The sequence below is a fragment of the Pseudophryne corroboree genome (genome assembly GCF_028390025.1).
Source record: "Pseudophryne corroboree isolate aPseCor3 chromosome 3 unlocalized genomic scaffold, aPseCor3.hap2 SUPER_3_unloc_74, whole genome shotgun sequence".
Classification (NCBI taxonomy): Eukaryota; Metazoa; Chordata; class Amphibia; order Anura; family Myobatrachidae; genus Pseudophryne; species Pseudophryne corroboree.
Window position 1 is genome coordinate 59,119 of NW_026967568.1, and position 72,089 is coordinate 131,207.

Here is a 72,089-nt window from a genome sequence, read left to right on the forward strand (position 1 = left end):
CGGGGGTTTTATATGGGACATATGCACTGCTTTCATGCTAATTTTGCTTAGGGGCGCTGGATAAAGCAGCTGTCATTCCATAGAAAACCCCCATAATTCTGCATTATGTGACATGTCTAGTAGGGTATTGATGTAGGCGGACGCATATGGAAAAGGATTAGTGTGTGCGCTTAGGGGATCATAGAAAAATCGGGGGTTTTATATGGGACATATGCAGTGCTTTCATGCTAATTTTGCTTAGGGGCGCTGGATAAAGCAGCTGTCATTCCATAGAAAACCGCCATAATTCCGCATTATGTGACATGTCTAGTAGGGTATTGATGTAGGCGGACGCATATGGAAAAGGATTAGTGTGTGCGCTTAGGGGATCATATAAAAATCGGGGGTTTTATATGGGACATATGCAGTGCTTTCATGCTAATTTTGCTTAGGGGCGGTGGATAAAACACCTGTCATTCCATAGCAAACCGCAGTCATTCCGCGTCATTCTGGATTTATAATATGTGACATCACCTTAGGAAGAAGTGTGCTGAAGATATAGTTCATAAGTTTAAGATTTTTGGAAATATATATAAATGTTTAATCTACTCCCATTATAGTCAATTGGCATTCCATTTATGCAGACCAGAGTGTCATTCCTTTTAGTATGTCCCACCACAAGCTGCTCCCCCTGTATAGTAATAATAACAGGACACCACAGGCTGCTCCCACTGTATAATAACAATAACAGGACACCACAGGCTGCTCCCCCTGTATAGTAAGACGCCATTACCTGATCTCCACGGACACTGGGAGGCTGCAGCAGTCGATGAAAACTCACTTCCTGTATATGGACCGCACAGTACGGAAGTAAGGTGGAACGCACAGGCCGGAAGTAGGGCATGATTGGCAAAGGCTGCTTACGGGTTACTAGCCACTCCCCTCCTTCACCACGCCCTCTGTAATTACTATTAACATACATGTCCTCAATGCCGGGTGCCGGCGGCCATTTTCTTGTAGACCAGTCCGGCAGCAGCAATAGGTTCCCTGGCCGTGTAATGACGTCAGAAGCGGCGGCCATTTTCCCCTGGTCTGAGCTCCGCCTTCCTTCTATCATTCCCACAAGGCAGCAGGAGCAGAGAGCAGCCATTGCTGTGTCTGGCAGCAGGTAATGATATTATTATTATTATTATTCTATAGGCTGAGCAGCTCTGGTGTCAGGTTCTGTACTACAGGGGGAGCAGCCTCTGGTGCCTTGTTATAGTGCAGCTGGAGCAGCCTCTGGTGCTGCATTATCCCTGTACATGTGGCTGACACTCTAGTGTCCTATTACTGTAATACAGGTGGCGCAGACCCCGCCGTTACCGTAATACAGGTGGTGCAGACCCCGCCGTTAACGTAATACAGGTGGCGCAGACCCTGCCGTTACCGTAATACAGGTGGCGCAGACCCCGCCATTACCGTAATACAGGTGGCGCAGAGCCCGCCGTTACAGTAATACAGGTGGCGGCAGACCCCGCCGTTACCGTAATACAGGTGTCGCAGACCCCGCCATTACCGTAATAAGGTGGCGCAGACCCCGCCGTTACTGTAATACAGGTGGCGCAGACCCCGCCATTACCGTAATACAGGTGGCGCAGACCCCGCCGTTACCGTAATACAGGTGGCGCAGACCCCGCCGTTACCGTAATACAGGTGGCGCAGACCCCGCCATTACCGTAATACAGGTGGTGCAGACCCCGCCGTTACCGTAATACAGGTGGCGCAGACCCCGCCATTACCGTAATACAGGTGGCGCAGACCCCGCCGTTACCGTTCTTCTATACATATAATGGCATTGTACTATACAGGGGAGCGCTATGTGTTGTCCTACTCTACAGGTGGAGTGACCTGTGTTGCCCTTTTATACAGGGGGAGGTGACTGTGGTGTCTTGTTACTATTATTATATAGGGTGAGCGGCATGTATTGTCTTTCTATACAGAAGGAGTGGCCTGTGTTGTCATAATATACAGGGGTAGCATCCTGTGCTGTCATAGTATACAGGTGGAGCGGCCTGTGTTGTCATAATATACAGGGGTAGCATCCTGTGCTGTCATAGTATACGGGAGGAGCGGCCTGTGTTGTCATAATATACAGGGGGAGCAGCCTGTGTTGTTTTAGTATACTGGCGTAGCATCCTGTGCTGTCATAGTATACATGGGGAGCGGCCTGTGTTGTCATAATATACAGGTGTAGCATCCTGTGTTGACATAGTATACAGGAGGAGCATCCTGTGTTGTCATAATATACAGGGGGAGCTGCCTGTGTAGTCATAATATACAAGGGTAGCATCCTGTGTTGTCAAAGTATACAGGGGGAGTGGCCTTTGTTGTCATAATAGAAGGAGGGGTAGCCTGTGTTGTTATAATATACAGGGGTAGCATCCTGTGTTGTCATAATATACAGGGGTAGCTGCCTGTGTTGACATAGTATACAGGGGGTGCAGTCTGTGCTGTCATAGTATACAGGGGGAGCGGCCTGTGTTGTCATAATATGCAAGGGTAGCATCCTGTGCTGTCAAAGTATACAGGGGGAGTGGTTTTTGTTGTCATAATAGACAGGAGGACTGAGAAGGACCCAGAGCCCAATCACGGTGCCTCCACCTCACTCACTGATACATGAGAGACATAGTGACGTGAAGATCCTTGAACTCACTAACAAGATCATTTAGCTGCTGACTGGAGAGGTGACTGCTGGGAATGGGGCATTATACAGTAACACCAGGGTACGTGCCTGTTATGCACACCAGTGCCTGCAGGAATGTACTGGTGCCTGAACTGTTAGGGATGCAAAACAAATTAACTCACAGACAGACTGGGGAATATGACATTACGTACACAGAAGGTGATAGGGTAACAAAATAAACACAAAGTGAACAGAGAAGCCCAGAGGCTAAGAATCTGTGTGTCTCCCTAGTATTAGTAATGCTCAGATGGAAAAAGCAAGATGTAGTGTTTTAATACGTAGAGAACCCGAAATGCTGTTGCTAAGGGCAACAGCAAAACCCTAAAGGGTTACCAACGGATGTGGCAGTAAACTCCTTGGTCAGAGATGGAATGATAGACACAAAGAGAGTCTCCACAATCCTAATCCTCACTTGCAGTGCACAGGTTCAACTTACTGCCACTAAACTGACACCTGAACACCTTGCACAGTGAGACAGGATTTAGGCAGGCAAGTCTGAGAATACAGCCGCAAACTTGCTAAGTTCACAGAGTAGCAAAAGAACCACAGCAAGTGAAACGACTGACTCCAGTCTTACTGCTAGGTCTGGATTGGCAGAGTGTAGTACCAAATCCCCAGGCCTATTTGCAGTAAGCAACAACAAATACAAAGCTACACAGTACTGGCTAACTTTCAGGAACTGACTAACCAACAAAGATTCAGCAGCATCTGCTTAACCTGAGAAGAGGCTTTATATAGCAGGTGCTGTCCACGGGTGGTCTTCTGTATGCCGGCGGTCGGGCTCCCGGCGCTCAGTATACCGGCGCCGGGAGCCCGACCGCCGGCATACCGACACTTATTTTCCCTCGTGGGGGTCCACGACCCCCATAGAGGGAGAATAAAATAGTGTGGCGCGCGTAGCGCGCCACCGTGCCCGTAGCGTGGCGAGCGCAGCGAGCCCGCAAGGGGCTCATTTGCGCTCGCCACACTGTCGGTCAGCCGGCGGTCGGGCTCCCGGCGCCGGTATGCTGGGCGCCGGGAGCCCGACCGCCGGCCAGCCGTAGTGAACCCCTGTCCACGCCCCACTCAGACCTCACAGACTGTGAGCACAAAAACCAGCACCGGATCCCCTGCCGTGCACAGAGCCTGTAACCACTGCACAGCAAAAGACCCGAACCGGAGTATCAGCTGCGCTCAGGTTACTCCACTAGCACTTGTCTACCGGTTGCCATGACGACGTGGCAGCACAGGGCAGGAGACCCTAACAGTGTCTGGGTGATGACTGGAGAGGTGACTGCTGGAAATGGGACATTATACAGTAACACCAGGGGAGGTGTCTGGGTGATGACTGGAGAGGTGACTGCTGGGATTGGGACATTATACAGTAACACCAGGGGGCGTGTCTGGGTGATGACTGGAGAGGTGACTGCAGGGAATGAGGCATTATACAGTAACACCAGGGAATGTGTCTGTGTGATATCTGGAGATGTGGCTGCTGGGAATGGGACATTATACAGTAACACCAGGGGATGTGTCTGGGTGATGACTGGAGAGGTGACTGCTGGAATTGGGACATCATACAGTAACACCAGGGGACGTGTCTGGGTGATGACTGGAGAGGTGACTGCTGGGAATGGGAGATTATACAGAAACACCAGGGGACGTGTCTGGGTGATGACTGGAGAGGTGACTGCTGGGAATGGGACATTATACAGTAACACCAGGGGGCGTGTCTGGGTGATGACTGGAGAGGTGACTGCTGGGAATGGGACATTATACAGTAACACCAGGGGATGTGTCTGGCTGATGACTGGAGAGGTGACTGCTGGGAATGGGACATTATACAGTAACAGCAGGGGATGTGTCTGGGTGATGACTGAAGAGGTGACTGCTGGGAATGGGACATTATACAGTAACACCAGGGGATGTGTCTGGCTGATGACTGGGGAGGTGACTGCTGGGAATGGGGCATTATACAGTAACACCAGGGACGTGTCTGGGTGATGACTGGAGAGGTGACTGCTGGGAATGGGACATTATACAGTAACACCAGGGGAGGTGTCTGGGTGATGACTGGAGAGGTGACTGCTGGGAATGGGACATTATACAGTAACACCAGGGGATGTGTCTGGCTGATGACTGGGGAGGTGACTGCTGGGAATGGGGCATTATACAGTAACACCAGGGACGTGTCTGGGTGATGACTGGAGAGGTGACTGCTGGGAATGGGGCATTATACAGTAACACCGGGGGGCGTGTCTGGGTGATGACTGGAGAGGTGACTGCTGGGAATGGGACATTATACAGTAACACCAGGGGATGTGTCTGGGAGATGACTGGAGAGGTGACTGCTGGGAATGGGACATTATACAGTAACACCAGGGGATGTGTCTGGGTGATGACTGGAGAGGTGACTGCTGGGAATGGGGCATTATACAGTAACACCAGGGGATGTGTCTGGCTGATGACTGGGGAGGTGACTGCTGGGAATGGGGCATTATACAGTAACACCAGGGACGTGTCTGGGTGATGACTGGAGAGGTGACTGCTGGGAATGGGGCATTATACAGTAACACCGGGGGGCGTGTCTGGGTGATGACTGGAGAGGTGACTGCTGGGAATGGGACATTATACAGTAACACCAGGGGATGTGTCTGGGAGATGACTGGAGAGGTGACTGCTGGGAATGGGACATTATACAGTAACACCAGGGGATGTGTCTGGGTGATGACTGGAGAGGTGACTGCTGGGAATGGGGCATTATACAGTAACACCGGGGGACGTGTCTGGGTGATGACTGGAGAGGTGACTGCTGGGAATGGGGCATTATACAGTAACACCGGGGGGCGTGTCTGGGTGATGACTGGAGAGGTGACTGCTGGGAATGGGACATTATACAGTAACACCAGGGGATGTGTCTGGGTGATGACTGGAGAGGTGACTGCTGGGAATGGGACATTATACAGTAACACCAGGGGATGTGTCTGGCTGATGACTGGAGAGGTGACTGCTGGGAATGGGACATTATACAGTAACAGCAGGGGATGTGTCTGGGTGATGACTGAAGAGGTGACTGCTGGGAATGGGACATTATACAGTAACACCAGGGGATGTGTCTGGCTGATGACTGGGGAGGTGACTGCTGGGAATGGGGCATTATACAGTAACACCAGGGACGTGTCTGGGTGATGACTGGAGAGGTGACTGCTGGGAATGGGACATTATACAGTAACACCAGGGGAGGTGTCTGGGTGATGACTGGAGAGGTGACTGCTGGGAATGGGACATTATACAGTAACACCAGGGGATGTGTCTGGCTGATGACTGGGGAGGTGACTGCTGGGAATGGGGCATTATACAGTAACACCAGGGACGTGTCTGGGTGATGACTGGAGAGGTGACTGCTGGGAATGGGGCATTATACAGTAACACCGGGGGGCGTGTCTGGGTGATGACTGGAGAGGTGACTGCTGGGAATGGGACATTATACAGTAACACCAGGGGATGTGTCTGGGAGATGACTGGAGAGGTGACTGCTGGGAATGGGACATTATACAGTAACACCAGGGGATGTGTCTGGGTGATGACTGGAGAGGTGACTGCTGGGAATGGGGCATTATACAGTAACACCAGGGGATGTGTCTGGCTGATGACTGGGGAGGTGACTGCTGGGAATGGGGCATTATACAGTAACACCAGGGACGTGTCTGGGTGATGACTGGAGAGGTGACTGCTGGGAATGGGGCATTATACAGTAACACCGGGGGGCGTGTCTGGGTGATGACTGGAGAGGTGACTGCTGGGAATGGGACATTATACAGTAACACCAGGGGATGTGTCTGGGAGATGACTGGAGAGGTGACTGCTGGGAATGGGACATTATACAGTAACACCAGGGGATGTGTCTGGGTGATGACTGGAGAGGTGACTGCTGGGAATGGGGCATTATACAGTAACACCGGGGGACGTGTCTGGGTGATGACTGGAGAGGTGACTGCTGGGAATGGGGCATTATACAGTAACACCGGGGGGCGTGTCTGGGTGATGACTGGAGAGGTGACTGCTGGGAATGGGACATTATACAGTAACACCAGGGGACGTGTCTGGGTGATGACTGGAGAGGTGACTGCTGGGAATGGGAGATTATACAGAAACACCAGGGGACGTGTCTGGGTGATGACTGGAGAGGTGACTGCTGGGAATGGGACATTATACAGTAACACCGTGGATATGTCTGGGTGATGACTGGAGACGTGATTACTGGGAATGGGACATTATACAGTAACACCAGGGGATGTGTCTGGGTGATGACTGGAGAGGTGACTGCTGGGAATGGGACATTATACAGTAACACCAGGGGGCGTGTCTGGGTGATGACTGGAGAGGTGACTGCTGGGAATGGGACATTATACAGTAACACCAGGGGATGTGTCTGGCTGATGACTGGAGAGGTGACTGCTGGGAATGGGACATTATACAGTAACAGCAGGGGATGCGTGTGGGTGATGACTGAAGAGGTGACTGCTGGGAATGGGACATTATACAGTAACACCAGGGGATGTGTCTGGCTGATGACTGGGGAGGTGACTGCTGGGAATGGGGCATTATACAGTAACACCAGGGACGTGTCTGGGTGATGACTGGAGAGGTGACTGCTGGGAATGGGACATTATACAGTAACACCAGGGGAGGTGTCTGGGTGATGACTGGAGAGGTGACTGCTGGGAATGGGACATTATACAGTAACAGCAGGGGATGTGTCTGGGTGATGACTGAAAAGGTGACTGCTGGGAATGGGACATTATACAGTAACACCAGGGGATGTGTCTGGCTGATGACTGGGGAGGTGACTGCTGGGAATGGGGCATTATACAGTAACACCAGGGACGTGTCTGGGTGATGACTGGAGAGGTGACTGCTGGGAATGGGGCATTATACAGTAACACCGGGGGGCGTGTCTGGGTGATGACTGGAGAGGTGACTGCTGGGAATGGGACATTATACAGTAACACCAGGGGATGTGTCTGGGAGATGACTGGAGAGGTGACTGCTGGGAATGGGACATTATACAGTAACACCAGGGGATGTGTCTGGGTGATGACTGGAGAGGTGACTGCTGGGAATGGGGCATTATACAGTAACACCGGGGGACGTGTCTGGGTGATGACTGGAGAGGTGACTGCTGGGAATGGGGCATTATACAGTAACACCGGGGGGCGTGTCTGGGTGATGACTGGAGAGGTGACTGCTGGGAATGGGACATTATACAGTAACACCAGGGGATGTGTCTGGGTGATGACTGGAGAGGTGACTGCTGGGAATGGGGCATTATACAGTAACACCAGGGGATGTGTCTGGGTGATGACTGGAGAGGTGACTGCTGGGAATGGGACATTATACAGTAACACCAGGGGATGTGTCTGGGTGATGACTGGAGAGGTGACTGCTGGTAATGGGGCATTATACAGTAACACCAGGGGATGTGTCTGAGTGATGACTGTATCACTGTGTGTGTCAGGTTCCTATAAGGTGTCAGGATGTCACTGTCTATGTCTCCATGCAGGAGGAGGAGTATATAGAGGAACACAGGGGTCTGTACAAGGACGTGATGATGGAGAATCACCGGCCCCTCACATCACTGGGTAAGAGGAGACTGTCATGTATTGTACAGGGGAGAGCAGGTATGAGGGCTCCTATATACACACATCATCTGATAATCACATATATACACTGTACTCAGTCACTGTGTGTCTCCTACAGATGGGCCCAGTAACAGAGATACCCCAGAGAGATGTCCCCGTCCTCTGTATTCCCAGGATTGTACAGAGGAGAATCACAGGATCCCACAGGAGGATCAGGTAGGTGGGATTTAGGGTCTCCCCAATATACCAAAGTGACTGTCACTATATGATCTGTAGAGGAGCTGTGTGTCTTATACACTGATATTATACTGTTTCACCTCACTTTAATTAGATTGTATGCAAATGTCATTATAGTGTTTTTTTTTTTCCTGCTGCAGGGTACACTGGGTTCTACAGGGAGTAACATCGGGGTGTAGAGTAGGCTCTTGATCCGAGGCACCAACAGGCTAAAAGTTGTGACTGTTACCAGAATGCATAGCACCGCCTCCTCTATAGCCCCGCCTCTGTGCACAGGAGCTCAGTTCTGTAGTTGGTTCCATGCAGTGCAGGCATACAACAGGGGGGCTCCCTCCCTCAGAAGAGCTTTTTCAAGTGAAAAATGAAGACTTCAACGGCTGCAGCAGAGACACTGAGTGTCAGATGTCACTCAGACATCTCCTGCTGCCGCTCCATCTCCTCCCCCAGCGGCGCTGTACACTCCCGCGCCCTGGTTGCCGGGTACCTACAGCGGAGGCTCCGGCTTCCTCCAGTCAGTCACACACCCCGCTGCAGCTCTCCAGGATCGCATGGTCGCACTCAGGGAGTTGGTAAGAGGGTCCCCCAGGCGGGAGCCGCTGGAAACCGCTATCCGGTGTGGGTGGTGGGAGGCGGGCCGCGCGTGCTGGCGTGGACACTGTGGTAGTACAGGGACCTCACTAGACCACCAGGGCAAGGGCACAGGTCGGTTTTACTAAAAACCGTTTGCTACATGGCCCGCAGTACCCGGTGGTGAAGTCCAGCAGGGGGATAAGGCTTTGACCTGTAGCCCCTCCCCCAGCCCCAGGGCGCCATTTAGAGTGAATGTTCCCACCCTGGAGCTGCATCCCCCTCTCTCTCTCTGTCTCTCTGTCTCTCTCTCTCCGCCCCCTCTCTATCCCTCCCCCCCTCTCTCTCTCTCTGTCTCTCTCCCCCCCCCTCTCTCTCTCTCTCTCTCTCTCTCCCTCTCTTCTCCGCCCCCTCTCTTCTCCGCCCCCTCTCTCTCCGCCCTCCCCCCCCCCCCTCCTCTCTCTCTCTCTCTCTCTCTCTCTCAGCATTTGGGCATTTTACAGGACACATAAGTGTTCTACATGTCTGCTGATAGTGTCAGGGTGTGTACACACGGTGAGATTTTTTTCTTCCGATTCTGACTATATAGTCAGAATCGGAAGAAAAGTTAGTGCAGATCGCAAGGTGACGATCCCGATTCGATACCGATGCGCGGTCCCGCGTGGTCGCCATCAAAAGAAAAGATAGACTGTGCAGGCAAGTATAGAAGAGAGAGTCAAAATCGCACATAGCCAGTATTGCAGGCACACTCATTATGTGCGATACTGACTATGTGCCGACCCGTCCCCTGTCGCTTAGTGAGAATCGGGCATAGCCCGGGTCTCACAATGTGTAGACACCCTTAGTTAAGAAAGAGTGCATTTAGTTGTTGTTATATAGTACAAGTACCCTGTGATATACATCCAGTCTTTACTGTGCATTGTTATATCTATTGAGTGTATAGCTATACTTAGTGTTGCTTTGTATTGCTAGTCCAGTGCAGTTTTATTGCATGTTATAATTTCTGCATTGTACAATGTGACTCTGTGTGTGCATATAGCTGCTGTGTGATCTCTACTCAGTGTATCTCACTCCTACTGCTATCCCTATATTCTGTACCCTGAGGGGGCTAAGTGCGTCAGGGTTATTGTTTAATATATGCAGTTCACAGGATATGCTTATTGTGTATTTTTCTGTGTGATTTTTATTCACTATATACCTCCTGAACCCCTGGTTGTGCTGATACACTGCACAGGGGGTTCTTGTCAGGTATTGTGCTGCTGATATTGTACTGTGTTGCCTTGCATTGATCTTTCAGATATGTCAGCTATAGAGGGCAATGGTGCTGGGGCTTATCCCACAGTGCGTGGTGGTGACGCTGCAGACACGTTAGAGGAAAACATAGAAGCAGAGGGTTCAGGTTCTGGGGGTTCCCCACCCCCCAGTGGGACCGTAGCAACTGGGTTTCAAAATGACCCACCTTGGGCTACTTTTTCCATGTTATTAAGTACGCTGGTAACTAGACTTGCGCCCCCTATGGGACCTCCTGTGCCGGTACAACCGCTTAGGGTCCCTGCGGTTAATCCGCCATGGGCAGATCACCTGTCCACTCAGTTATAGCAATTGAACCAATCACTGACTAAACAGAAATCTAATCCTCGCCCGCCTAAGACCAAGGGGTCCTCTAAGCGGGCCATTACTTCCTCACAATCCACCCACGTCCCAGACACCTCGTCTGATGAGGATGGCGTCTATACTGACCCCACAGACACTGATCCAGATAATTCTGATGGGGAATCTGTCTCACAGGTGGATGTTCCTGACTTATTGGAGGCTATCAGGCTAATTCTTCAAATTACTGATGACCCAGAGCCTGACGCGGCCCCTTAGAAACTGGACAGATTTAAACATCAGAAAGTCGTTAAACAAGTTTTACCTCATTCTGACCGTTTAGTTGACATACATCAGGAATCCTGGGAGAATCCAGGAAAGAAATTCACGCCTCACAAGAAGATGCTGGCTCGCTATCTCCTCGCTGCTGAGCTAAGTAAGAATTGGGAAACACCCCCGCTGGTGGATTCGCAGGTGGTGCGGCTGGTGGTATCCTCAGCTCTGCCTGTAACTACTGTAACGTCTCTGAAAGAACCGACGGATAAGCGTGTGGAGGCTTGTTTAAAGGCGATTTACACCATAGCAGGAGCTGTGTATCGGCCCACTCTTGGGCTGGAGAGGCTATTGAAGCGTGGGCTCAGGAGGTGGAAGCGGAGCTGCCTTCCAACTTTTCTGATATTGCTAGACAATGTCTATCGTATATTATCACAGCTTCTCATTACATTAAGAGGGCGGCTTCTGATGCCGTTATTCTGGCGACCAAGGCTTCTACTACTTTGGCTCGCCGAATTCTTTGATTATGATCCTGGTCAGTGGATCTGGATTGTAAGAAAGCCCTGGATGTGCTCACTTTGAAGGGAGACATTCTTTTTGGAGAAGACCTCAACAAGATAGTGGCTGACTTAGCATCTGCTAAAACAGCGTGTCTACCTAGTACTGCTCCTTTGGTACCAAAGGCTAAGAGTACTTCATTTCGTCCTTCAGGGATAGCAATAGGTCAGGCGTACCATAAAAACAGGCTTGCACTTCCAAACCCACTAAGCCCAAACCTTAATGGGCTTGGGCTGCCCGTCAGCCTGCTGCATGACGGGGCGGGCCTCCCTCTGGGGGATCCCAGAGTGGGGGGCAGACTTCTAGGGTTTACCCAGGAATGGTTGAAGACCACTGCCGATGCCTTGATACAGGAAGTTGTTACTCAAGGTTACGCCGTATCCTTCAAAAGTCATCCCCCTCATCTATTTTGCCTGACAGACGTCCCTTCGGATCAGGTGAAGGCAAAAACTCTTCTTTCTGTGGTACAGTCCCTCCTGGACAGGTACCTCTGGTTCAGAGAGGCAAGGGGTACTATTCACTGCTGTTCCTAGTCCCAAAACCGAATGGGTCCTCTTGGCCCATTCTCAACATCAAGTCCTTGAACAAATATTTGAGTTTCGTATGGAAACTCTCCGCTCTATTGTTCTGGCCTTGGAGCTCGGGGATTATATGGTCTCCCTGGACATACAGGATGTTTACCTGCATATTCGTATAGCAATGTCGCATCAGTAGTACCTGAGGTTTGCTGTTGGCAACCTCCATTACAAATTTCGGGCGTTACCTTTTGGTTTGACCACGGCCCTGCGAGTCTTCACCAAGGTCATGGCGGTAATGACGGCTGTACTCCGCCGTCAAGGGGTCAGGATCCTACCGTAGCTGGACAAGTTGTTGATCCTGGCGAATTCCCCAGAAATTCTCCTATGCCACATAGATATGATGCTCTAGTTTCTGCAAGTCCATGGGTGCCTCATCAACTGGAAGAAATCTTCCCTGGTCCCTGCTCAGAGCATGGTGCACCTGGGGGCGTTGATGGACACTCAAAACCAGTGGTTGTTCTTGTCTCAGGAGAATGTCCTGAAGCCTCAGGACAGGATTTAATGCTTTCTATCTCATCCGCAAGTGTCGATACATTCGGCGATGCAAGTGCTAGGTCTCATGGTGTCTACATTCGACATGGTGGAGTACGCTCAATTCCATTTCCGCCCTCTGCAGAAATTGGTACTTGCCATGTGGGATGGCCTCCCTCACCGGATCAGGTCTCATATGATCTCCTTGTCTCCAGAGGTCCGTCTGTCACTAAGCTGGTGGCTGCAGGACCAACGATTGAGCAGGGGTCGTCCCTTCTGGATCTCCAACTGACTGGGTCCTTCTGACGATGGATGCCAGTCTGAGAGGTTGGGGCGTGGTTTTGGAGCATCAGTTCCTTCAGGGTCGGTGAACCAAGGAGGAGTCTCATCTCCCGATAAACATTCTGGAACTGCATGCGGTGTTCAATGCACTGAACTTGGCCCAGCAGCTGATACAGAACAGACCTGTTCAAGTACAGTCGGACAACGCCACCATGGTGGCGTACATAAATCGTCAAGGTGGCACTCGAAGCCGCATGGCAATGAGGGAAGTATCAATGATTCTTCAGTGGGCGGAACGCTATCTGCCAGCCATATTGGCAGTGTTCATTCCGGGGGTCCTCAACTGGGAAGCGGATTTCCTCAGTCGTCAAGACGTACACGCCGGAGAGTGGAGCCTCCATCCAGAAGTATTTCAACTCCTTGTGGACAAATAGGGCCTCCCAGATGTGGACCTGATGGCGTCTTGACACAATCACAATTTTCCGGTGTGGCCGGAGAGACTAGCCAGCCACACGTGTAATGGCGTTTGCGGCACTGAAGGGGTTAACCCTCATGCCCGGCGCCATGTTGCGGACAATAGGCGATTGGCGTCACTGTTAAATGTACTTACGGCGCTGGGCATGGACTGTTTAAAAGTTTGTTTAATGATGTGTTTTAACATGTCATATGTAGTGCTCTGTGCACCATTGCAGGAATGCATGTTTAAATGTATTTATTTTATATTCAAGACAGGCTCAGTGTATATTTAAAGGGAAACACGTGTTTAAATGAAAAGTATTTAAAGAGGAAAATGCACTTACTCTTATAGATGTCTGAATAATCATCTCTTATCCTCTGGAAATAGGAAGTGGCATGCTAATGGCTCTGTCCTAGCAGAGAGGTGTGAAGGACAATACCTTTTGATGTGTAAGTTCCTTAGAGAGAGATGTAATCACTGGGTCTAGGGGCTTGGAACTTGTTTCATGTACCTGATTTAATTGATATACAATCCCTGAATGGCAGATGCAGGAAGGAAGACTGTTTGTTTGTATTGTAGCCTTTCCTGTTGTAATCTCAAACACTGGGATTGCCTGGAGATGTAAATGAGACAGAAACATTTGTATTTTGAAGCTATGTGATAAATTTATCAATAGTGAATGTTAATCTGATACCAAACGTTGTCTGTGTGACAGGAAGGAGGATATTGTTTTATTGCACTTATCTCCTTTTGAAATGTAATTCATTTATTGGTATTTTGTAAAATAACCTGATTGGTTGGAGAAGACAGGGAGGGCTTACCCCCCTGCATAAAAAGGAGGCCTGCGTGCCTCCAGTATTGTAATTGTACCATCTTATTCTGCTGGAACATCTTGCTGTATGCTGTTGCCCCTAGCAATAGGGAAGAGTTCTCTTTAGAGCTATTGAGCAAATAAATATAATTTGCCTCAAGAAGACTGCGTCATCTTGTGACCTACAGGGTTATGCCAAACCTAGCCCCGTCCTCCGGCTGTCCAGGGAAGCACCTAACGTCTCCAAGTTCCGCCTTCCGCCAGCTACCGGTAGAGGCCTAGCAAGTGGCTAGTGGGGATTCGTCAACACCACACAGGTGTGATAAGGCAGTGCGTCAGCACATACAGAGCAGAACCGTGGTTCCAAACGCTGTGGCAAGTTAGTTTGGTGGTGGCAGCATAAACCCGCCCACAACGCAGTGGGTGGAGTCAGTAACAGGCGGTTACTGGCGGTAAGCGGGAATCCCCTATGTGGTCAGGCCTTGTGTGACTTGACCTTCCATTCTGTGCGCAGCCGACGGGACGCGAAAGCGGTGAGTGCTTTCGTACGGGACCGTCCTGTCACATCCGGTCTTCGTGACAAGGGATCCTCAAGCAGCGTTCAGTTCCATGGAACTTTCAGCTGCCATACGTGTTCCCTCCGTTGTCACTCCTGCCCAGAGTAATAAGGAAGTTCAAGCAAGAAGGAGGAATCCTACTTCTGATCGCTCCAGTGTGGCCCAGACGGCATTGGTTCTCAGACCTTCAGGGTCTATTGATAGAGCGTCCCCTTCTACTTCCCCAGCGCCCAGATCTCCTCGTTCAGGACCCCTGTGTATATCAGGATTTGGCCCAGTTAGCTTTGACGGTGTGGCTCTTGGAGCTTCCATTCTGAGGGCTAAAGGATTTTCTGAGGGGGTCATTCAAACCATGTTGAAGGCCTGGAAACCGGTTTCTGCTTTGGTTTATCATAGGGTCTGGAGTTCTTACTTTGCTTGGTGCACCACTAACAATCATGATGCTTACTAATTTAGTACGGCCAAACTTTTGGCCTTTCTACAACAGGGCCTGGGCTTGGGCCTTCGTCTGGCCTCCATCAAGGTTCATATTTCTGCCTTGTCGGTTTGGTTGCAGAGGAAAATTGCTACTCTACCTGATGTTCATACATTCACTCAGGGTGTGTTGCAGATTCAACCTCCTTACGTCCCGCCTGTGGCTTCTTGGGACTTGTCGGTGGTTCTGGAGGCATTACAAGGGTCTCCGTTTTTGCTGGCTATTGCCTCTGCTAGACGGGTGTCGGATTTGGGTGCCTTGTCTTGTAGGTCTCCATATCTGATTTTTCACCGTGAGCGGGCGGTTCATAGAACACGTCCCGGGTACCTACCTAAGGTGGTTTCTTCTTTCCACCTTAATCATGAGATTGTGGTTCCGGCCTTTGCCTCTCCTAAATTGTCTTCCAAAGAGTGGTCTTTGGATGTGGTACGTATCTATGTGAAGAGGACTGCCTCCATTCGGAAGTCTGATTCTCTCTTTGTACTGTTTGGTTTCACAAATGTGGCTGTCCTGCTCACAAGCGGACCTTGGCCAGATGGATTAGAATAGTGATTGCACATGCTTATGTACAGGCTGGTCGTCCAGCTCCTGCGACTATCAATGGCCATTCTACTCGGTCTGTTGAACCTTCTTGGGCGGCCCGCCGTGGTGCGACCCTTGAACAATTGTGCAAGGTGGCTACTTGGTCCTCAGTGAACACGTTCATAAGGTTCTATGCCTTCGATACTTCCGCCTCCCAGGATGCTTCCTTTGGACGACGGGTTCTTGTGCCCGCTACAGTGCATCCCCTCCCATGAGGAACTGCTTTAGGACATCCCCGATGTTGTTCCCTGTGGAACCCAGTGTACCCCGCAGCCGAAAACAAGATTTATGGTAAGAACTTACAGTTGTTAAATCTTTCTGCGAGGTACACTGGGTTCCACAGGGCGCCCACCCTGACGCACTTGGCTTCTTTTGGTTGGTATGGCATTAGCTGCTGACACCTTCTCCTGTCGTGAGAGTGTGGTGTATGTGGCTACTAATGATTGTCGTCTCTTTTACCTGCTACTGCATTGGACTGGTTAACAAAAACTGAACTCCTGTGCACGGAGGCGGGGTTATAGAGGAGGCAGCGCTATGCATTCTGGGAACAGTCAAAGCTTTTAGCCTGCTGGTTGCTCGGATCAAGATCATACTTTACACCCCAATGTTATTCCCTGTGGAACCCAGTGTACCTCGCAGAAAGATTTAACAGTAAAATCTCGGGTTTTTGCTTTTTTTTTTTTTTTTAGGTAGAACGTGTGTCTGATATTAAAACAGAAAATATAGAGGGAGAAGAAGAGAAGTATCTAACTGTTATAAAGGCAGAAGATATAGAGGGAGAAGAGATGTATCTAACTGTTATAAAGGTAGAAGATACAGAGGAAGAAGAAGAGACGTATGTGACTGATATGAAGGCAGAAGATATAGGGGGAGAAGAAGAGACGTATATGAAGGGTGATAAGCAGTGTAAGGAGGAGGAGATCCCTACAGATATCAGCACAGGTGAGTAATAAACACTTATTACAGAAAAGAGTCATATATTCTCCTTGCTCAGTCACTACAGCAATCTCTTTTCCTACACCCTCCTCTGTCAGTACAAACTAATGAGGAATATGTATTTTCCCAGTGGGGGAGTCAGGAGCCATCAGCCCCTATTATACTCCTGCTCTCCCCCTCACATCATGTCACTGTGTGTTACCAGCCCAGAGATGTGACCAGTCTCCTCCCCACACTCTCTGGTGTATCTCATACATCAGGTGCCATCAGCCCCTATTATACTACTGCTCTCCTCCTCACATCATGTCACTGTGTGTTACCAGCCCAGAGATCTAACCAGTCTCCTCCCCACACTCTCTGGTGTATCTCGTACATCAGGAACCATCAGCCCCTATTATACTCCTGCTATCCCCCTCACATCATGTCACTGTGTGTTACCAGTCCAGAGATCTGACCAGTCTCTTCCCCACACTCTCTGGTGTATCTCATACATCAGGAGACATCAGCCCCTATTATACTCCTGCTCTCCCCCACACATCATGTCACTGTGTGTTACCAGCCCAGAGATCTGACCAGTCTCCTCCCCACACTCTCTGGTGTATCTCGTACATCAGGAACCATCAGCCCCTATTATACTCCTGCTATCCCCCTCACATCATGTCACTGTGTGTTACCAGTCCAGAGATCTGACCAGTCTCTTCCCCACACTCTCTGGTGTATCTCATACATCAGGAGACATCAGCCCCTATTATACTCCTGCTCTCCCCCACACATCATGTCACTGTGTGTTACCAGCCCAGAGATCTGACCAGTCTCCTCATCACACTCTCTGGTGTATCTCATACATCAGGAGCCATCAGCCTCTATTATACTCCTGCTCTCCTCCTCACATCATGTCACTGTGTGTTACCAGCCCAGAGATCTAACCAGTCTCCTCCCCACACTCTCTGGTGTATCTCATACATCAGGTGCCATCAGCCCCTATTATACTCCTGCTCTCCTCCTCACATCATGTCACTGTGTGTTACCAGCCCAGAGATCTGACCAGTCTCCTCCTCACACTCTCTGGTGTATCTAATACATCAGGAGCCTTCAGCCCCTATTATACTCCTGCTCTCCTCCTCACATCATGTCACTGTGTGTTACCAGCCCAGAGATGTGACCAGTCTCCTCCCCACACTCTCTGGTGTATCTCATACATCAGGTGCCATCAGCCCCTATTATACTACTGCTCTCCTCCTCACATCATGTCACTGTGTGTTACCAGCCCAGAGATCTAACCAGTCTCCTCCCCACACTCTCTGGTGTATCTCGTACATCAGGAACCATCAGCCCCTATTATACTCCTGCTATCCCCCTCACATCATGTCACTGTGTGTTACCAGTCCAGAGATCTGACCAGTCTCTTCCCCACACTCTCTGGTGTATCTCATACATCAGGAGACATCAGCCCCTATTATACTCCTGCTCTCCCCCACACATCATGTCACTGTGTGTTACCAGCCCAGAGATCTGACCAGTCTCCTCCCCACACTCTCTGGTGTATCTCGTACATCAGGAACCATCAGCCCCTATTATACTCCTGCTATCCCCCTCACATCATGTCACTGTGTGTTACCAGTCCAGAGATCTGACCAGTCTCTTCCCCACACTCTCTGGTGTATCTCATACATCAGGAGACATCAGCCCCTATTATACTCCTGCTCTCCCCCACACATCATGTCACTGTGTGTTACCAGCCCAGAGATCTGACCAGTCTCCTCATCACACTCTCTGGTGTATCTCATACATCAGGAGCCATCAGCCTCTATTATACTCCTGCTCTCCTCCTCACATCATGTCACTGTGTGTTACCAGCCCAGAGATCTAACCAGTCTCCTCCCCACACTCTCTGGTGTATCTCATACATCAGGTGCCATCAGCCCCTATTATACTCCTGCTCTCCTCCTCACATCATGTCACTGTGTGTTACCAGCCCAGAGATCTGACCAGTCTCCTCCTCACACTCTCTGGTGTATCTAATACATCAGGAGCCTTCAGCCCCTATTATACTCCTGCTCTCCTCCTCACATCATGTCACTGTGTGTTACCAGCCCAGAGATCTGACCAGTCTCCTCCCCACACTCTCTGGTGTATCTAATACATCAGGAGCCATCAGCCCCTATTATACTCCTGCTCTCCCCCTCACATCATGTCACTGTGTTACCAGCCCAGAGATCTAACCAGTCTCCTCCTCACACTCTCTGGTGTATCTCATACATCAGGTGCCATCAGCCCCTATTATACTCCTGCTCTCCTCCTCACATCATGTCACTGTGTGTTACCAGCCCAGAGATCTGACCAGTCTCCTCCTCACACTCTCTGGTGTATCTCATACATCAGGAGCCTTCAGCCCCTATTATACTCCTGCTCTCCCCTCACATCATGTCACTGTGTGTTACCAGCCCAGAGATCTGACCAGTCTCCTCCCCACACTCTCTGGTGTATCTCATACATCAGGAGCCATCAGCCCCTATTATACTCCTGCTCTCCTCCTCACATCATGTCACTGTGTGTTACCAGCCCAGAGATCTGACCAGTCTCCTCCCCACACTTTCTGGGGTATATTGTACATCAGGAGCCATCAGCCCCTATTATACTCCTGCTCTCCCCCTCACATCATGTCACTGTGTGTTACCAGCCCAGAGATCTGACCAGTCTCCTCCCCACACTCTCTGGTGTATCTCATACATCAGGTGCCATCAGCCCCTATTATACTACTGCTCTCCTCCTCACATCATGTCACTGTGTGTTACCAGCCCAGAGATCTAACCAGTCTCCTCCCCACACTCTCTGGTGTATCTCGTACATCAGGAACCATCAGCCCCTATTATACTCCTGCTATCCCCCTCACATCATGTCACTGTGTGTTACCAGTCCAGAGATCTGACCAGTCTCTTCCCCACACTCTCTGGTGTATCTCATACATCAGGAGACATCAGCCCCTATTATACTCCTGCTCTCCCCCACACATCATGTCACTGTGTGTTACCAGCCCAGAGATCTGACCAGTCTCCTCCCCACACTCTCTGGTGTATCTCGTACATCAGGAACCATCAGCCCCTATTATACTCCTGCTATCCCCCTCACATCATGTCACTGTGTGTTACCAGCCCAGAGATCTGACCAGTCTCCTCCTCACACTCTCTGGTGTATCTCATACATCAGGAGACATCAGCCCCTATTATACTCCTGCTCTCCCCCACACATCATGTCACTGTGTGTTACCAGCCCAGAGATCTGACCAGTCTCCTCATCACACTCTCTGGTGTATCTCATACATCAGGAGCCATCAGCCTCTATTATACTCCTGCTCTCCTCCTCACATCATGTCACTGTGTGTTACCAGCCCAGAGATCTAACCAGTCTCCTCCCCACACTCTCTGGTGTATCTCATACATCAGGTGCCATCAGCCCCTATTATACTCCTGCTCTCCTCCTCACATCATGTCACTGTGTGTTACCAGCCCAGAGATCTGACCAGTCTCCTCCCCACACTCTCTGGTGTATCTAATACATCAGGAGCCATCAGCCCCTATTATACTCCTGCTCTCCCCCTCACATCATGTCACTGTGTTACCAGCCCAGAGATCTAACCAGTCTCCTCCTCACACTCTCTGGTGTATCTCATACATCAGGTGCCATCAGCCCCTATTATACTCCTGCTCTCCTCCTCACATCATGTCACTGTGTGTTACCAGCCCAGAGATCTGACCAGTCTCCTCCTCACACTCTCTGGTGTATCTCATACATCAGGAGCCTTCAGCCCCTATTATACTCCTGCTCTCCCCTCACATCATGTCACTGTGTGTTACCAGCCCAGAGATCTGACCAGTCTCCTCCCCACACTCTCTGGTGTATCTCATACATCAGGAGCCATCAGCCCCTATTATACTCCTGCTCTCCTCCTCACATCATGTCACTGTGTGTTACCAGCCCAGAGATCTGACCAGTCTCCTCCCCACACTCTCTGGGGTATATTGTACATCAGGAGCCATCAGCCCCTATTATACTCCTGCTCTCCCCCTCACATCATGTCACTGTGTGTTACCAGCCCAGAGATCTGACCAGTCTCCTCCTCACACTCTCTGGTGTATCTCATACATCAGGAGCCATCAGCCCCTATTATACTCCTGCTCTCCCCCTCACATCATGTCACTGTGTGTTACCAGCCCAGAGATCTGACCAGTCTCCTCCCCACACTCTCTGGTGTATCTCATACATCAGGAGCCATCAGCCCCTATTATACTCCTGCTCTCCTCCTCACATCATGTCACTGTGTGTTACCAGCCCAGAGATCTGACCAGTCTTCTCCCCACACTCTCTGGTGTATCTCATACATCAGTAGCCATCATCCCCTATTATACTCCTGCTCTCCCCCTCACATCATGTCACTGTGTGTTACCAGCCCAGAGATCTGACCAGTCTCCTCCCCACACTCTCTGGTGTATCTTATACATCAGGAGCCATCGGCCCCTATTATACTCCTGCTCTCCCCTCACATCATGTCACTGTGTGTTACCAGCCCAGATATCTGACCAGTCTCCTCCCCACAATCTATGGTGTATCTCATACATCAGGAGCCATCAGCCCCTATTATACTCCTGCTCTCCCCTCACATCATGTCACTGTGTGTTACCAGCCCAGAGATCTGACCAGTCTCCTCCTCACACTCTCTGGTGTATCTCATACATCAGAAGACATCAGCCCCTATTATACTCCTGCGCTCCCCCTCACATCATGTCACTGTGTGTTACCAACCCAGAGATCTGACCAGTCTCCTCATCACACTCTCTGGTGTATCTAATACATCAGGAGCCTTCAGCCCCTATTATACTCCTGCTCTCCCCTCACATCATGTCACTGTGTTACCAGCCCAGAGATCTGACCAGTCTCCTCCCCACACTCTCTGGTGTATCTCATACATCAGGAGCCTTCAGCCCCTATTATACTCCTGCTCTCCCCTCACATCATGTCACTGTGTGTTACCAGCCCAGAGATCTGACCAGTCTCCTCCCCACACTCTCTGGTGTATCTCATACATCAGGAGCCTTCAGCCCCTATTATACTCCTGCTCTCCCCCTCACATCATGTCACTGTGTGTTACCAGCCCAGAGATCTGACCAGTCTCCTCCCCACACTCTCTTGTGTATCTCATACATCAGGAGCCTTCAGCCCCTATTATACTCCTGCTCTCCCCCTCACATCATGTCACTGTGTGTTACCAGCCTAGAGATCTGACCAGTCTCCTCCCCACACTCTCTGGTGTATCTCATACATCAGGAGCCATCAGCCCCTATTATACTCCTGCTCTCCCCTCACATCATGTCACTGTGTGTTACCAGCACAGAGATCTGACCAGTCTCCTCCTCACACTCTCTGGTGTATCTCGTACATCAGGACCCATCGGCCCCTATTATACTCCTGCTCTCCCCCTCACATCATGTCACTGTGTGTTACCAGCCCAGAGATCTGACCAGTCTCCTCCCCACACTCTCTGGTGTATCTCATACATCAGGAGCCATCAGCCCCTATTATACTCCTGCTCTCCCCCTCACATCATGTCACTGTGTGTTACCTGCCCAGAGATCTGACCAGTCTCCTCTCCACACTCTCTGGTGTATCTCATACATCAGGAGCCATCAGCCCCTATTATACTCCTGCTTTCCCCTCACATCATGTCACTGTGTGTTACCAGCCCAGAGATCTGACCAGTCTCCTCCCCACACTCTCTGGTGTCTCTCATATATCAGGAGCCATCAGCCCCTATTATACTCCTGCTCTCCCCTCACATCATGTCACTGTGTGTTACCAGCCCAGAGATCTGACCAGTCTCCTCCCCACACTCTCTGGTGTATCTCATACATCAGGTGCCATCAGCCCCTATTTTCTGCTGCTCTCCCCTCACATCATGTCACTGTGTGTTACCATCCCAGAGATCTGACCAGTCTCCTCTCCACACTCTCTGGTGTATCTCATACATCAGGAGCCATCAGCCCCTATTATACTCCTGCTTTCCCCTCACATCATGTCACTGTGTGTTACCAGCCCAGAGATCTGACCAGTCTCCTCCCCACACTCTCTGGTGTCTCTCATATATCAGGAGCCATCAGCCCCTATTATACTCCTGCTCTCCCCTCACATCATGTCACTGTGTGTTACCAGCCCAGAGATCTGACCAGTCTCCTCCCCACACTCTCTGGTGTATCTCATACATCAGGTGCCATCAGCCCCTATTTTCTGCTGCTCTCCCCTCACATCATGTCACTGTGTGTTACCAGCACAGAGATCTGACCAGTCTCCTCCTCACACTCTCTGGTGTATCTCGTACATCAGGACCCATCAGCCCCTATTATACTCCTGCTCTCCCCCTCACATCATGTCACTGTGTGTTACCAGCCCAGAGATCTGACCAGTCTCCTCCCCACACTCTCTGGTGTATCTCATACATCAGGAGCCATCAGCCCCTATTATACTCCTGCTCTCCCCCTCACATCATGTCACTGTGTGTTACCTGCCCAGAGATCTGACCAGTCTCCTCTCCACACTCTCTGGTGTATCTCATACATCAGGAGCCATCAGCCCCTATTATACTCCTACTCTCCCCCTCACATCATGTCACTGTGTGTTACCAGCCCAGAGATCTGACCAGTCTCCTCCCCACACTCTCTGGTGTCTCTCATATATCAGGAGCCATCAGCCCCTATTATACTCCTGCTCTCCCCTCACATCATGTCACTGTGTGTTACCAGCCCAGAGATCTGACCAGTCTCCTCCCCACACTCTCTGGTGTATCTCATACATCAGGAGCCATCAGCCCCTATTATTCTCCTGCTCTCCCCCTCACATCATGCCACTGTGTGTTACCAGCCCAGAGATCTGACCAGTCTCCTCCACACACTCTCTGGTGTATCTCATACATCAGGAGCCATCAGCCCCTATTATACTCCTGCTCTCCCCCTCACATCATGTCACTGTGTTACCAGCCCAGAGATCTGACCAGTCTCCTCCCCACACTCTCTGGTGTATCTCATACATCAGGAGCCATCAGCCCCTATTATACTCCTGCTCTCCCCCTCACATCATGTCACTGTGTGTCGCTAGCAGTACCTCTGTCTATGGTATTACATGCCCTGAGAGTGTCTCTATTAGCACACGCCGGTCTATATTTAAACTACTCTTTATTTATTTTTTCTCTAACATGCATAAGGGATACTGGGGACTTATTACAATGGGGTATAGATGGGGTCCAAAGGAGCTGATGCACCTTAAATTTCTTCCAATGCAATCGCAGCACGCCGCACACCCCTAACAATGGCGGGAGGTCAGAAGAGTGGCGAGTACAAACCAGGGGACCCACAAGGGGGTCCCCGGCTCTTGGTGCGGCGCGATTACAGGGGCGGCATACGGACGCTCTACGGAGGGATCCGCTATAGCCCCCCTGTGTACACTGGCAGCGGTGGTGGAAACAGGCATTCATGTTACGTTTTACACCTGTTAGGAGACATTGCCAGTATAAATATCTGTAGAGCTTACCCCATGAAGAAGTCCTAGAGACGAAACGCGTTGGGCCTTCACCCAGAGACCTCCTGATATATCAGTTAAGACTCTCATTATTTTTCATATATCTAAGCAGCGTATTTGTACAGATATTTTGCACTTTATTGAGAATTTTTACATTATCCGCTTTTTTATGAAATTGGTCATTTTTTAGAGAATAGTTATTTTTAGGAACTGCTTTTTTTAATATATTCTTATTGGCATTGTATTTTAGCCTATTTTTAGTGTTGTGAAATAAATTTATATTATATTATACATACCTTCTTATATATTTATTATATTTAACCATATATAAACACCAAAGGTCGCTTAGAACTCCTATCCGTTATCCCTATCTGTAGAGCTTCGACGCCATTACAGGGGGCTGAGCTTCCTTAGAGCGGCACCAGTGGCGTTTTGGCTCTTTCCTCTGCTTACAGCTGCAGCAGCAAGGACACACAGCTCCTCCAGACACTCAGGATACACAGGAAACTGGGACAGGGGTGTAAATAAGGGGAGAGACGCTATTATACACACTATAGTGTCCTGAAAAGGACAAGACTCTGGTGTTATACTGTGATACAGACATCCTGCAGTCTTACTGAGTCTGACAGGCTTTGGGTGTGTTGTTCCTCTCTCTCTGTGTCTCCTCACATACCAGTCTGGGCAGGCTCGCTATTCAATATACTTGTCTGTGTGTGTGTGTGTGTTTGTCTACTGTAAACATGGTAAAACACTAATTATGCAGTGTATGTCACACCAGATTCTCTCCCTCTGCGGCTGGTTCCCTCTCGTGAACAATGCAGCCAGTCCTCCCAAGTTAGTGAGGAGAGTCAGGAGCCATCCTGGCTCAGTGCCATAAAAATCATGATGGCGGACATGTCATCCCAGCTCACTGCTAATAATCAAAAGACACAATAACTGCAGCAGGCTGTAGCAGACCTAGCTGCAAGGGCAGATGATAAACAGCCCCCCCCCCCCCCCCTCCCTAGTTCAGGGCAACATAATTGTGGGCTGCCTGATTTACTCTCAGAATCTGAGGACGAGGTACAGGAGGGGGAGGAATGGGATCCTATTACAGAGGACTCACCTTCTGCACAAGGTATTGAGACCCTTATACTTGCTATCAGGGATGTGATAAAAGTCCCTTTGGAAGACGCTGCAGTGCCACAGTCGTTTTTATTTGCACAGAAAAATGAATTAGTGTCACTTTCCCTGATTCTAAGGAACTAGATGACATGTTTAAGTTAACCTGGAAAAATCCTGACAAAAATTACCAGGTGACAAAATGGTTTATGTACACTTTCCCATTTACTCCAGAAGGCAGGAAACACTGGGGAGAGCCCCCGGCAGTAGACGTATCCGTCTCTCGCCTATCAAAGAAAGTGCCATTACCAGTCCCTGGCTCCTCTGCATTAAAGGACCCTGGGGATAGGAAAATAGAGACTACATTAAAGTCTATTTACACAGCGGCTGGTGTATCACAAAGACCTGTGATAGCGGGTTGCCGGATGATACATGCTATTCATACATGGGCGAGTCACATTCAAGAAAGCCTTGCTGGAGATACGTCCCTGGTGACTCTTATAAAGCACATTCAGGACTCTGCACGCCTCCTGAGTGACTCTCTCAAGGGGATAGGCGCTATTAACGCTAGGACTACTGCCATGGCAGTGTCGGCACGCAGAACTTTGTGGCTGCGTCAGTGGATAGCAGACGCAGATTCCAAGTGCAGAGTGTGGAGTCTCTTCCTTTCTCAGGGGAGTGGCTATTTGAGGTTGAGTTGGATACATGGATTTCAAAGGTTACTGCGAGTAAATCCACGTTTCTCCCCTCTGGGGCCCCACTGGCTAGGCGTTCCTACCCAAGGAGGTCTACCAAATTCTTTCGGACTACCAGGTTCAGATCACGAGCCGGAGGCACCTCAAACGCGGCGAGAGGCACCAGAGACAAGACCAGCTGCCACAGGTTCTCGGTAACAAAGCACCAGTTCCGCTTCCACTAGGGCCTTAGCATGATGGTGCCCCCCCCAACCCACCCTGAGCGGATCTCAAGGTGAGATCTCAACTGCATTGTCATGCTCAGCAAAGATTGGGGTTCCGACAATCGAGCTTGGGCTGGGAGGACAGCTGACTGTGTAGGAAGTAGACGAGTAGGTTGAATGTAGTTCTTCCTCATGAGGTGGAGGCCTAGTGGGTGTTAGAGTTGGCTGGAGGGCGTAAAAAGAATGAGAACTCTGTAGAAGGATAACTGTGTTTTTAATGAAGAAACAACTGTACACCGATACTTGAGGAATTGAAAGACACGGAATAATGAACTGAAGTCTGTAATTAAACGAGGTGAGCAATGGAGCTGAAGAGCACCGTTGTTGAGGAACTGAAAGACTGGGGTTTGTGGTTGGTACACAAGGCTGAAGGAGACTGGGTTTTTGAAGAACTGAAAGACTGGCTTGTGACTGGTAGACGAGGCTGAGAAACTCTGACTTTGAAGAAATGATGACTGTGGCTTGGGCTTGGAAAGTGAGACAGAACTCCGATCTGGAAGAAGTGAAGACTGTGGCTTGGGCTTGCAAGACGCTCGCAGGAACCACTGTTTAGCACCCGAAGCCCCTTAACGACCGGGACCCCTGTGAGAGCCTCCATGAGTGGCAACGGTTAAACAACAGGACTGCAGCAGTGATGGGTCATGGACAGATGATAGCAACCGGAACCGGGGAACCAGGAGCAGCCTGGGAGCACAGAGCTGGAACACCTTTCACAGGAAAGTAACTTGGAGCACTGGCACTCTCTCCCTGAGCCAGCCCCCCTTTATAAGAGAAGACTACACTGGATTGGCTGGATACAGAGTGTGGATTTCATTGGCAAATCTCAGGTCTCCAACATGGCCACCCCCAGCACTGGGGATATTCTCAGCTGCAGCACTTTAGCTAACCCAGCTCCGGCCTTGCCTTCCTGAGACAGTCACCGCCAGAGGGCTCTGCTGCAGCAACTACCCGCCGCAACACCTGGCCCCCGACCTCCGGAAGCCGCACACGTGCCCAAGGACCCACTGAAAGCAGCTCCCCGCCGCTGGAACTAAAGTAGGCCTAACTAAAGGTTTTCAAGTTCACAATGGAATCCTTGTGAGCAATGATTGCGGGTCTGGAAAAACAAGAATTCATGGTTTTGTTTGATATAAAGGATGCTTATTTCCATATCTCGATTTGGCTGCATCGCCAGGCTTACCTACGGTTTGCCCTGCTTGAATGATCACTACCCGTTCCAGGCGCTACCCTTCGGCCTGGCCACAGCTCCAACGGTCTTCACAAAGGTGACGGCGGAGATGATGTTCCAGCTCCGAGTCCAGGGGATCAATATTGTCCCTTACCTAGACGAGCTCTTGATAAAGGTGAGGTCCAGGGAGCTTCTATTGCTCAATATAGGCCGCACTATTCAGCTTCTGTCACATCATAGGTGGATCCTCAATTTACAGAAGTCCCTACTTCTGAGGAACATTCCCAGGAACAGGAGCCTACTCAGTGACTCCTGTTCCTGGGAATGTTTCTGGATACAGTGGCTCAGAAAGTGTTCCTCCCAGAGGACAAGGCAAGGACGCTCCAGGATGTGGCCCGAGCGGTTCTACAACCGAATCAGATCTCCATCCATCTTTGCATAGGATTGTTGGGAAAGATGGTAGCCTCATACAAGGGTATCCAGTACAGAAGGTTCCATGCCAGAACATTTCAGTTGGATCTCCTGAGCTAGTGGTCCGGTTCACATCTTCAGATGCCCCAGATCATACACTACCGTTCAAAAGTTTGGGGTCACTTAGACATTTATTTTTTAAGGAAAAGCACTGTTTTTTTCAATGAAGATAACATTAAATGAATCAGAAATACACTCTTTACATTGTTGATGTGGTAAATGACTGTACTAGCTGCAAACGTCTGGTTTTTAATGGAATATCTACATAGGTGTATAGATGCCCATTTCCAGCAACCATCACTCCAGTGTTCTAATGGTACATTGTGTTTGCTAATCGCGGTAGAAGACTAATGGATGATTAGAAAACCCTTGTGCAGTTATGTTAGCACAGCTGAAAATGGGTTTGCTCGTTAGAGAAGCTATAACACTGGGCTATCTTTGAGTTAGTTGAGTGTCTGGAGCATCACATTTGTGGGTTTGATTATACTCTCAAAGTGGCAAAAAAAAGAGACCTTTCATGTGAAACTCGACAGTCTTTTCTTGTTCTTAGAAATGAAGGCTATTCCATGCGAGAACTTGCTGAGAAACTGAACATTTCCTACAACGGTGTGTACTACTCCCTTCAGGGAACAGCACAAACAGGCTCTAACCAGAGTAGAAAGAGAAGTGGGAGGCCCCGGTGCACAACTGAGCAAGAAGACCAGTACATTAGAGTCTCTAGTATGATAAATAGATGCCTCACAGGTCCTCAACTGGCAGCTTCATTAAATGGTACCCACAAAACGCCATTGTCAATGTTTACAGTAAAGAGGCGACTCCGGGATGCTGGCCTTCTAGGCAGAGTGGCAAAGAAAACGCCAATAAAAGGAAAAGATTAATATGGGCAAAAGAACACAGACGTTGGACAGAGGATGAAAAGACAACAAAGAAGTCCCGCACCAGCTTAATTGGATATTAGATAATATTGCTCAGCAATTTCTCTCTTGATCTCGCCTTTATCAGGAGATCGTCCAAGTATGGGATAATTGTGACTCCTTGCTTGCGCAAGACCACCATAATTTCCGCCATTATCTTGGTGAAAATCCTTGGGTCCGTGGAAAGCCCAAACGGCAACATCTGAAATTGGTAATGACAATCCTGTACAGCGAATTTCGGGTACTCCTGATGGGAAGGATATATGGGGACATGAAGGTACGCATCCTTTATGTCCAGTGACACCATAAACTCCCCCTCCTCCATGTTGGCTATTATCGCCCTGTGCGATTCCATCTTGAATTTGAATCTTTTCATGTACAGGTTTAGGGATTTAGATTCAAAATAGGTCTGACTGAACCATCTGGTTTCGGGACCACAAAGAGGGTTGAGTAGTACCCTCTTCCCTGCTGGTTCAAGGGAACCCTGATAATTACTTACTGTTGACACAGCGTTTGAATTGCAGCTAACACTACCTTCCGTTTTGGGGTAGAAGCTGGTAAGGCCGACTTGAAAAATCGGCGCGGGGGCACCTCTTCGAATTACAGTTTGTAGCCTTGGGAAACTATTTCCAACGCCCAAGGATTCACGTCTGACCTGACCCAGACCTGGCTGAACAGTCGAAGACGAGCCCCCACCGGTGCGTACTCCCGCAGGGGAGCCCCAGCGTCATGCAGTGGGTTTTGTAGAAGCCGGGGAGGACTTCTGTTCCTGGGTACCTGGCGAAGCAGGTGTTCTTTTCCCTCTGCCCTTACCTCTGGCAAGGTAGGAGGATCCCCGACCTCTTCTGGACTTTTGCGACCGAAAGGACTGCATCTGATATAGTGGTGTTTTCTTCTGCTGTTGGGGAATAAACGGTAAAAAATTAGATTTACCTGCGGTAGCTGTGGAAACCAGGTCCGCCAGCCCATCCCCAAACAACACGTCACCCTTATAGGGTAGAACCTCCATATGCTTTTTCGAATCCGCATCACCTGTCCATTGGCGGGTCCATAAGGATCTTCTCGCTGGCTCTGGAAGCCAGTAATCCAATGTCCCTTTAAGCGTCTCTCATATACAAGACTGCGTCTTTGATATGGGCTAGAATTAACAAAACAGTATCTCTATCCATGGTATCAATGTCAGCTGTCAGATTATCTGTCCAGGCTGAGATTGCGCTACATACCCATGCCGACGCAATTGTTGGTCTTAGCAAAGCTCCAGTATGCGAATAAATAGACTTTAAAGTAGTCTCCTGCCTGCAATCCGCAGGATCCTTGAGGGCCGCTGTGTCTGGAGACGGTAGCGCCACTTTCTGTGACAGACGCGTTTAAAGCCTTGTCCACAGTGGGAGGGGATTCCCAACGTACCCTGTCCTGTGTAGGAAAGGGGTATGCCATATTAATTATTTGGGGGATCTGCGGTCTCCCAAGCTTTTCAAAAAACTCATTAAGTTTATGAGATGGGGGGAAAATTTAGAATCTGTTTCTTTCCCTTAAACATGTGTACCCTCGTGTCAGGAACATAGGGTTTATCAGCAATATGCAACACATCTCTTATTGCTATAATCATACACTGAATGCTCTGTCACCTTAGGGTGCAATTTAGCTTCATCAGAGTCCGTGTCGGTAATTGTGTCCACAATTTGTGCTAAGGGACGCTTTTGAGACCCTGACGGGCCCTGTGAGTCGGTCCAATTTGAGGATTGACCCCCTGATGCCTCCCCTGATTCAGCCTTATCAAGCCTTTTATGTAAAGATGCCACACTTGCATTCAACATATGCCACATGTCCATCCATTCCTGAGTCGGCACAACCGACGGGGACACACCACTCATCTGCTCCACTCCTCCTTGGAGAAGCCTTCCACTTCAGACATGTCGACACACACGTACAGACCCCCCCCCCCCCACACACACACACAGGGATATACCTATAAGGGGACAAAAACCCCAACCAGGCCCTTAGGAGAAACAGAGAGAGAGTATGCCAGCGCCCAAATGACACTGGAAAAAACCAGACAGCGCTTTTCTATATTATAACTATCCAATTTCCCACTCACTGCGTTACCAATGTGCCCCTCCTTTCTTTTTCCAGCCTCTGAAGCGTTCAGCAGGCTAGAGTCCGGGGAGCCAGTGTGTGTCATGCAGCTCTGTGGAGAAAATGGCGCTGGTTAGTGCTGAGGGATCAAGCTCCGCCCCCCCCCCCCCCCCCCCCCCCCCCCAGCGGCGGGCTTCGGTCCCTGTACAATTTTCATAAAATGGCGGGGGGATCGTCTATTTGCTGCCTCCGCAGCCTAATTAGACCCTTTATTGCCTAAAACGAGGATTATTGCTGCCCAGGGCGACCCCCCTGCACCCTGCACCCATCAGTGCTGCCTCTGTGTGTTGTGTATGGGAGCAATGGCGCCCAGCTTACCGCTGCGTGCCTTACCTCATGAAGATCTGAAGTCTTCTACTGCCTGAGATGTCTTCTTGTTTCTCATACTCACCCGGCTTCTATCTTCCGGCATCTGTGAGGAGGACGGTGGCTCGGCTCTGGGACGAACCCCAGGGTGAGACCTGTGTTACGACTACGTCTGGAGCTAATGGTGTCCAGTAGCCTAAGAAGCAGAGCCCATCAGTTAAGTAGGTCTGCTTCTCTCTCCTCAGTCCCACGATGCAGGGAGCCTGTTGCCAACAGGACTCCCTGAAAATAAAAAACCTAACAAAATTATTTTTCCACAGAAAACTCAGGAGAGCTCTCTGCAGTGCACCCATTCTCCTCTGGGCACAGAATCTAACTGAGGTCTGGAGGAGGGGCATAGAGGGAGGAGCCAGTGCACACCCATACTAAAAGTTCTTTTTAGGTGCCTATGTCTCCTGCGGAGCCCGTCTATATCCCATGGTCCTTACGGAGTCCCCAGCATCCTCTAGGACGTAAGAGAAAAAGTGTTATGGACAGATGAATTGAAGCTTGAGGTGTTTGGATCATACAGAAGAACATTTGTGAGACTCTGAACAAGTGAAAAGATGCTGGAAGAGTGCCTGACGCCATCTGTCAAGCATGGTGGAGGTAATGTGATGGTCTGGAGCTGCTTTGGTGCTGGTAAAGTGGGAGATTTGTACAAGGTAAAAGGGATTATGAATAAGGAAGGCTATCACTCCATTTTGCAATGTCATGCCATACCCTGTGGACAGCGCTTGATTGCAGCCAATTTCCTCCTACAACAGGACAATGACCCAAAGCACACCTCCAAATAATGCAAGACCTATTTATGGAAGATATACAAACAAATATTTGTGGTAACAGACTGTGCGCTATTAGCAGCCGTGTCCTGTTGGTAATAAAGTGTCACCAACATGTCAATCAACAAGGAAAAAGGCAATTTTACCATACAAGTCAGAGCGCTTCAATTTTATAAATGAATCATTACATATGTCGATTCCGTTTACTTGGATATCACTGTAAGACAACATAAAAATGACAAAGGCATGTAATGAACTGGTCTAGGCGTCCCCAGGAACCGTCATACAGGCAAGTGAGCGATCCACGTGTCCTCCCGTTTCCTCCACCAACGCGTTTCGATAGCTCTAGGCTCTTTTTCAAGGTGTAGGAGGTTGTTGTGCTGTGGGAATATTTATACCCCACTTGATGAACTCCAATTGGTAAACTTGTGTAAAACCTAATACCAGACAAAGACCTACTACTTTCTATGAACCCCATACCCAGTAATGAAAATCCTGTCCGAAAAAGTCCATTCCAGTGTGTCCATTCCCACCCGCAAGGACAGGTTCTAATTTACTGGGTGAAACAGTGTCCGACATTTGTTCCGCTTCCGGCGGAAGGAGGTCAGCGGCATCTCTATCCAATTGTCGAAGGACGTATCCATTAAGGACTTCATTACTTGTCATTCAGTAAATATTATCTATTGTATTAGGTGCAGTTGTGATAAATTTTATATAGGTCGGACCAGTAAGGCTCTAAAGATTAGAATGGGTGAACACCTACGTAATATAAGAAAAGGCTTGGAAGCACTTTGCGCCAGGTAGAGCGCGTTCTACACAGTGCGCCAGGTAGAGCGCGTTCTACGCATTGCACCAGGTAGAGCGCGTTCTACACATTGCAGCAGGTAGAGCACGTTATACACACTGCAGCAGGTAGAGCATGTTATACACATTGCAGCAGGTAGAGCACGTTATACACATTGCAGCAGGTAGAGCACGTTATACACATTGCAGCAGGCAGAGCACGTTATACACATTGCAGCAGGCAGAGCACGTTATACACATTGCAGCAGGTAGAGCTCGTTATACACATTGCAGCAGGTAGAGCACGTTATACACATTGCAGCAGGTAGAGCACGTTACACACATTGCAGCAGGTAGAGCACGTTATACACATTGCAGCAGATAGAGCACGTTATACACATTGCACCAGGTAGAGCACGTTATACACATTGCAGCAGGTAGAGCACGTTATACACATTGCAGCAGGTAGAGCACGTTATACACATTGCACCAGGTAGAGCACGTTATACACATTGCAGCAGGTAGAGCACGTTATACACATTGCAGCAGGTAGAGCACGTTATACACATTGCAGCAGGTAGAGCACGTTATACACATTGCAGCAGGTAGAGCACGTTATACACATTGCAGCAGGTAGAGCACGTTATACACATTGCAGCAGGTAGAGCACGTTATACACATTGCACCAGGTAGAGCACGTTATACACATTGCACCAGGTAGAGCACGTTATACACATTGCACCAGGTAGAGCACGTTATACACATTGCACCAGGTAGAGCACGTTATACACATTGCAGCAGGTAGAGCACGTTATACACATTGCAGCAGATAGAGCACGTTATACACATTGCAGCAGGTAGAGCACGTTATACACATTGCAGCAGGTAGAGCACGTTATACACATTGCAGCAGGTAGAGCACGTTATACACATTGCAGCAGGTAGAGCACGTTATACACATTGCAGCAGATAGAGCACGTTATACACATTGCAGCAGATAGAGCACGTTATACACATTGCAGCAGGCAGAGCACGTTATACACATTGCAGCAGGTAGAGCACGTTATACACATTGCAGCAGGTAGAGCTCGTTATACACATTGCAGCAGATAGAGCACGTTATACACATTGCAGCAGGTAGAGCACGTTACACACATTGCAGCAGGTAGAGCACGTTACACACATTGCAGCAGGTAGAGCACGTTATACACATTGCAGCAGGTAGAGCACGTTATACACATTGCAGCAGGTAGAGCACGTTATACACATTGCAGCAGGTAGAGCTCGTTATACACATTGCAGCAGATAGAGCACGTTATACACATTGCAGCAGGTAGAGCACGTTATACACATTGCAGCAGGTAGAGCACGTTATACACATTGCAGCAGATAGAGCGCGTTATACACATTGCGCCAGGTAGAGCACGTTATACACATTGCAGCAGGCAGAGCACGTTATACACATTGCAGCAGGCAGAGCACGTTATACACATTGCACCAGGTAGAGCACGTTATACACATTGCAGCAGGTAGAGCACGTTACACACATTGCAGCAGGTAGAGCACGTTATACACATTGCAGCAGGTAGAGCTCGTTATACACATTGCAGCAGATAGAGCACGTTATACACATTGCAGCAGGTAGAGCTCGTTATACACATTGCACCAGGTAGAGCACGTTTATACACATTGCACCAGGTAGAGCACGTTATACACATTGCAGCAGGTAGAGCACGTTATACACATTGCAGCAGGTAGAGCACGTTATACACATTGCACCAGGTAGAGCACGTTATACACATTGCACCAGGTAGAGCACGTTACACACATTGCAGCAGGTAGAGCACGTTACACACATTGCAGCAGGTAGAGCACGTTATACACATTGCACCAGGTAGAGCACGTTACACACATTGCAGCAGGTAGAGCACGTTATACACATTGCAGCAGGTAGAGCACGTTATACACATTGCAGCAGGTAGAGCACGTTATACACATTGCAGCAGGTAGAGCACGTTATACACATTGCAGCAGGTAGAGCACGTTATACACATTGCAGCAGGTAGAGCACGTTATACACATTGCAGCAGATAGAGCACGTTATACACATTGCAGCAGATAGAGCGCGTTATACACATTGCAGCAGATAGAGCGCGTTATACACATTGCAGCAGATAGAGCACGTTATACACATTGCAGCAGGTAGAGCACGTTACACACATTGCAGCAGGTTGAGCACGTTACACACATTGCAGCAGGTTGAGCACGTTATACACATTGCAGCAGGCAGAGCACGTTATACACATTGCAGCAGGCAGAGCACTTTATACACATTGCAGCAGGTAGAGCACGTTATACACATTGCACCAGGTAGAGCACGTTATACACATTGCACCAGGAAGAGCACGTTATACACATTGCAGCAGGTAGAGCACGTTATACACATTGCACCAGGTAGAGCACGTTATACACATTGCAGCAGGTAGAGCACGTTATACACATTGCACCAGGTAGAGCACGTTATACACATTGCACCAGGAAGAGCACGTTATACACATTGCACCAGGTAGAGCACGTTATACACATTGCACCAGGAAGAGCACGTTATACACATTGAGCAGGTAGAGCACGTTACACACATTGCAGCAGGTAGAGCACGTTACACACATTGCAGCAGGTAGAGCACGTTACACACATTGCAGCAGGTAGTGCACGTTACACACATTGCAGCAGGTAGAGCACGTTATACACATTGCAGCAGATAGAGCACGTTACACACATTGCAGCAGGTAGAGCACGTTATACACATTGCAGCAGATAGAGCACGTTACACACATTGCAGCAGGTAGAGCACGTTATACACATTGCACCAGGTAGAGCAGGTTATACACATTGCAGCAGGTAGAGCAGGTTATACACATTGCAGCAGGTAGAGCACGTTATACACATTACAGCAGATAGAGCACGTTATACACATTACACCAGGTAGAACACGTTATACACATTGCAGCAGGTAGAGCACGTTATACACATTGCAGCATGTAGAGCACGTTATACACATTGCAGCAGATAGAGCACGTTATACACATTGCAGCAGGTAGAGCACGTTATACACATTGCAGCAGGTAGAGCACGTTATACACATTGCAGCAGGTAGAGCACGTTATACACATTGCAGCAGGTAGAGCACGTTATACACATTGCAGCAGGTAGAGCACGTTATACACATTGCAGCAGGTAGAGCACGTTATACACATTGCAGCAGGTAGAGCACGTTATACACATTGCAGCAGGTAGAGCACGTTATACACATTGCAGCAGGTAGAGCACGTTATACACATTGCGCCAGGTAGAGCACGTTATACACATTGCGCCAGGTAGAGCACTTCTATGATTAAAAAAACAGGACAATAAATGATTCTAAACACATTAGTAAATAATGCATTTTATATATGTAATGGGTTTATGGTGCTGCTATAATAGAAGCACCAGACTGGATTTAGGGGTCATTCCGAGTTGCTCGCTCGCTGCAGTTTCTCTAACGTCCTAAGTGGATGCTGGGACTCCGTAAGGACCATGGGGAATAGCGGCTCCGCAGGAGACAGGGCACAAAATAAAAGCTTGAGTATCAGGTGGTGTGCACTGGCTCCTCCCCCTATGACCCTCCTCCAAGCCTCAGTTAGATTTTTGTGCCCGGCCGAGAAGGGTGCAATCTAGGGGCTCTCCAGAGCTGCTTAGAATAAAAGTTTAGTTAGGTTTTTTTATTTTCAGTGAGTCCTGCTGGCAACAGGCTCACTGCATCGTGGGACTAAGGGGAGAAGAAGCGAACTCACCTGAGTGCAGAGTGGATTGGGCTTCTTAGGCTACTGGACGTTAGCTCCAGAGGGACGATCACAGGTTCAGCCTGGATGGGTCACCGGAGCCGCGCCGCCATCCCCCTTACAGAGCCAGAAGAGACGAAGAGGTCCGGTGAAAGCGGCGGCAGAAGACATCCTGTCTTCAAGACTAAGGTAGCGCACAGCACCGCAGCTGTGCGCCATTGCTCTCAGCACACTTCACACTCCGGTCACTGAGGGTGCAGGGCGCTGGGGGGGAGCGCCCTGAGACGCAATATAAAACACATATACCTTAGCTGGCTAAAGGAATACATCACATATAGCTCCAGGGCTATATGGATGTATTTTTTCCCCTGCCATTTTACACAAAAAAGCGGGAGTTAAGGACGTCGTGAAGGGGCGGGGCCTATCTCCTCAGCACACTGGCGCCATTTTTCCCTCACAGCTCCGCTGGAAGGACGGCTCCCTGATTCTCCCCTGCAGTACTGCATCTGATTCAGGGTAAAAAAGAGAAGGGGGGGCATTTTGGCAGCAAATAACTATATTAACAGCAGCTATAAGGGAATAACACTTATATAAGGTTATCCCTGTATATATATATATATATATATAGCGCTGGGTGTGTGCTGGCAGACTCTCCCTCTGTCTCTCCAAAGGGCTAAGTGGGGTCCTGTCCTCTATCAGAGCATCCCCGGTGTGTGTGCTGTGTGTCGGTACGCGTGTGTCGACATGTATGAGGAGGAAAATGAGGTGGAGGCGGAGCAGTTGCCTGTGTTAGTGATGTCACCTCCTAGGGAGTCGACACCTGACTGGATGATTGTGTTTAAACAATTAAGTGATAATGTCAGCAATTTGCAAAAAACTGTTGACGACATGAGAAAGCCGGCAAATCAATTAGTGCCTGTTCAGGCGTCTCAGACACCCTCAGGGGCCCTAAAACGGCCGCTACCTCAGTGGGTCGACACGGATCCAGATACTGATACTGAGTCTAGTGTCGACGGTGACGAGACAAACGTAATGTCCAGTAGGGCCACACGTTACATGATCACGGCAATGAAAGAGGCATTGAACCTTTCTGACACTACAAGTACCACAAAGGCGGGTATTATGTGGGGTGTGAAAAAACTGCCAATAGTTTTTCCAGAGTCAGATGAAATAAATGAGGTGTGTGATAAAGCGTGGGTTTCCCCCGATAAAAAACAGCTAATTTCTAATAAATTATTAGCACTATACCCTTTCCCGCCAGAGGTTAGGGCGCGGTGGGAAACACCCCCTAGGGTAGATAAGGCGCTTACACGTTTATCTAAACAAGTAGCGTTACCGTCCCCTGATACGGCCACCCTCAAAGAACCAGCTGATAGGAGGCTGGAAAATATCCTGAAAAGTATATACACACATACTGGTGTTATACTGCGACCAGCAATCGCATCAGCCTGGATGTGCAGTGCTGGAGTCGCATGGGCGGATTCCCTGACTGAGAATATTGATACCCTGGATAGGGACAATATTTTGTTAACTATAGAACATTTAAAGGACGCATTGCTATATATGCGTGATGCGCAGAGGGACATTTGTACCCTGGCATCAAGAGTAAGCGCAATGTCCATCTCTGCCAGAAGAGCATTATGGACCCGACAGTGGTCAGGGGACGCAGATTCCAAACGGCACATGGAAGTATTGCCGTATAAGGGGGAGGAGTTATTTGGGGCTGGTCTAACAGACCTGGTGGCCACGGCAACGGCTGGAAAATCCACCTTTTTACCCCAGGTGACTTCACATCAGCAGAAAAAGACACAGTCCTTTCAAACTCAGTCCTTTCGTTCCCATAAGTATAAGCGAGCAAAAGGCCACTCCTTTCTGCCCAAGGGCAGAGGAAGAGGAAAAAGGCAGCATCACGCAGCCGCTTCCCAGGAGCAGAAGCCCTCCCCTGCTTCTGCCAAGTCTTCAGCATGATGCTGGGGATTTACAAGTAGACTTAGACACGGTGGGGGCCCGTCTCAAGAATTTCAACGCGCAGTGGGCTCACTCGCAAGTGGATCCCTGGATTCTACAGGTAGTATCACAGGGGTACAAACTGGAATTCGAGGCGTTTCCTCCTCATCGTTTCCTCCTCATCGTTTCCTCAAGTCTGCTTTACCAAAGTCTCCCTCCGACAGGGAGGCAGTTCTGGAAGCCATTCACAAGCTGTACTCCCAGCAGGTGATAATCAAGGTACCCCTCTTACAACAAGGGAAGGGGTATTATTCCACACTATTTGTGGTACCGAAGCCGGACGGCTCGGTGAGACCAATCTTAAATCTAAAATCTTTGAACACTTACATAAAAAAGTTCAAATTCAAGATGGAATCACTCGGCGGTGATAGCGAACCTGGAAGAGGGCAAGAACCAAGGAACAGTTAGAAGTCGGAGTGGCACTAACTCAGGTAGTGCTAAGACAGCACGGATGGATTCTAAATATCCCAAAATCGCAGCTGATTCCAACGACACGCCTACTGTTCTTAGGAATGATTCTGGACACAGTCCAGAAGAAGGTGTTTCTCCCAGAGGAGAAGGCCAGGGAGTTATCCGAGCTAGTCAGGAACCTCCTAAAACCAGGACAGGTCTCAGTGCATCAGTGCACGAGGGTCCTGTGAAAAATGGTGGCTTCTTACGAAGCGATTCCATTCGGAAGATTCCATGCAAGAACGTTTCAGTGGGATCTACTGGGAAAATGGTCCGGATCGCATCTTCAGATGCATCAACGGATAACCCTGTCGCCAAGGACAAGGGTGTCTCTCCTGTGGTGGCTTCAGAGTGCTCATCTACTAAAGGGCCGCAGATTTGGCATTCAGGATTGGATCCTGGTAACCACGGATGCCAGCCTGAGAGGCTGGGGAGCAGTCACACAGGGAAGGAATTTCCAGGGCTTGTGGTCAAGCATGGAAACATCTTTTCATATAAACATTCTGGAATTAAGGGCCATTTACAATGCCTTAATTCAAGCAAAACCTCTGCTTCAGGGTCAGGCGGTGTTGATCCAATCGGACAACATCACGTCAGTCGCCCACGTAAACAGACAGGGCGGCACGAGAAGCAGGAGGGCAATGGCAGAAACTGCAAGGATTCTTCGCTGGGCGGAAAATCATGTGATAGCACTGTCAGCAGTGTTCATTCCGGGAATGGACAACTGGGAAGCAGACTTCCTCAGCAGACACGACCTTCACCCGGGAGAGTGGGGACTTCACCCAGAAGTCTTCCACCAAATTGTAAACCGTTGGGAAAAACCAAAGGTGGACATGATGGCGTCACGTCTAAACAAAAAACTGGACAGATATTGCGCCAGGTCAAGGGACCCTCAGGCAATAGCGGTGGACGCTCTGGTAACGCCGTGGGTGTACCAGTCAGTGTATGTGTTCCCTCCTCTGCCCCTCATACCAAAAGTATTGAGAATCATAAGAAGGAGAGGAGTAAGAACTATACTCGTGGTTCCGGATTGGCCAAGAAGATCTTGGTACCCGGAACTTCAAGAGATGCTCACGGACGAACCGTGGCCTCTACCTCTAAGAAAGGACCTGCTACTGCAGGGGCCTTGTCTATTCCAAGACTTACCGCGGCTGCGTTTGACGGCATGGCGGTTGAACGCCGGATCCTGAAGGACAAGGGCATTCCAGAAGAAATCATCCCTACTCTGGTAAAAGCCAGAAAGGAAGTAACCGCAAAACATTATCACCGCATTTGGCGAAAATATGTGGCGTGGTGTGAGGCCTACAGAGGAATTTCAACTGGGTCGTTTCTTTCATTTCCTGCAAACGGGACTGTCTATGGGCCTAAAATTAGGGTCCATTAAGGTTCAAATTTCGGCCTTGTCGATATTCTTCCAGAAAGAACTGGCTTCAGTACCTGAAGTTCAGACTTTTGTGAAAGGGGTGCTGCACATACAGCCTCCTTTTGTGCCTCCAGTGGCACCTTGGGATCTCAATGTTGTGTTGAGATTTCTAAAATCACATTGGTTTGAACCATTGTATACGGTAGATTTAAAATATCTCACGTGGAAGGTGTCGATGCTGTTGGCCCTGGCTTCAGCCAGGCGTGTGTCAGAATTGGCGGCTTTATCATGTAAAAGCCCTTACCTAATTTTTCATTCTGACAGGGCGGAATTGAGGACTCGTCCTCAATTTCTACCTAAGGTGGTTTCTGCATTTCACATGAACCAACCTATTGTGGTACCTGCGGCTACTAGGGACTTAGAGGACTCTAAGTTGCTGGACGTTGTCAGGGCCTTGAAAATATATGTTTCCAGGACGGCTGGAGTCAGGAAATCTGACTCGCTGTTTATCCTGTATGCACCCAACAAGCTGGGTGCTCCTGCTTCAAAGCAGACGATTGCTCGTTGGATTTGTAGTACAATTCAGCTTGCACATTCCGTGGCAGGATTGCCACAGCCAAAATCGGTAAAAGCTCATTCCACAAGGAAAGTGGGCTCATCTTGGGCGGCTGCCCGAGGGGTCTCGGCTTTACAACTTTGCCGAGCAGCTACTTGGTCAGGGGCAAACACGTTTGCAAAATTCTACAAATTTGATACCCTGGCTGAGGAGGACCTGGAGTTCTCTCACTCGGTGCTGCAGAGTCATCCGCACTCTCCCGCCCGTTTGGGAGCTTTGGTATAATCCCCATGGTCCTTACGGAGTCCCAGCATCCACTTAGGACGTTAGAGAAAATAAGATTTTACTTACCGATAAATCTATTTCTCGTAGTCCGTAGTGGATGCTGGGCGCCCATCCCTAGTGCGGATTGTCTGCAATACTTGTATATAGTTATTGTTACAAAAAATTCGGGTTATTATTGTTGAGCCATCTTTTCAGAGGCTCCTTTGAATTTATCATACTGTTAACTGGGTTCAGATCACGAGTTGTACGGTGTGATTGGTGTGGCTGGTATGAGTCTTACCCGGGATTCAATATCCTTCCTTATTATGTACGCTCGTCCGGGCACAGTATCCTAACTGGCTTGGAGGAGGGTCATAGGGGGAGGAGCCAGTGCACACCACCTGATATCTCAAGCTTTTATTTTGTGCCCTGTCTCCTGCGGAGCCGCTATTGCCCATGGTCCTTACGGAGTCCCAGCATCCACTACGGACTACGAGAAATAGATTTATCGGTAAGTAAAATCTTATTTTTTCACAGCACAGTGAACAGATTACTACTGCGCATGTGTATGCACCCCAATGCTCAGGCGGGTCGTACAGGTACAAAGCGAATCGTTGCTGAGCGATGGAGTTAACGAAGAATCCATTCGCAATGCCGGTCGCAAGGTGATTGACAGGAAGAGGGCGTTTGTGGGTGGCAATTGACAGTTTTCTGGGTGTGTTTGGGAAAACGCAGGGGTGTCCAGGCGTTTGCAGGGCGGGTGTCTGACGTCCATTCCGGCTCCAAAAAGACAGAAATGATCGCAGCGGCTGAGTAAGTCCAGAGCTACTTAGAAACAGCACAAAATGTTTTTGCAACGCTCCGCCGCACAAGCGATCGCACACTGCAAAGTGAATATACACTCCCCTATAGGCGGCAACTATCTGATCGCTGCGCTGCAAAAAATAGCTAGCGAGCTATCGACTCGGAATAAGGGCCTTAGACGCTACAAAAGTGTTACAGGGGGAGCGAGAGGGTGACAATGCTGCTGGGCTGTTATCATACCGGAGGTATGCATTCAGGATCCCGGCAGCCGTAATACCGACGGCAGAATCCTGACAGCCGCCAGAATACCGATGCCGGCATCCCGAGGAGATAAGGAGATCGACTACGATATCCTGACAGTCAGGATCCTGAAGGTAAGTAGGTACTGCCGCCACAGGTTTAGCGTGCGGAAGGGGGGTTAGGTTTAGGCACACCCAGGGGGGGGTTAGGGTATGGGGTGGGGGAGGTTAGGGTTAGGCTGCAGAGAGGGGGAATAAGGTTAGGCACTAAGGGGGGGAGGTTAGAGTTAGGCTGTGGGTAAGGGGGGGTTAGGTTTAGGTTGTGGGTAAGGGGGGGTTAGGGTTAGGCTGTGGGTAAGGGGGTGGTTAGGCACTGCTGGGGGGAGGTTAGGGTTAGGCTGTGGGTAAGGGGGGTTAGGCACTGCTGGGCGGAGGTTAGGGTTAAGCTGTGGGTAAGGGGGGTTAGGTTTAGGCACTGCTGGGGGGAGGTTAGGGTTAGGCGGTGGGTAAGGGGGGTTAGGTTTAGGCACTGCTGAGGGGAGGTTAGGGTTAGGCTGTGGGTAAGGGGGGTTAGGGTTACGCACTGCTGCGGGGAGGTTAGGGTTAGGCTGTGGGTAAGGGGGGGTTAGGTTTAGACTGTGGGTAAGGGGGGTTAGGGTTACGCACTGCTGGGGGGAGCTTAGGGTTAGGCTGTGGGTAAGGGGGGTTAGGTTTAGACTGGGTAAGGGGGGTTAGGGTTACGCACTGCTGGGGGGAGCTTAGGGTTAGGCTGTGGGTAAGGGGGGTTAGGTTTAGACTGGGTAAGGGGGGTTAGGGTTACGCACTGCTGGGGGGAGGTTAGGGTTAGGCTGTGGGTAAGGGGGGTTAGGTTTAGGCACTGCTAGGGGGAGGTTAGGGTTAGGCTGTGGGTAAGGGGGGTTAGGTTTAGACACTGCTGGGTTAAGGTTAGCGTTAGGCTGTGGGTAACGGGGTTAATTTTAGGCTGTGGGTAAGGGGGGTGGTTAGGCACTGCTGGGGGAGGTTAGGGTTAGGCTGTGGGTAAGGGGGGGTGGTTAGGTTTAGGCACTGCTGGTGGAAGGTTAGGTTTAGGCTGTGGGTAAGGGGGGTTAGGTTTAGACACTGCTGGGTTAAGGTTAGCGTTAGGCTGTGGGTAACGGGGTTAATTTTAGGCTGTGGGTAAGGGGGGTGGTTAGGCACTGCTGGGGGAGGTTAGGGTTAGGCTGTGGGTAAGGGGGGGTGGTTAGGTTTAGGCACTGCTGGTGGAAGGTTAGGTTTAGGCTGTGGGTAAGGGGGGGTTAGGGTTAGGCACTGCTGGGGGGAGGTTAGGGTGTGGGTAAGGGAGGGTTAGGTTTAGGCACTGCTGGGGGGAGGGAAGGTTTAGGCTGTGGGTAAGGGGTGTGGTTAGGGTTAGGCTGTCGGTAAGGGGGGTGGTTAGGCACTGCTGGGGGGAGGTTAGGATTAGGCTGTGGGTAAGGGGGGTGGTTAGGGTTAGGCTGTGGGTAAGGGGGGTTAGGTTTTGGCACTGCCGAGGGGAGGTTAGGGTTAGACTGTGGGTAAGGGAGGTCAGGTTTAGGCACTGCTGGGGGGAGGTTAGGGTTAGGCTGTGGGTAAGTTTGGGCCATGCTGGGGGTAGGTTAGGTTTAGGCTGTGGGTAATGGGGTTAGGTTTAGGCACTGCTGGGGGGAGGTTAGGGTTAGGCGTCCGCAGTGCTGCGATTTAGGATGCCGGTGTGTTTTCTCATTTCTAGCCTTATATGATGAAGCCCTGGCTCAGATCACTTGTATATATGCTTTTGATGGAAGCAGACGTTTTAGGCAGCTTGACAGGATGATCCCAGAAGTAGCGGGTGCACCACAGGTACCAGCAGTGCCTGCACAGTAGATTCATGTTATATTCTCATAGATCCTTAGCTTGGTCTAGTTGTGAATGGCGCTGGGAATATCAGGGAAACTTACTGTAGTGGATGCCTGAAACAACCACTGAGGTCGGGCTACAAGGCATGCAAGGAAAGCCACCACCCAAGTTCAGCCACCCGCTCCAAGGCTACTTACCCTACCCCATAGCACTTACGCTGTCACCGGCGCTCACCTCCCGCCCGCAGCACAGCGTAGAGCAGCCGTAGAGCCGTCTTCACTCTCGGCCCAGCCCCCGTGTGAAGCCGTGGCTGCATGTGACCAGAAGGGGGAGGCACCGCCAGAGGACTGGTAGTGGTAAGGCTCTACCTCCTCTTTACAGGCACGAAGCGCAGTCGATTGAGAGCCAGGAATTGGCTGCAGCGGAGCGCGTCCTCGGGGACCCACACGTTTTTTTAAAAGTGAGTCCCCGTCCTCCGATCTGGGTAAAATATGCGCTATAGCGCGTATTTGCGAACACTGTATGTATGTGTGTGTAACTATATCGGTATGTATGTATGTATGTGTATATATATATATATATATATATATATATATATATATAGGCACTGCAGTGTTATATTTAAGCAACAATGTGTATTTGAGTTGTATTTAAAGTGAAATGCACTTACTTGGTTGTGTGTCCCAGGAGGGGGGAATCCATTACTGTGCAGGCTGTTGGATTCACCTAGTACTTTTCCCCCAGAATGGAATGCCTTCCTCTCTAGCCTCCCACATGGAAGTATCATGGAGCAAGAGAGGAACAGCACAGCTTTAAAACAAGCCAAGTGGTTTTCTGGAGCTCCATAGGGATCACCTAGGCTGCCCATCTCTGGAGCCCAAGTTTAGGCTGGAGATGGTGAGCTGGGAACCCGGGCAGATTCCTGGAAGTAGTTTAGATGGGAAAACTTCCCCCAGCCTCGACTGAGCGTCACCAGGGCAGATACCAATCCTCCACGATGGGGCAGTCAAAGGAGAGTGACTACTCCCCACCATCCGTAGAGGACAATGATAGCTGTGCATGTGGCCAAGGCATGCACATCACATGGGTAAACAATGATTGGTTGAGAACAGCACGGTGGACTTACCCCCTGTGGTATGTGTATTGGAGTAAGATAAAAAGAGGAGGCCTGTGAGCCTCCAGAGGTATTATACCATTTTCACTCTGCTGTAAACATCTTGCTGTATTGCTGTTGCCCCTAGCAATACGGAAGAGTCTTTTTTAAGACTGGCTGAATAAACATCTGCCTCAAGATAACAGCTTAATGTTGTGACCTGCAGCGCTGTGCCAAACATAGTTCCGTTTTCCGACTGTCCAGGGTGCACTTAGCGTCTGCAAGCTCCGCCTCCCGCCAGCTACCGTACAGAGGCCTAGTCCAGCGACTAGTGGTTAGACAGCGTGTCGACGCATACAGAGCAGTACCATGGTTCCAGACTCTGGTGGTGGCAGTGCAGTATCCGCCACCAGCGCTGTGGGTGGTGTCAGTAGTAGGCGGTTACTCACAGTAAGTGGGAATCCCCTAATTGGCCAGATCCCGTGTGACTTAAACATCCATTATGTGACTGGGGCGGGATGTGAGGCAGGGCTAGGGCTTTCATACAGAACCGTCCAGTCACAGAAATTGCTGGCATAGCGGTGGGATAATCCTAGGTGGCTTTTTGGTCACCTGATTAGAGAAGCTGGGTTATTCAGGAGAGGAGTAACTGCAGCGCAGGAGAATGCTCAAGATGGCGAACCTCAGCGGAATGTCCAAGGACGATCTGCAGATCATGTATCAGGAGAAAGGGTGTGGATATCCCTTTCAACGTGTCCAGAAGCATCATGAGGGCAGCACTCGTGAGCTTGGAGGAGTCCCGCCGGGTGGAGGCAGAGAGTGCTAAGGGCGTTGGCAGTGAAGAGGGCGGCCTACCAGTGGACGTTCATACAGAACCGGTGAGACCCACAAGCGCCACCCTCTCTACTAGCTGCAGCCATGTTTCATACCTAGAAGGGCCAGAGGTCCAACGTCCCAGGTGGGGCGACACGGATACCTTAGCAGATCTGCTAGTGGAATTCGGAGAAAGGGCAACGGAGCAAGAGTGCTTGATCATCACCTCACCTCCCAATATCACTGCCGGGCTCCAGTGACTGTGCACAGCCCGCTCTGCCCCCAGCAGTAGCGGAAGAGCCAGTGCTCCCACCTGAGGCAAAAGCGCCTCCAAGTCAGCTATTCGGAGTGTGCAGGAAAGACTGGGCACACTTAGCTCCAGAATATAGCCCGTGGCTTCAGCTGCGTCACTAGGCTGCAGCAGTGAACGGTGTCCAGAGTGAGTGGAGTGAGCGGCTTTAGGGCAGTACGAGTGGGGGTCTGGTCCCAGTGGTGGCTGAGAGCTATCAGGTAGGGTAGATATGAAGCCACGTAGTAATGAAAGCTCCAGAAAGCATGTCTGGTTGGACTCGGTCCCCTCTTATTTATTATTTAAACAGGTGTGATGGGTGTGGTACATCCCTGCAAAGGCAGATCCAATCTCTTTCTCATCAGACTCTGATGTCTTCCCTTCACTCTCACTCAGATGTTCACTGCTGTCAGTAGCACACGTATGAGAAGCAGAAGTATGGCGGCAGCTGTATAGATTCTGATATGTAATTCTCTATCGTACTTACTGTACTCACATCATCCTTATTACTAGTGAGAATATAGAGGTAAGACACTGATGATGGGGGTGTAACAGTGGATTATGACCCAGCAGATGATGATGATTGCAGGGTATTATATGGTGTATTGCATGTAAAGTACCTTGTTCCACACCTACTCTGCTGTAGCAATATACCTTATATAAGGGTGAGTAACACATATACAGGCTTACCAGCGTATGAGCACACACATAAAAGAATGCTACCTTAGCAATGCTTCCAGGAGTAACGTTAGGAGACATTTCTCTGATCCATCAGCTCATATGACTGACGTTATTGTTCATCTAGAATCTCCAATTCATGCGATATGTTCCACATCCATTGTTTTACATTGGTGCTGACATAGGACTTGGCGAGTGACTATATCTCCATTTATACTTCATGGTTAGTTACCAGTACAAGAGGTAGAGATATATCTAAGTCTTATTATAATATTACATTTGTTATTGTGAGTTTTCTCAGGAGGGTGAACACAATGATAGTCTGAGACACAATATTATAAAGCCTTCATTAAAAATTATGTTTTATTATACACACACATTTACAATTAAATGTCCCAGAGAGTCATCTTCTCCTATTGTTTACAAGATTAATATTGTTACAGAAAATGTCACATTTCCATAATGTATTTTATTTCCAGCAGATGGACACACACTCAGGAATATCTCAGAAGGACATCTAATGTTATCCCCGGATTGTGACATAAAAGATAATGACAGTAGACAGGATTCTCCAGGAGATAATACCATTATCCCAATGATACATCCAGCTCTATCAGCTGATCCCCCTGATCCTGGAGAATGTTCTCCTGATCACTCTGATATTGGTGCATCTGTTACAGCTCTGACAGTAGATACAGTGTTTCCCTGTTCTGTAGATGCCAAATGTTTTACACAGAACACAAAACTTATTACCCATCAGCCAGCTAAGGCAGGTGAGAGGCCATTTCCATGTTCTGAGTGTGGGAAATGTTTTACACAAAAATCAGGTCTTGTTACACATCAGAGAAGACACACAGGTGATAGGCCATTTCCATGCTCTGAGTGTGGGAAATGTTTTATCTGGAAATCAGAACTTGTTAAACATCAGCGAAGTCACACAGGTGAGAATCCATTTCCATGTTCTGAGTGTGGGAAATGTTTTTCATACAAATCACATCTTGTTATACATCAGAGAAGGCACACAGGTGAGAGGCCATTTTCTTGCTCTGAGTGCGGGAAATGTTTTACCTGGAAATCACAACTTGGTACACATCAGCGAAGTCACACAGGGGAGAATCTATTTCCATGTTCTGAGTGTGGGAGATGTTTTACAATCAAATCATGTCTTGTAAAACATAAGAGAATACATACTGGTGAGAAACCATATTCCTGTTCTGAGTGTGGGAAATGGTTTACATACAAAACTACTCTTGATGCACATAAGAGAAGTCACACAGGTACATCACCATTTCCATGTTCTGAGTGTGGGAAATATTTTGCACAGAAATCACAACTTGCTAGACATCAGAGAAGTCACACAGGTGAGAGGCCATTTCCATGTTCTGACTGTGGAAAATGTTTTGCACGGAAATCACACCTTGTTACACATCAGCAAAGTCACACAGGTCAGAAGCTATTTCCATGTCCTGAGTGTGGGAAATGGTTTGCACAGAAATCAGGTCTTGTTAAACATCAGAGAAGTCACACAGGTGAGAAGCCATTTCCATGTCCTGAGTGTGGGAAATGTTTTGCACGGAAATCAGATCTTGTTATACATAACAGAAGTCACACAGGGGAGAATCCAATTTCTTGCTCTGGGTGTGGGAAATTGTTTGCACAGAAAACAGATCTTGTTAAACATCAGAGAAGTCACACAGGTGAGAAGCCTTTTTCTTGCTCTGAGTGCGCAAAATGTTATACTCGGAAATCATATCTTATTATACATATGAGAAGTCACACAGGTGAGAGGCCGTTTCCATGTTCTGAGTGTGAGAAATGTTTTGCACACAAATCAGATCTTGTTATACATAACAGAAGTCACACAGGGGAGTATCCAATTTCTTGCTCTGAGTGTGGGAAATGTTTTAAACGGAAATCAGAACTTGTTATACATCAGAGAAGTCACACAGGTGAGAAGCCATTTCCATGTTCTGAGTGTGAGAAATGTTTTGCACTCAAATCAACTCTTGTTAGACATCAGCAAACTCACACAGGTGAGAAGCCATTTTCTTGCTCTGAGTGTGGGAAATGTTTTGCACACAAATCACATCTTGTTAGACATCACAAAAGTCACACAGGTGAGAGGCCATTTCTTTACTCTGAGAAATAAATCAGCTCTTGTTGCACACAATAGACCACTCAGGTGAGGAGCCATTTTAATCTTCTGGAGTATAGTTATCATTGCCATGCATTGTTCTTCAAGTTTCTTATCCTATCTCCTATGCTTTTTGCAATATACATGCTACCGCAGGGTGAAATAATCAGATGCCATGTCCTCATCTACCACTGCTATGCAGATGGACCTGTCTCTTGCTCCGGGTAACCCAGTACCAATCCTAAATGGTTGTGTAGCTGAGCTCCAGGTGTGGGTGATGCCAGTTGGCTGTGATTCAGTTCTGGTGAAACAGGTCCTTCTGATAGAAGCTCACCAACAAAGGGCAGGGCTACAGCTCAGCTTTGTTACCAACCAGACTTATGCTTGTGTGTTCAGAGTTACAAAATGCTGATCATGTGCGGAATATTGGTGTCCTGGAAGGCGGAGTGACACTTAGACATCAGTTATCAGCCACAATCAGATCCTCATCTGAGGAACATAGCCAGACTCCAGCACTTATTTCCCTCAGAAGATCTACCTACAGTCATACATGTACTTGTATCATCACACATAGACTACTGCAATGTGCTCTACCTTGGTCTCCCAGCAATAGAATTGCACCGCTTGTAGCTTGTACAGAATACAGCAGCCAGGCTGTTACCTAACCAGCCCGTTCCTGCCACATAACACCCATTCTCTGCTCCCTTCACCGGCTGCCTGTAAGATGGTGACTCTGTGCCTAATTCAGGTTGGATTGCAGTGTGCGATCCAAATGGAATTATTGAGGAAAAAGTTGCGGGCTCATCCTGCGCATGCACCTGCATTTTCTGTTGAGGGGCCGCAGAAAATGCGATTGCCTGTCAGGCAGACGCAGTCATGGGTGGGCGGGCAATGCTCCATTTCCAGGAAGGAGACTGATCCGTGTGGCGCGAACGAAGGGCAGAGGCAGACAAACAGGCATGATCACGGTGGCTGTGTGACATCAGATGCAGCCACCATGATTGAGAAGAATGCGGCAGGCCTCCTGAAGGTGCAGCTATGATGCGGCAGCAGGAGGCTTCACTAACTTCTACGATAAAGCAGAAATTGTGAGGCAATCGCATTTTCTGCTTCATCAGGTGTGAGGCGGCGGTCAGCATGCTAGGTGGCCTTGCCCTGTGATGGGCGGCCCCCAGCGCGCTAGGTAAAGGATTGCTAATTCTGCTGATTAGCAGCATCTGCAATCCTTACTGAATTAGGCCCGCTATTAAATAATCTTACTGACTCTCCCAGCCTTGCATGACCATGGTACCAGAAGCAGCTTCTGCCTCCGTACTGCCCGGGCTTCCATCTGTTGATGAAGGACTGTTAGCAGTACCATAAATTCCCAAGCAGTGCTTAGATGTCGGGGAGACAGGGTGGGTGGCAGTAGTGCAGTAGCGGGGGCTGCTGGAGGCAGTGTCTAAGTGGTAATATTGTCCCCAAGCAGCGCTGAGGGAGACAGGGCAGGGGGTAGTAGTGGGAGCTGCTGGAGGCAATGTCTATGTGGGTAAACGTCCCCAAGCAGTGCTGAGGTGTCAGAGCGGGGAGACAGTGCAAGTGGCAGTAGTGGGGGAGATGGCGGTGGCAGTATGTGGTTAAACAAGGTGGGTAGCAGTAGTGGGGGGAGGCGGTGGCAGTAGTGGTGGGGAGACAGGGTGGATGGCAGTAGTGTGGGGAGATAGGGCAGATGGCCGCAGTGCAGTACCAGGGGATGCTGGAGGCAGTAAAGAGGTGTATGGGTCCCGCACAGAACCAGTTGATAATTAGACTTAATGATGATTATGCTTCCTTATTTCTAATTAATCCCTTGTGTGTGTTACTGTTATTTGCTGTGTCAGCCTTTATGTGTGTTCTGTGTAATAATCCTGAAAGTAGTGCTGCTACCGATCTCATATCATTTGTAGTAACTTGGAAAAGATGAGATAGGAGGTGCACTCTGGAAGCTTATAGGGGGGTAATCAGAGATGAATGCAGATGTGACATCACGCAGCCCCCGCAGGAAACTTATCCTGCCCCGCCCGCATTTACCCCTCAGGGATGCGGCCACAATGTGTGTGTCTGCGTGGCCGTTGCGCATGTGCATTTTGCCACCACTGGGTAAACTGCTGCGGGCCACTATTGCGGCTGGGTCTGAATAACCCCCATAGGCTGTTGTGCAGAGTAAAGTATTTTTTAAGTTTAAAATATAGACAAAAATATGTGTATTAAAGATGTGAAATAAAGTCGTTTAAAAGCAAAAGATTTCCGGTGCAATTTTGGCTATGTCTGATTTTGACAGCTCATTTGAATAGTGGGATGATATTACGGGGGAAGGAGGGGTCTCTGTGTAATTAAATAGTTTTATAATTTGTTGGCTTTAAATAAATTGTCTGTTCAAATGTTCTGTTGTTTTTACTTTGTGATAAACTGTTTTTAAAGTAAACTGATGGACAATAAGTCAGTTGCGCAGTTTCCTCAATGTTACGCTACGTGTAGCGCCACTTAGCGTACCTTTTGAGCGTTGTGATGCTCTCGTAACACCTTGGTGAATATATATGGCTACAGCAATACACACTTAAACCTTAGTATAGTGTCGGAAGCGTCCCTGACGCTTCGCCAGATTAACAAAATAACTTGTTTGGATTAAAGGTGCAACCCAATAACCAATATACACTGCTCAAATAACACATCCTAGATCTGAACGAATGAAATATTCTTATTAAATACTTTGTTCTTTACATAGTTGAATGTGTTGACAACAAAATCACACAAAAATTATCAATGGAAATCATATTTATTAACCCATGAAGGTCTGGATTTGGAGTCACACTCAAAATTAAAGTGGAAAAACACACTACAGGCTGATCCAACTTTGATGTAATGTCCTTAAAACAAGTCAAAATGAGTCTGTCGTGTGTGTGGCCTCCACGGGCCTGTATGACCTCCCTATAACCCACACAATTGGCTCAGCTGGTGCAGCTCATCCAGGATGGCACATCAATGCGAGCTGTGGCAAGAAGGTTTGCTGTGTCTGTCAGCGTAGTGTCCAGAGCATGGAGGCGCTTCCAGGAGACAGGCCAGTACATCAGGAGACGTGGAGGAGGCCGTAGGAGGGCAACAACCCAGCAGCAGGACCGCTACCTCCGCCTTTGTGCAAGGAGGAACAGGAGGAGCACTGCCAGAGCCCTGCAAAATGACCTCTAGCAAGCCACAAATGTGCATGTGTCTACTCAAACAATTAGAAACAGATTCCATGAGGGTGGTATGAGGGCCCGACGTCCACAGGTGGGTGTTGTGGTTACAGCCCAACACCGTGCAGGACGTTTGGCATTTGCCAGAGAACACCAAGATTGGCAAATTTGCCACTGGGCCCTGTGCTCTTCACAGATGAAAGCAGGTTCTCACTGAGCACATGTGACAGAGTCTGGAGACGCCAAGGAGAACGTTCTGCTGCCTGCAGCATCCTCCAGCATGACTGGTTTGGCAGTGGGTGGTGTGGGGTGGCATTTCTTTGGAGGGCCGCACAGCCCTCCATGTGCTCACCAGAGGTAGCCTGACTGCCATTCGGTACCAAGATGAGATCCTCAGACCCCTTGTGAGACCATATGCTGGTGCGGTTGGCCCTGGGTTCCTCCTAATGCAAGGCAATGCTAGACCTCATGTGGCTGGAGTGTGTTAGCAGTTCTTGCAAGACAAAGGCATTGATGCTATGGACTGGCCCGCCCATTCCCCAGACCTGAATCCAATTGAACACATCTGGGACACCACGATGCACCACAGACTGTCCAGGAGTGGCGGATGCTTTAGTCCAGGTCTGGGAGGAGATCCCTCAGGAGACCATCCGCCACCTCATCAGGAGCATGCCCAGGCGTTGTAGGGAGGTCATACAGGCACGTGGAGGCCACACACACTACTGAGCCTCATTTTGACTTGTTTTAAGGACATTACATCAAAGTTGGATCAGCCTGTAGTTTGTTTTTCCACTTTAATTTTGTGTGACTCCAGATCCAGAACTCCATGGGTTAATAAATTTGATTTCCATTGATAATTTCTCTTACATCCTAGAGGATGCTGGGGACTCCGTAAGGACCATGGGGATAGACAGGCTCCGCAGGAGACATGGGCACTTTAAGATAGACTTTAGGATTTGGGTGTGCACTGGCTCCTCCCTCTATGCCCCTCCTCCAGACCTCAGTTGATTACTGTGCCCAGAGGAGACTGGGTGCTTTTCAGAGAGCTCTCCTGAGTTTTCTGACAGAAAGTATTTTGTTAGGTTTTTTATTTTCAGGGATCCTGCTGGCAACAGACTCCCTGCATCGAGGGACTCAGGGGAGAGAAGCAGCCCTACTTCTGTGACTTGAAAGGCTCTGCTTCTTAGGCTACTGGACACCATTAGCTCCAGAGGGATCGGTACGCAGGTCTTCCTCACCGTCCGTCCCGGAGCCGCGCCGCCGTCCTCCTCACAGAGCCTGAAGGTAGAAGCCACGTGAGTATGAGAAGTTAGAAGACATCAGAGGCAGCAGAAGACTTCACTGTTCTTCACTGAGGTAACGCACAGCAGTGTAGCTGTGCGCCATTGCTCCCATTCACCTCACATACTTTGTCACTGTAAGGGTGCAGGGCGCGGGGGGGGGGGGGGGCGCCCAGGGCAGCAAATTAACCTCTCCTGGCAAAAGATGGGTATATACAGCTGGCCACTGTATATACCTACGAACCCCCGCCAAAGTTTTGTATTTTAGAGTGGGACAGAAGCCCGCCGCCGAGGGGGCGGGGCTTCTCCCTCAGCACTCACCAGCGCCAGTTTTTTCTCCACAGCACCACTGAGAGGAAGCTCCCCAGACTCTCCCCTGCTTAGATCACGGTGACAAGAGGGTTTTAAAGTAGAGGGGGGTGCACATAATTGGCGCATTGAGTATAAAAGCGCTATCTGGGTAAACATACATATTGTGATTTTGTCCTGGGTTATTACAGCGCTGGGTGTATGCTGGCATACTCTCTCTCTGTCTCTCCTAAGGGCCTTGTGGGGGAACTGTCCTCAGATAAGAGGGTTCCCTGAGTGTGTGGTGTGTCGGTACGTGTGTCGACATGTCTGAGGTAGAAGACTTTTTGAGGGAGGAGGAAGAGCAAATGAATGTGGTCTCGCTACCGACGGCGCCGACACCTGACTGGATGGATATGTGGAATGTTTTAATGGCCAATGTAAATTTATTGCACAAAAGATTGGATAAAGCTGAAGCTAGGGAACAGTCAGGGAGTCAACCCATGCCTGTACCTATGTCGCAGGGACCTTCGGGGTCCCAAAAGCACCCACTATCCCAAATAGTTGACACGGATACCGACACGGAGTCTGACTCCAGTGTCGAATATGATGATGCAAAATTACAGCCAAAGGTGGCTAAAAGTATTCGATATATGATTATTGCAATAAAAGATGTTTTGCATATCACAGAGGAACCCCCTGTCCCTGACACGTGGGTACACATGTATAGGGAAAAGAAACCGGACGTAACCTTTACTCTTTCTCATGAGCTGAACGAGTTATGTGAAAAAGCTTGGGAATCTCCAGATAAGGAACTGCAGATTCCCAAAAGGATTCTTATGGCGTATCCTTTCACGCCAACGGACAGGATACGGTAGGAATCATCCCCTAGGGTGGATAAAGCTTTGACACGCTTGTCCAAAAAGGTATCGCTGCCTTCCCAAGATACGGCTACCCTCAGGGATCCTGCGGATCGCAAGCAGGAGGTTACCTTGAAGTCCATTTATACACATTCGGGTACCTTACTCAGACCGGCTATTGCGTCGGCTTGGGTGTATAGCGCTGTAGCAGCGTGGACAGATACCTTATCAGCGGATATTGATACCCTGGATAAGGATACCATTCTATTGACCATAGGACATATAAAAGATGCTGTCTTATATATGAAAGATGCTCAAAGAGACATTGGTCTATTGGGTACTAGAATCAACGCTATGTCGATCTCTGCTAGACGAGTCCTTTAGACTCGGCAATGGACAGGTGATGCCGACTCAAAAAGGCATATGGAGGTTATACCTTACAGGGGTGAGGAATTGTTTGGGGAAGGTCTCTCGGACCTGGTCTCCACTGCTACGGCAGGTAAATCTAATTTCTCTGACGCCCAAGTGGATGCTGGGGACTCCGTAAGGACCATGGGGAATAGCGGCTCCGCAGGAGACTGGGCACAAATAGAAAGCTTTAGGACTACCTGGTGTGCACTGGCTCCTCCCCCTATGACCCTCCTCCAAGCCTCTGTTAGATTTTTGTGCCCGGCCGAGCTGGGTGCAATCTAGGGGGCTCTCCTGAGCGTCTTAGAAAGAAAGTTAGATTTAGGTTTTTTATTTTCAGTGAGACCTGCTGGCAACAGGCTCACTGCTACGAGGGACTAAGGGGAGAAGAAGCGAACCTGCCTGCTTGCAGCCAGCTTGGGCTTCTTAGGCTACTGCACACCATTAGCTCCAGAGGGATCGAACACAGGCCCAGCCTCGGAGTCCGGTCCCAGAGCCGCGCCGCCGGCCCCCTTACAGAGCCAGAAGCAAGAAGAGGTCCAGAAAATCGGCGGCAGAAGACATCAGTCTTCATCAAGGTAGCACACAGCACTGCAGCTGTGCGCCATTGCTCCTCATACACACCTCACACTGCGGTCACTGATGGGTGCAGGGCGCTGGGGGAGGGGGGGGGCGCCCTGAGCAGCAATATTAACACCTTGGCTGGCAAAAATACATCATATATAGCCCCCAGGGCTATATGGGTGTATATTAACCCCTGCCAGATTTTCCATAAAAGTGGGAGAAAAGTCAGCCGAAAAGGGGGCGGAGCTATCTCCTTCAGCACACTGGCGCCATTTTCCCTCACAGCTCTGCTGGAAGGACGTCTCCCTGACTCTCCCCTGCAGTCCTGCACTACAGAAAAGGGTAAAAAAGAGAGGGGGGGGGCACTATTTAGGCGCAGTACTCATTATATCAGCAGCTATAGGGGAAAACACTTTATATAGTGATATCCCTGTGTATATATAGCGCTCTGGTGTGTGCTGGCATACTCTCCCTCTGTCTCTCCAAAGGGCTAGGTGGGGTCCTGTCCTCTATCAGAGCATTCCCGGTGTGTGTGCTGTGTGTCGGTACGGCTGTGTCGACATGTATGAAGAGGAAAGAGATGTGGAGGCGGAGCAATTGCCTGTAGTTGTGATGTCACCCCCTACGAGGTCGACACCTGAGTGGATGGGCTTATGGAAGGAATTACGTGAAAGTGTCAACTCTTTACATGAGAAGATTGATGACATGGGACAGCCGGCTACTCAGCTTGTGCCTGTCCAGGCGTCTCAAAGGCCGTCAGGGGCTCTAAAACGCCCGCTACCTCAGATGGCAGATACAGACGTTGACACGGATAACGACTCCAGTGTCGACGAGGAGACAAATGTAACTTCCAGTAGGGCCACACGTTACATGATTGAGGCTATGAAAAATGTTTTACACATTTCTGATAATACCCCAGGTACCACTAAAAAGGGTATTATGTTTGGTGAGAAAAAACTACCGGTAGTTTTTCCTGCATCTGAGGAATTAAATGAAGTGTGTGATGAAGCGTGGGTTTCTCCCGATAAGAAATTGATAATTCCTAAGAGATTATTGGCAGCGTACCCTTTCCCGCCAGAGGATAGGGCACGTTGGAAAACACCCCCTAGGGTGGATAAGGCGCTCACACGCTTGTCCAAACAGTTGGCACTACCGTCTCCGGATACGGCCGCCCTTAAGGAACCTGCTGACAGAAAGCAGGAGACTATACTAAAGTGTATATACACACACACTGGTGTTATACAGACTCCCTGACAGAAAATATTGATACCCTGGATAGGGACAGTATATTACTGACTTTAGAGCATTTAAAAGATGCTTTTTTATACATGCGTGATCCGTGATGCACAGAGGGATATTTGCCGGCTGGCATCAAGAGTAAGTGCTATGTCCATTTCCGCCAGGAGAGGATTATGGACTCGGCAGTGGTCAGGTGATGCCGATTCTAAAAGGCATATGGAAGTATTGCCTTATAAAGGGGAGGAGTTATTTGGGGTAGGTCTTTTGGACCTGGTTTCCACGGCAACTGCTGGGAAATCAACGTTTTTACCCCAGGTTACCTCTCAGCAAAAGAAGACACCATATTATCATACGCAGTCCTTTCGGCCCCATAAGGGCAAGCGAGCGAAAGGCTCCTCTTTTCTGCCACGTGGCAAAGGGAGAGGAAAAAAGCTGCAGCAAACAGCCAGTTCCCAGGAACAGAAGTCCTCCCCCGCTTCCGCCAAGTCCTCAGCATGACGCTGGGGCTCTACAGGCGGACTCGGGTACGGTGGGGGCCCGTCTCAAGAATTTCAGCACACAGTGGGCTCGCTCACAGGTAGATCCCTGGATCCTTCAGGTAGTATCCCAGGGGTATTTTTTGGGGGGGAGTTTGTTAGTGTGGGTCACTAGTGGACCTACCACTAAAAGAGGGTTAGTGTGTGGCGCACTCTTTTGAAATGATTATTGTATATTAAAATATTTCAGACTTTTATTTCCATATCTAAAAAATGATTGGCATCTCGAACAGGAGTTCTATCCTATCTGATGGCCTGAAAAGTGCAAAAAGGAAGTTTTTTAATTTATTTTCTTTTTCTATGTCAGTGTAAGATTCATATTATCTGCCTATGGAATTAGAGCATTAAACTGATACCAATTATCAATAAATTAATTGTTCAGGCAGAACAAGAGAGAAAAAAAATGTGATTAAGTAAGCATTATGAAATATTAATAAAAATTAGTCAGTGCTAATTTAGCTACTGCTGAGCTCTCTTGAGAGACTGTAAATAGCGCGCCCTTCAATAGAGGGAAAAATGAATGTATATCCCTATCCGATTAGCCCGTAACGGTTACCCAAGAAAAATGGCCCTCATTCCGAGTTGATCGGTCGCAATGCGAATGTAGCAGAGTTACACACGCTAAGTCTACGCCTACTGGGAGTGTATCTTAGCATCTTAAAAGTGCGAACGAAGTATACGCAATATTGCGAACAAAAAATACTTAGCAGTTTTAGAGTAGCTCCAGACTTACTCTGCCTGTGCGATCAGTTCAGTGCTTGTCGTTCCTGGTTTGACGTCACAAACACACCCAGCGTTCGCCCAGACACTCCCCCGTTTCTCCGGCCACTCCTGCGTTTTTTCCGGAAACGGTAGCGTTTTTATCCACACGCCCATAAAACGCAGTGTTTCCGCCCAGTAACACCCATTTCCTGTCAATCACACTACGATCGCCGGTGCGAACAAAAAGCCGTGAGTAAAAATCCTTTCTTCATAGCAGAATTACTTAGCGCAGGCGCAGTGCGAACATTGCGCATGCGCTCTAAGCTGATTTTCACTGCGATGCGAAAAAAAAGAACGAGCGAACGACTCGGAATGAGGGCCAATATTACTTGTGCAAATACCAATCAAAGAAAATCCAAGTAACAAATAGAGAAAGCACGATGATTTACATGAGGGTTTTTGTAACATATGTGCACTCTTTACATCAGTCTACTGTTCAGGACTGGGGTAATAGTGTTAATGTCATTTGATACAATTTATTCATTCACCATTCTGCAACAGTGTATAGTAAATGAAACAAATCGTACTGGAGACCAGGTAATAGTTGCACTGTCTCAAGTATACTTGTCTGGAGAAAGGACAGAAAAGAACTATGGCACAAGTGAGAATTAAACATTCATATTATATCCTGTTCTAATAATAAATTGTTAGTCCTTTCTCTTCAGAAAGAAAGGAAAAAAGGGGGTTGTTTACATGATTATTCAATGTCATATACAGACTGGAAAATATCTACTAAGTATAAGAGATTTAAACAATATTGTAATTCATTGAGATCTTTCTCTGGGTCATAATTGAAGCTAATTGTCGGCACATGGGTGCACTATCAATTTATAAGTGCTCATAATAATTACACTCATGGGAGATAAATATATTAATTAGAAACACTATACCTTGAAGTTATTTACCTAATGTTTCCAAATAAATCCATAAGTAATAATTTGCGGTAAGTATATTATTATCATTTCATTACCAGGGTACAGACACCAAAGATGAAAAAAGAGTCCCAGGTGTGTGGAAACAGATTCCCTTTCTGCTTTTGTCCCATGTGCCGTTTTGGGCAGTGAATGGGAACAATGAGAGCGGGGAAGAGCCGTCCACCTGGGGCTGAAGGGAAAGAACAGTGCGGGCTGCTTCTACTGTCCACGCTTAGTGTCCCCCACCCCTGTTACTTGGGAGCATTGCAGGGGGGCCAAGATACCATGCAATGGATGAGAGGGCAGCCCTGAGTATCTGATCAGCGTTTGCCCGGAGTATAGTAAACACCCTTGTCACGTTCACCACTTCTAATGCCACTGCAAAATAGGATCTCTCCGCTCAGCAGTCTCAATGAGAGATGGACGTCGGTTCAGGTGATTGTGTATCAGTGTCCCGCTGTTCTATAAACGTTGCAAGAGCTGGACATCAAATCATGATTTTCCCTGTCTGGTGTGTCATGTGCGCCCATGTGTAATATTCATCAAGTGTGGAAATTCCCAGTGTCCTGTTACCGCTAAGGGTAACGTCTCTCTTTGGAGCTCGACGGGGAGAAGGACGCCGGGTCGGGTGATTCCCGTACCGCCTTGTTAAGTGTACGTCCGTGTCCCGCTGTTCAGTGGATGACGTACGTTTCACAAAAAAGCTTGATCACATCCGTAACGTCAAGGGGGCTGAGGTCTCATTTAAAGCCGAAGCTTATTGGCGTCATAATTGATTAATTAAATAATTGGTTCGAGATAATACCTATTTCTCTGACGTCCTAAGTGGATGCTGGGGACTCCGTCAGGACCATGGGGATTAGCGGCTCCGCAGGAGACAGGGCACAAAAGTAAAAGCTTTAGGACTAGGTGGTGTGCACTGGCTCCTCCCCCTATGACCCTCCTCCAAGCCTCAGTTAGGTTTTTGTGCCCGGCCGAGAAGGGTGCAATCTAGGTGGCTCTCCTGAGCTGCTTAGAATAAAAGTTAGACTTAGGTTTTTTTATTTTCAGTGAGTCCTGCTGGCAACAGGCTCACTGCATCGAGGGACTAAGGGGAGAAGAAGCGAACTCACCTGCGTGCAGGATGGATTGGGCTTCTTGGCTACTGGACATTAGCTCCAGAGGGACGATCACAGGCCCAGCCATGGATGGGTCCCGGAGCCGCGCCGCCGGCCCCCTTACAGAGCCAGAAGAGTGAAGAGGTCCAGAAATCGGCGGCAGAAGGCATCTTGTCTTCAGTAAAGGTAGCGCACAGCACTGTAGCTGTGCGCCATTGCTCTCAGCACACTTCACACTCTGGTCACTGAGGGTGCAGGGCGCTGGGGGGGGGGGCGCCCTGAGACGCAATGAAAACACTATTTATGGCCAAAAATACATCACATATAGTTCCTGGGCTATATGGATGTATTTAACCCCTGCCATTTTACCTCATAAAAAGCGGGAGAAAGGCCGCCGTGAAGGGGGCGGAGCCTATCTCATCAGCACACAAGCGCCATTTTCCCTCACAGCTCCGCTGGAAGGACGTCTCCCTGACTCTCCCCTGCAGTCCTGCACTACAGAAACAGGGTAAAAAAGAGAGGGGGGGGGGGGGCACTAATTTGGCATATAAACATATATAGCAGCTATAAGGGAGAAACACTTACTTATAAGGTTGTCCCTATACATATATAGCGCTCTGGTGTGTGCTGGCAAACTCTCCCTCTGTCTCCCCAAAGGGCTAGTGGGGTCCTGTCCTCTATCAGAGCATTCCCTGTGTGTGTGCTGTGTGTCGGTACGCGTGTGTCGACATGTATGAGGAGGAAAATGGTGTGGAGGCGGAGCAATTGCCTGTATTACTGATGTCACCCCCTAGGGAGTCGACACCTGACTGGATGGTCTTATTTAAGGAATTACGTGATAGTGTCAGCACTTTACAAAAAACTGTTGACGACATGAGACAGCCGGCAAATCAGTTAGTGCCTGTCCAGGCGTCTCAAACACCGTCAGGGGCTCTAAAGCGCCCATTACCTCAGTCGGTCGACACAGACACGGACACTGACTCCAGTGTCGAGGGTGAAGAAACAAACGTATTTTCCAGTAGGGCCACACGTTACATGATCACGGCAATGAAGGAGGCTTTGCATATTTCTGATACTACAAGTACCACAAAAAAGGGTATTATGTGGGGTGTGAAAAAACTACCCGTAGTTTTTCCTGAATCAGATGAATTAAATGAAGTGTGTGACAGAAGTTAGGGCGCGTTGGGAAACACCCCCTAGGGTGGATAAGGCACTCACATGCTTATCAAAACAAGTGGCATTACCGTCTCCAGATAAGGCCGCCCTCAAGGAGCCAGCTGATAGGAAGCTGGAAAATATCCTAAAAAGTATATACACACATACTGGTGTTATACTGCAACCAGCGATTGCCTCAGCCTGGATGTGCAGCGCTGGGGTGGCTTGGTCGGAGTCCCTGACTGAAAATATTGATACCCTTGACAGGGACAGTATTTTATTGACTATAGAGCATTTAAAGGATGCATTTCTATATATGCGAGATGCACAGAGGGATATTTGCACTCTGGCATCAAGAGTAAGTGCGATGTCCATTTCTGCCAGAAGGTGTTTATGGACACGACAGTGGTCAGGTGATGCGGATTCCAAACGGCACATGGAAGTATTGCCGTATAAAGGGGAGGAGTTATTTGGGGTCGGTCTATCGACCTGGTGGCCACGGCAACAGCTGGAAAATCCACCTTTTTACCCCAAGTCACCTCTCAGCAGAAAAAGACACCGTCTTTTCAGCCTCAGTCCTTTCCTCCCGATAAGGGCAAGCGGGCAAAAGGCCAGTCATATCTGCCCCGGGGTAGAGGAAAGGGAAAAAGACTGCAGCAGGCAGCCCCTTCCCAGGAACAGAAGCCCTCCACCGCTTCTGCCAAGTTCTCAGCATGATGCTGGGGCCTTACAAGCGGACTCAGGTGCGGTGGGGGGTCGTCTCAAGAGTTTCAGCACGCAGTGGGCTCACTCGCAAGTGGACCCCTGGATCCTGTAGGTAGTATCTCAGGGGTACAGATTGGAATTCGAGACGTCTCCCCCTCGCAGGTTCCTGAAGTCTGCTTTACCAACATCTCCCTCCGACAGGGAGGCAGTATTGGAAGCAATTCACAAGCTGTATTCCCAGCAGGTGATAATCAAAGTACCCCTCCTACAACAAGGGAAGGGGTATTATTCCACACTATTTGTGGTACTGAAGCCAGACGGCTCGGTGAGACCTATTCTAAATCTGAAATCTTTGAACACTTACATACAAAGGTTCAAATTCAAGATGGAGTCACTCAGAGCAGTGATAGCGAACCTGGAAGAGGGGGACAATATGGTGTCCCTGGACATCAAGGATGCTTACCTCCTAGTCCCAATTTGCCCTTCTCACCAAGGGTACCTCAGGTTTGTGGTACAGAACTGTCATTATCAGTTTCAGACGATGCCGTTTGGATTGTCCACGGCACCCCGGGTCTTTACCAAGGTAATGGCCGAAATGATGATTCTTCTTTGAAGAAAAGGCGTCTTAATTATCCCTTACTTGGACGATCTCCTAATAAGGGCGAAGTCCAGGGAACAGTTGGAGGTCGGAGTAGCACTATCTCGGGTACTGCTACAACAGCACGGGTGGATTCTAAATATTCCAAAATCGCAGCTGATCCCGACGACACGTCTGCTGTTCCTAGGGATGATTCTGGACACAGTCCAGAAAAAGGTGTTTCTCCCGGAGGAGAAAGCCAGGGAGTTATCCGAGCTAGTCAGGAACCTCCTGTTAGGCGCCGAGGGTCCGCCCGTCAGTGCGGCCCGGCGCCTAGCAACTAGGGACGCCGCAGGCAGACAGCCGCCGGCTCCCTAGCAACGCTAGACGCCGGGCGCACGGAGCCGCTCAGACCCTAGCAACGGGGACGCCACGGTCGGACCGCGTTCCCCGTTGCTGGGTCTTAATTAATCAGTTTAATTGTATCCTGGCCGTGCAGCATGCAGCTGCACGGCATGATTATGTGATTACCCTGTCTGGATCTTGATTGGAGGGCTCCCAAATTAAACACTCTCAGGACTTCTCACAGACGCCGGTGATAGCTTCCTGTTTGCTGTGTCAGTTACAGAGAGTTTCCAGTCCTGCTCAATCCGGTTGTTCCTGTCCTCAGTGGTCCTGTACTCGGAAGTTGTCATCTATTCCTGGAGTCCGACCGAGCACCTTTAACATCCTGTGGTGTTCGTGAGTCGCGGCGTAGCCATGTGTTGCGGCTTGACCGCTTACTGTTTATTATTTAGTTTCATTGTGTTCCGGAGCTTTTGCGGAGGATTCCGCTCCCACAAATCCACTCTGGTATCCAGCGGTGCTGGATAGAAGTAACGGATCAGTGGATCTTTGGTTGTCCTTTTCCCTGGCGGTTTGTCCGCACATACTTTTGGTTTAAGTTAGTTAGCTTGTAGCCCCTGGCCTGGTTGCTTAGTCAGAGGGCCCCTTGTTATCACCCTGTCTCGGATTTCCCTTTGTCTCCCATTAAGACCTGAGGGGGCATCGAAGTTGGGCAGACATAATCCGCCCTTCAAACGCGGCTGCCATGGGCTCAAGCAACCATAGTCTCGCAGGGGATTTCTGATAACACGGGCGAGACAACGGAGTTAGGGCGCCAGGGGTTACTAGGCTTTCCTGCTCCCGTAACCAGCATATCTTTCCAGTACTCAGACCTCTGCCATAAGATCTCCTCTGGTCTGGAGTACGGGAATCATAACATTATCACCGGCCCGACTAAAATTTAAAATTAAACAGGATTTAATTTTTTCCCTTATTCAGTTGGAAGATTTGTCGGCCTCATGAATCCCACCGGTGTTGGGCCAAATCCTGGCCAGCTTCTAGTTAGCCAGATTCAAGAACTTACTCAGATGGTTCAGGATCTGTCCCTTCGGGTGAGGTCACAGGAAGATCTGTTACGGACTTCCCCGAGGGTCATTCCTGAACCAAAAATGCATTTGCCTGACCGTTTTTCTGGGGATAGAAAGCAGTTTTTTAATTTTAAAGAGTCTTGTAAACTTTATTTTCGTTTAAGACCAGTCTCCTCAGGTACGGAATCTCAGCGGGTTGGAATTGTTATTTCTTTACTTCAGGGGGATCCTCAGACCTGGGCTTTTGGTTTAAGAACAGACGATCCGGCTTTATTGTCTGTAGACGCCTTTCTGGGGTCTTTAGGGCTATGGTATGACGACCCTGATAGAGAGGCATCCGCCGAGAGTCAGTTGCGTGCTCTCAGACAGGGTAGGAATCCCGCAGAGATTTATTGTACGGAGTTTCGCCGCTGGTCGAACGACTGTGGATGGAATGACCCAGCCCTGCGCAGTCAGTTTCGCCTCGGCTTATCCGAGTCTATAAAAGACAGTCTCCTTCAGTATCCCGCTCCTGAGACTCTCGATAAACTCATGGAGCTCTCTATTAAGATTGATCGTCGTCTCAGAGAGCGGAGGGCTGAAAAAGGAGCATCTGTCGGGTCTACTCCTTGTGTTTTTTCCATTCCTGTGGACATAGAGGAGCCCATGCAGATAGGCCTCTCCAAACTGTCTCCTGAAGAAAGAACCAGAAGGCAAAATTCTGGTCTTTGTTTATACTGTGGAGGTAAGGGACATTTTGCCCGTAATTGTCCGAACAAGTCGGGAAACGCCTCGACCAAGTGATTTGTGAGGGGGTTCACTTTGGTCTGCAGCTTATCTCCTCAAATAATTCACTGTTAGTCCCAGCTAAAGTTTCCTTTGGCAGCCTCTGTTCCTCGGTCTCTGCTTTTGTGGACAGTGGAGCTGCAGGGAACTTTATGGATTTAACATGGGCCAAGGCCTTAGGTATTCTTCAGTTAGCCTTGGGTAGGTGTATCACCATGCATGGTTTAGATGGGAGTCCCTTGTCCAATGGGGTTATTTCTCTCTGTACACCTCCTGTTCTACTTTCGGTAGGAGCTCTGCATTCTGAAAAAATTGAGTTTTTCCTTACCCATTGCCCAGCAGTTCCAGTGGTTCTGGGTCACCCTTGGCTGGCCTTTCATAATCCCATCATTGATTGGCAGTCGGGGGAGATCTCACAATGGGGTACCATCTGTAATAAGGAATGTATTACGTTTCCCATCAGAATAGCTGCTGTCATTCCCGCACCCATTCCTGTGGAATACCAGGATTTTGTTGATGTATTTTCCAAGGGCAATGTGGACATTCTGCCTCCCCATAGGCCTTATGATGGTGCTATTGAGCTAATTCCTGGTGCCACTTTGCCTAAGGGAAGGTTATATGCATTGTCCGGACCTGAAACTGTGGCCATGAATGAGTATGTTAAAGAAAGCCTAGGGAAAGGATTTATCAGGCCATCTAAATCCCCTTTAAGTGCAGGCTTCTTCTTCGTGGAGAAGAAGGATGGATCACTCAGACCTTGCATTGACTTTAGAGCCTTGAATAAGATCTCAGTAAAAAATACTTACCCTTTGCCGCTGATTTCTGTCCTCTTTGATCAGCTACGTTCGGCTGTGATTTTTTCTAAGATTGACCTGAGAGGAGCATATAACCTCATCCGAATCAAGTCAGGGGATGAGTGGAAAACGGCATTCAGTACTCAGTCGGGTCACTATGAGTATCTGGTTATGCCATTCGGCCTGTCTAACGCTCCGGCAGTTTTCCAGGATCTCATTAACGATGTGCTCCGTGAATTTCTTGGAAGATTCGTTGTAGTCTACTTAGACAATATTTTGATATATTCTGACTCTATAGAACAACATGTTACCCAGGTGCGTCAGGTTCTAAAAAAATTACGTGAATATCACCTATATGCCAAGCTGGAGAAGTGTGAATTTCATGTCACGGAGGTATCCTTTTTAGGGTACATCATTTCCCCTCGGGGATTCTGTATGGAACCAAAGAAGCTCCAAGCCATCCTTAGTTGGGCGCAACCCACCAACTTAAAAGCAATTCAGCGCTTTTTAGGGTTTGCGAATTACTATAGAAGATTTATTCACTCTTTCTCCGACCTAGTTGCTCCCATTGTGGCACTGACTAAGAAGGGAGCAGATCCTACCAACTGGTCACGTGAAGCTGAGTTATCTTTTCAGGCCTTGAAACAAGCCTTTGTCTCAGCCCCAGTCCTCAGACATCCCAACCCAGAATTGCCTTTCATTGTTGAGGTTGATGCCTCGGAGGTTGGAGTAGGGGCTATCCTATCTCAGAAGGATCCGGATTCTCTAGAATTACATCCTTGTGCCTTTATGTCCAGGAAATTCTCATCTGCTGAATCCAACTACGATGTTGGTAACCGGGAATTACTGGCTATTAAATGGGCTTTCGAGGAGTGGAGGCATTGGCTTGAAGGAGCCACTCATACCATTTCAGTTTTGACTGATCACAAAAATCTTCAATACATTGAATCAGCTAAACGGCTGAATGCCCGGCAAGCTCGTTGGGCTTTATTTTTTACTCGTTTCAAGTTCATTATCACCTTCAGGCCAGGTTCCAAGAATACCAAGGCAGATGCCCTGTCACGCAGTTTTCTTCCAGTTCAAGACAACAGTCCTGTTACTCCCATACTTCCGTCTTCAGTCATTCGGGCAGGCCTCACACAAGATTTTTTTACCCAGTTAAAGCAGCTTCAACATCAAGCTCCTGGAAATACTCCTGCTGGTCGTCTTTATGTCCCCGAGTTTTTGAGAGCAACTGTTTTGACGGAGTTTCATGATAGCAAAGTTGCCGGGCATCCGGGGATCGCTAAAACTTTTGAATTAGTTTCCCGCTCGGTATGGTGGCCTGGTCTTTCCAAAGACATTAAGGAGTTTGTTTTTTCTTGTCAGGTCTGTGCACAGCATAAGGTTCCCCGTTCCTTGCCTATCGGTCAACTTATGCCCTTGAATGTTCCTCTTAGGCCATGGTCTCATATTTCCATGGATTTTGTGGTGGACCTCCCTCTGTCAGCCGGATGCCGAGTCATATGGGTGGTAGTGGACCGTTTTAGCAAAATGGCCCATTTCATTGCTCTTCCCCGATTGCCATCTGCCCAGGGATTGGCAGTCTTGTTCCTCCGCCATGTTTTCAGACTCCATGGGTTACCCACTGATATTGTTTCTGATCGGGGTCCACAATTCATTGCACAATTTTGGAAGTCTTTTTGCGCCTCATTAAAGATGAAATTATCTTTAACGTCTGGCTACCATACCCAATCCAACGGGCAGACTGAGCGAGTTAATCAATCATTAAAACAATATTTGCGTTTGTACTCGGCCAAACTCCAAAATGACTGGTCTGAGTTTCTTCCGTTGGCGGAGTTTGCTTACAACAATGCCTGTCATTCCTCCACCAATGTGTCTCCATTTTTTACAGTTTTTGGTTTTCACCCCAGAGCTAATTCCTTTTTTCAACATTCCTCTGTCTCCTCACTGACCTTGACCTCTCATCTCAAACTCATTTGGAGAAAAGTGCACCTGGCTCTCAGAAAAGCGGCATTTCGGGAGAAAAATTTTTCTGACAGGCTCCGGCGGCCGTGCACTTTTAAAGTAGGAGATAGGGTATGGTTGTCGACTCGCAACATTAAACTTCGACAAACCTCAGCCAGATTGGGTCCTAAATTTATTGGACCATTTCATATTATCAAAAAAGTCAATCCAGTTGCTTTCCGGTTACGTTTACCAAAAACTTTACGGATCGGAAATACCTTCCATTGCTCCTTGTTGAAACCATATGTTTCGTCCAGTAGATTTCCTCGCAAGATCTCTCAGGGGAAATCACCAATAGATGTACAGGGTCAGCAGGAGTTCTTGGTGGAGAAGGTTCTCGATTCCAAGTTGTCCCGGGGTCGGCTTTATTTTTTGGTACATTGGAGAGGTTATGGTCCAGAAGAAAGGTCTTGGGTCCTGGATGAGGATCTCCATGCCCCGAGGCTCAAAAGGGCATTTTTTCGAGAATTTCCTCAGAAACCTGGCCTTAGGGGTTCCTTGACCCCTCCTCAAGGGGGGGTACTGTTAGGCGCCGAGGGTCCGCCCGTCAGTGCGGCCCGGCGCCTAGCAACTAGGGACGCCGCAGGCAGACAGCCGCCGGCTCCCTAGCAACGCTAGACGCCGGGCGCACGGAGCCGCTCAGACCCTAGCAACGGGGACGCCACGGTCGGACCGCGTTCCCCGTTGCTGGGTCTTAATTAATCAGTTTAATTGTATCCTGGCCGTGCAGCATGCAGCTGCACGGCATGATTATGTGATTACCCTGTCTGGATCTTGATTGGAGGGCTCCCAAATTTAAGCACTCTCAGGACTTCTCACAGACGCCGGTGATAGCTTCCTGTTTGCTGTGTCAGTTACAGAGAGTTTCCAGCCCTGCTCAATCCGGTTGTTCCTGTCCTCAGTGGTCCTGTACTCGGAAGTTGTCATCTATTCCTGGAGTCCGACCGAGCACCTTTAACATCCTGTGGTGTTCGTGAGTCGCGGCGTAGCCGTGTGTTGCGGCTTGACCGCTTACTGTTTATTATTTCGTTTCATTGTGTTCCGGAGCTTTTGCGGAGGATTCCGCTCCCACAAATCCACTCTGGTATCCAGCGGTGCTGGATAGGAGTAACGGATCAGTGGATCTTTGGTTGTCCTTTTCCCTGGCGGTTTGTCCGCACATACTATTGGTTTAAGTTAGTTAGCTTGTAGCCCCTGGCCTGGTTGCTTAGTCAGAGGGCCCCTTGTTATCACCCTGTCTCGGATTTCCCTTTGTCTCCCATTAAGACCTGAGGGGGCATCGAAGTTGGGCAGACATAATCCGCCCTTCAAACGCGGCTGCCATGGGCTCAAGCAACCATAGTCTCGCAGGGGATTTCTGATAACACGGGCGAGACAACGGAGTTAGGGCGCCAGGGGTTACTAGGCTTTCCTGCTCCCGTAACCAGCATATCTTTCCAGTACTCAGACCTCTGCCATAAGATCTCCTCTGGTCTGGAGTACGGGAATCATAACATTATCACCGGCCCGACTAAAATTTAAAATTAAACAGGATTTAATTTTTTCCCTTATTCAGTTGGAAGATTTGTCGGCCTCATGAATCCCACCGGTGTTGGGCCAAATCCTGGCCAGCTTCTAGTTAGCCAGATTCAAGAACTTACTCAGATGGTTCAGGATCTGTCCCTTCGGGTGAGGTCACAGGAAGATCTGTTACGGACTTCCCCGAGGGTCATTCCTGAACCAAAAATGCATTTGCCTGACCGTTTTTCTCCTCTGGTCTGGAGTACGGGAATCATAACACCTCCTAAAACCAGGAAAAGTGTCAGTGCATCATTGCACAAGGGTCCTGGGAGAAAAGGTGGCTTCTTACGAAGCGATTCCATTCGGCAGATTTCACGCAAGAACCTTTCAGTGGGATCTGCTGGACAAATGGTCCGGATCGCATCTTCAGATGCATCAGCGGATAACCCTGTCTCCAAGGACAAGGGTGTCTCTTCTGTGGTGGCTGCAGAGTGCTCATCTACTAGAGGGCCGCAGATTCGGCATTCAGGACTGGGTCCTGGTGACCACGGATGCCATCCTGAGGGGCTGGGGAGCAGTCACACAGGGGAGAAATTTCCAGGGAGTGTGGTCGAGTCTGGAGACTTCACTTCACATAAATATACTGGAGCTAAGGGCAATTTACAATGCTCTAAGCCTAGCAAGACCTCTGCTTCAAGGTCAACCGGTGCTGATCCAGTCGGACAACATCACGGCAGTCGCCCACGTAAACAGACAGGGCGGCACAAGAAGCAGGAGGGCAATGGCAGAAGCTGCAAGGATTCTTCGCTGGGCGGAAAATCATGTGATAGCACTGTCAGCAGTGTTCATTCCGGGAGTGGACAACTGGGAAGCAGACTTCCTCAGCAGGCACGACCTCCACCCGGGAGAGTGGGGACTTCATCCGAAAGTCTTCCACATGATTGTGAACCGTTGGGAAAAACCAAAGGTGGACATGATGGCGTCCCGCCTTAACAAAAAACTGGACAGGCATTGCGCCAGGTCAAGGGACCCTCAGGCAATAGCTGTGGACGCTCTGGTAACACCGTGGGTGTACCAGTCAGTGTATGTGTTCCCTCCTCTGCCTCTCATACCCAAGGTACTGAGAATTATAAGACGGAGAGGAGTAAGAACTATACTCGTGGCTCCGGATTGGCCAAGAAGAACTTGGTACCCGGAACTTCAAGAGATGCTCACAGAGGACCCATGGCCTCTGCCGCTAAGAAGGGACTTGCTTCAGCAAGGACCCTGTCTGTTCCAAGACTTACCGCGGCTGCGTTTGACGGCATGGCGGTTGAACGCCGGATCCTAAAGGAAAAAGGCATTCCGGAAGAGGTCATCCCTACCCTGGTCAAAGCCAGGAAGGAGGTGACCGCACAACATTATCACCGCATTTGGCGAAAATATGTTGCGTGGTGTGAGGCCAGGAAGGCCCCCACGGAGGAATTTCAACTCGGTCGATTCCTGCATTTCCTGCAAACAGGAGTGTCTATGGGCCTCAAATTGGGGTCCATTAAGGTTCAAATTTCGGCCCTGTCGATTTTCTTCCAGAAAGAATTGGCTTCAGTTCCTGAAGTCCAGACGTTTGTCAAGGGAGTACTGCATATACAACCCCCTTTTGTGCCTCCAGTGGCAACGTGGGATCTCAACGTAGTGCTGGGATTCCTCAAATCACATTGGTTTGAACCGCTCAAATCTGTGGATTTAAAATATCTCACATGGAAAGTGACCATGCTGTTGGCCCTGGCCTCGGCCAGGCGAGTGTCAGAATTGGCGGCTTTGTCTCACAAAAGCCCATATCTGATTTTCCATTCGGACAGGGCAGAACTGCGGACTCGTCCCCAGTTTCTTCCTAAGGTGGTGTCAGCGTTTCACCTGAACCAACCTATTGTGGTACCTGCGGCTACTAGGGACTTGGAGGACTTCAAGTTGCTAGATGTTGTCAGGGCCCTGAAAATATGTTTCCAGGACGGCTGGAGTCAGGAAAACTGACTCGCTGTTTATCCTGTATGCACCCAACAAGCTGGGTGCTCCTGCTTCTAAGCAGACGATTGCTCGTTGGATTTGTAGTACAATTCAGCTTGCACATTCTGTGGCAGGCCTGCCACAGCCAAAATCTGTAAATGCCCATTCCACAGGGAAGGTGGGCTCATCTTGGGCGGCTGCCCGAGGGGTCTCGGCTTTACAACTTTGCCGAGCTGCTACTTGGTCAGGGGCAAACACGTTTGCAAAATTCTACAAATTTGATACCCTGGCTGAGGAGGACCTGGAGTTCTCTCATTCGGTGCTGCAGAGTCATCCGCACTCTCCCGCCCGTTTGGGAGCTTTGGTATAATCCCCATGGTCCTGACGGAGTCCCCAGCATCCACTTAGGACGTCAGAGAAAATAAGAATTTACTTACCGATAATTCTATTTCTCATAGTCCGTAGTGGATGCTGGGCGCCCATCCCAAGTGCGGATTGTCTGCAATACTTGTACATAGTTATTGTTACAAAAATCGGGTTATTATTGTTGTGAGCCATCTTTTCAGAGGCTCCTCTGTTATCATGCTGTTAACTGGGTTTAGATCACAAGTTATACAGTGTGATTGGTGTGGCTGGTATGAGTCTTACCCGGGATTCAAAATCCTTCCTTATTGTGTACGCTCGTCCGGGCACAGTATCCTAACTGAGGCTTGGAGGAGGGTCATGGGGAGGGGGAGCCAGTGCACACCAGCTAGTCCTAAAGCAGC

At 49.1% G+C, this 72,089-nt stretch overlaps 1 protein-coding gene across 1 annotated transcript; it reads left to right on the forward strand.

Annotated features, from left to right (window-relative positions):
- The first annotated feature begins 8,448 nt into the window (after positions 1 to 8,448).
- Positions 8,449 to 49,475, forward strand: LOC134984700 (gastrula zinc finger protein XlCGF57.1-like). The gene is made up of 3 exons (XM_063950217.1): positions 8,449 to 8,541; positions 16,453 to 16,705; positions 47,634 to 49,475. Exons 2-3 carry the CDS (start codon positions 16,549 to 16,551, stop codon positions 49,298 to 49,300), a joined length of 1,824 nt encoding a protein of 607 aa, XP_063806287.1. The 5' UTR covers positions 8,449 to 8,541; positions 16,453 to 16,548; the 3' UTR covers positions 49,301 to 49,475.
- The last annotated feature ends 22,614 nt before the right edge of the window (positions 49,476 to 72,089 follow it).

Coding starts and splice junctions, on each gene's coding strand:
- LOC134984700 (XM_063950217.1), top strand. CDS start 16,549: ATGTATCTAACTGTTATAAAGGTAGAAGATACAGAGGAAGAAGAAGAG. Junction 16,706..47,633: donor CCCTACAGATATCAGCACAG/GTGAGTAATAAA, acceptor TATTTCCAGCAG/ATGGACACACACTCAGGAAT.